This window comes from Strongylocentrotus purpuratus, unplaced genomic scaffold (genome assembly GCF_000002235.5).
Source record: "Strongylocentrotus purpuratus isolate Spur 01 unplaced genomic scaffold, Spur_5.0 spur5_scaffold_8, whole genome shotgun sequence".
Taxonomy (NCBI): Eukaryota; Metazoa; Echinodermata; class Echinoidea; order Camarodonta; family Strongylocentrotidae; genus Strongylocentrotus; species Strongylocentrotus purpuratus.
Genome location: NW_022145614.1, coordinates 21230801 through 21302889, shown reverse-complemented (window position 1 = coordinate 21302889; position 72089 = coordinate 21230801). Strand labels below are relative to the sequence as shown.

The window sequence follows — 72089 nt, the reverse complement described above, 5'->3', positions numbered from 1 at the left end:
TACTCGAAGGGATGTTCCATTCTTTCTATCTCTTGCACATTATGTAATGCCATGCACACTGACACTACTTTTATTTTTCAGAGATTTTGTTGGTAATTTTATATTTATTTTGATAGGTTATCCGGGGTAAAACCTTTGCAAAAAAGTTGTATGTCCTTTGACAATATATTGCTAAAATAAAATGGGTGTTTTGAGCAATTCTTTTAAAGTTTTATTTCCTGGTAATCCAAAGTGATTTTTCTGTTATCCTAGACTTGTTAGAGGAGGTGAAATTGCTTAGTAGTTCAGCAGTGATGAGGTACAAGGGAGGACCAGGGTTTGGAACCAAGTGGATTCTTTTGTGCCCTTTGGTAAGACATTAATCCTCATTCTCTGGTTGCTTTCTTACAAGGATTAGTAGCATACACATCCTTTTTTAGCATTTAGGTATAATGAACCGTCAACTAACCAAAGCAAGTCTTAAATTTGCACTTTGCATAAAAATTTTAATACAGATACAGGCCTTAAATTTCGTCATTTTTAGGGCAAGGCCAGTTTGGCCTCGAGTACCTCATATTTTTAAGGGCACCAAGGCCAAAATATTTTTACAAAAAGGGCATCGAGGCCAAAATATTTTACAAAAAGGGCATCGAGTATGAGGCCAAAAAAATTGATTCTATTTTTGTTAGATGTCATGTGTATTTTATGAAACTTGTGCAGGATCAATTTCCCATGACTTTTAGCACCAGCTTCTTCACAGAATGTATAGAGGTCTACGGTACATACAAACAAGCAGGCGCGTAGCCACGGGGGGGGGGGGGGCACGGGGGGCACGTGCCCCCCTAAAATTTCCAGGATCGGTTGAAATTTTGTAGACCCCTTTTTTTTTACCTCGATCGATTACATGTATGTGCCCCCCAAACACCAAACTCTGGCTACGCGCCTGCAAACAAGGCGGCGGCCCGCAAGCCTTAGATTTAGCAGCCAGGAGCAAGGGGCAATTTTTTTTTTAAGTTGCCCTTTGCCACGGGAATTTACCAGAGCAAGGGGCAATTTTCCAAAAACAGATAGGCCGCTTATCTAATCATAAGTTCAAAGAGAGTCTACAAATGTTAATTTCATAATGTGAATAGATCGAACGATCAATTTAATAACTTTTTAATCTTAACAATATGAACAGGAAAGATTGATTAAGAACATCAAACTTGCACATTAAACAGCATTTTAAAGTAACTAAAAATATTGATGAGCAAATGAATAAATAAATTGTCAATTTCACAAACATCGAAAGTCAGAAGGACTTAATTGGCAAGTTTACCGGGCCGGGTATTCCAAATCAAAATCGCACCTCACACACAAACCTTCCGCCACTCTCTCGGTAGTAGGACTAGGAGCAAATTTGAAGAAATTATCTTTTTAACTGTTGTATAGAAAGGTCTACATAGGCCTAACTAATGAAATAAGATGTAAAAATGTCCTTATAGACATTCGACAGCTGAAAGTGACACGCTCAGCTCAGTTGCGTAACAGTGCATTCACGAAACCAAAATCGTTCCTCGCACACACACTCTCGCCACTTTTGGTGGTAAGCTGTCGGGCTGGAAGTTTGCCAGCGAAACCGATGCACCCTCGGAATTTTACCGGGACTCGAAACGTTCGTCTTGGGAAGCTGGCGGGGTAGCTTTTTGAAGCGAGGTCGGCTGGTGGCAAAATGAGAGTAACTACGATCGAGAACATCGTAGGTGTTCTTAACTTATTAATAAGATAATTCTAAATTCTATTTGAGATAAAATAATAAACTAGGCCTACAAACAAACCTCGACAGATCTCTAAAGACTATTTGAATGCTTGTTTATTTCTCCATTTGACGATTTGTTTTCTTGATCCTGGCCTTCGATTTGTACGTACGTGCGTGCGTCAACAGCATGCACCATATGCATATCATGCGATCGCATAATATGAACGTACGTACGTACGTGCGCTAGCGCATTGCCTATATAATAACAAAGGGCGCACTAAATACGAAGCTAGAAGAGAGCTCGTGGGCGGCAAACTGTTCGTGATTCGTGTATTTTTACTGTTCTAATAATTTATGGGCGCATTTTCACGGAAAACACTTGCGCCTTGCCGTCTAGTTTTAGATGATTATGGGCGCAATTGGTGGTATTATGTGCGCAAATTTAAAATAAAAAGGGCTCGTCCAGTTGGAAAAAAAGGCACGTCGGCCAGTTTGAAAAAAAGGGCACGGCCTTTTTGGCCGTGAATATATCTTTTTTTGGGAGGGCACCGCGGCCAGTCATAGGGGCATCGACGGCCTGGCCGTCGATGGCCGTCGATTAATTTAAGGCCTGCAGATAGACTACATGTATAGATTGTGAAAAATAAGAAAACAACAACTGAACTAGGCCTAGACTCTAGAGTCAAATAGGAATCAAAGCAAGATATAAATTTCACGAACCACTTGAAGACCTTAATTATTTAACTGACAATTTTGATGACGAACCTCTCACAATGGTCACCAGCATTGGAAATGACTACAAATGAAATTTTACCTTTTAAATTAAAAGCAAGTCTCGTTAGACAGTTAAACTTTAATTTTTATTGACATTTGTTTGCCATTGCAGTTGCCATTGCCTTGCAATGATTGTTTTCTCCACATTTCAACTTCAGAATTTATAGTCAGAACCAAGAGGCAAGAAAAACAAAAATAAAATATCCCAAACACAATATCAAAGAGGCCTTTTAGCCTTTGAAAAACAAAGAGCATGGCTATCTTCTCACTAATTCATTCACACATTTTACCAAAAATCAATGGGACACAGACACCATTCAGCTCACACGACAGTACCAGTACCAGTGCACTGGCACTGCACAGCCACTATACTGTGTATGTAATCTGTATGTACCGTATACACTCAGTCCAAAGTTACCAACCACAAACCAAGCAAACACACACGCACTAGATCTAGTTAATCCGAAGATTTTCTCACAATTATTTAGACAACTGAAATAGTCTGATGCACCAATATATAGTTATAAATACAGTTTAAACTAAAGGTCTTGTAAATATAATGAAAAATAGTTAAATCGAAGGTTTCATTACCATGTTTGCAGAGTTCGGATATCGGGATTCGTCAGCGATGTTGCTAAGGTCAACTAATGCGCATGCGTATATAAGCCAAAATAAAGTGATTGCTTCAACTTTATTAAGGGGGGGGGGGGGGGCTCAAAATATCAGACCCATGTCTTGATGCTGAGGCCCAATAACTTGATTGATTTGGTTGAAGCACTTCTTTTATCTTTTATTGAAACAATAATTTACACATGCTTCATGATGATCACTTGATTTTATCAGGGAGGTGAGACAAATCTCAAGCTTTTTATGGAGAACAGCTAGGGCCCCGGCCGTGTGCTTTGAAAAAGATTATTGTCGGGTGATTAAAAAATACACAAAATTTGTTTAAATCTAGACATGCGTAGTATATTGACAAGTAAGCCAGACTACAGGTTGGTAGGCGACCAAATAAATTAAGTTGGCTACCAAATAAATTAAGTTGGCTGATGACACACCGGGATTAAGATAAGGTATGCCAGGCCAGGCCAGGAAGTAAGCTAGCTAGGGGACCACCTTGCTGGCTAGTATGATACTGATGCAGGCCGGATGGTCAGTCGGATCATGATGTAATAATACTTAGGGAATGGGCTCTGTCGCTTGTAAGATTACATCGGGTAGAATATGAATGTCACATTCAAGGCATAAACCCTACTTTTACTTCCCGTTGTAGTACGAAAGGGTATAAACAGAGGGAACTCGTACTTGGTAAAATAACTCCATGGTAAAATCCTTTGAAAATTTGGTCCTGGAGTTTGATATATTATCTATAAATGATCGAAGTAAATATGACTCATGGAATTAATTTGAATTGGAAGTTGTAACCTCAGGAAGTTAAATATGAATGGAATTAATTTGAATTGGTTTGTAACCTCAGGAAGTTGAAGTTGGGGGCACCAACAAAAAAGGGAACTTTCTGGAAAAAGGAACACTTTCAAAAGGAGACATCAAAGCAAAAATATACAATTTTTAGACATTGGCTATACCCCTACATTGTGGTTAATTATCAATGAGGATGATTTCAATATCTATTTCTCTCTACACACTGGTCCAAGACATATGTTATAAAGCCTTCCTAGCTATTTACAGTTGGGTATATGATGATGAGCTGAATATTCATTTTAAGGTCGCAGTGCGAAACATTACATCTTATGAAGAGGAAAAAACACACGAAAACAATCCTGATGGGGTTTTAAGCACAATCTAATCATGAAAGACTGATAAGGCCTGTAAGAATTAAGAAACATAATTATACATATAAACTTCAAATGCGAGCGAACATAGCCAGCTGCCTTTGGGTGAAATTAAAGAAAAAGTCGCTTTCAAATTAGGAGCACATTTTACGGTGAAATAAGGAAAAGGGGGCACTTTCCAAAGGGAAGAGGAGCATGTGTCAAAGTGAACAAATTGTCAAATTTGTTCAAAAGAGAGAAAACTGACTAGCCACTTTGCAAACTTACAACACTATATTTGTCTGTGAGAATTTGAAACCCCTTTGGAACATCCTTACTGATACCATACACAAATGTATAAGGCAATCCATTGTTTATTCAGACTTTATTTTTTGTATTTGGACTTGACACAGGCAGTTGCCATGACACATGTATCAGTTTTTTTAAATTTTTGTGCTTTAAATGTTTATGTGATTTGATGCAAATTCCAAATATCCGATCAAAACTTCTTAACCTTTATAGAAGGTAAAACAGAATATCGAGTATATAATTGCACAAAAGAATGCCAAGTTACACTTTTTTTTTAATGGTCTTTTAATTTGGAGATCTAATTGTTTATCCTCTTGATGACTTTAACAACAATGTAGATAGAAATGTGGAGAGACCCTGTTCATGATTTTACATGTAACTGTACTTTAACCATTATTATTATATATTTAAATATATTTGTTATCATTGGGTTTTATGTTTCTGTGTTTGGCTTTCAATGAAAACATAAATACATAAGAAAAAGTCATGCAAAGCTCGACAATATTTTGATGTTTTGATATACCCCCAAAGTAGGGTGGGGGAAGAAGAAAAAAGGAAAAGGAGCAAGGTCCATCTTTGGTCGGATAGTATGGGGAAGAGAGAGAGAGAGAGGGGGACGGAAGGAGGAAGAGAGAGAGAGAGAGAGAAGGAGGGAGAGAGAGAGAGAGAGAGAGAGAGAGAGAGAGGGGAAGGAAGGAGGAAGAGAGAGAGAGTAAGAAGGAGGGAGAGAGAGAGAGAGGGAGAGGAAGGGATACAGAGGGAGAGAGCTTGGGAGGGAGGGAAGGAGGAATAGGGGAGAAGAGGGGGGGGGGGGGGGGGGAGAGAGAGAGGTTGTGACAATTTCCCTTCATCTTGAAGATAGAAGAAAATATGACGAAAAAGAAGAAAAGATGCCCCACCTCCCCTGGCAATTTTCAATTCCATGTACAGTACATCTCATTTTCATACCTCACCTCTTTCCTTTATTACTTCCCTCTCATTCTCTCTCTCTCTATCACTCCACCCCATCTCTCTTTCTTTCTCTCTTGTGTATGTGTGAGTGAGTGAGTGTGCCATGTGTGTGTGTCAGAGGAACAGTTTAAGATTGTCCTCTTTGCATAGCACCTATATGAAATCAAATGTAATTTCACCTTATCTTACTTTTGGAATGCATATTGTATACAACTACAAACACAAAAATTATTCTGAATTTTGTTCCAATTCATCATTCATTTACTCATTTATTTGTCTGTTCTGTCTTAAATAACAATGTACAAAGCTCATTAATTTATGAATAATGTAAACTTGATTAATCATAGAAATGGTTAGAATACAAGAATATGTAAATTATGGCATATCATGACACAAAATGACAAAGTAGAAAATAATCGTTGAATGAGGAGTGACATAACAAACAAATATGCTTCAAAATGAGAAGTGACTCCTTTGTCAAGCATAGTGTTGCAGTAAAAACAGAAAGCTTCATCAATAGCATTGTTGCGAGAAAGAACTCAAGTCTCATCATTGGAGAGTTACAAGGAGAGACAAATTTATTTTTTAGTTTTGTTTACAGATTTTTAACAAAACTATAGATCATTGGTAATCAATTTATTTTCTTTACAAAAGGTGTCATAACATATTTCAACATGTATTTTTACATATAATTGCTTAGAGAGGCCAAAATCTTAAATTCGCTTTTCAGATCACGGTACAACGCTTAGGCAGTCACAAGAGTTTGAAGGGTGCCAGAGTGTGGCTCAAAAACCGACCCTGTTCACGATTTAATATAGATGTAGAAGATTCAAGCCTGGATGGTAAAAATCTAAGCTTCATCCACTTCAAAAACTGCTTCACAATCACATTGCTTAAGAATTTGCAATGAGTTACACTAAAAAAGGTTGCTGAAATGTTCCCAAGGAATGACCATAAACTCAAAAAGGGAAAGAAATTAACAAGCTATTCTACAATACTGTATTTGTACATTAAATATTTACAAGTAAATACAATAATAATTCCTTTTAGTTCACACTATATTTAAAAGAAATTTATGAGACATTGTAAATGCCTCATCAAGCAAAAATTGACATGCAGAACAATTTCAGCTACAATAGACTTACCAGTTGAACAAAGGTTCGCAAAAACTTGAAGGTCCTTAAAGGACAAAAATAAAAACAACTAGTTCACAAGACAGAACACTTGGGAGCTTGTGGTTCTCATTAGGAATCTTGTGATAACTAGAAGTTAGATGACTCAAGATACTCAAATCACCAGACCAAACATTCAGCCAGTGAACCTTCAGATTAGTTGTCAAGATGGTTCACCAGACTGAAAGTTTGGTCTTGTACTCCATCTAAACCTCCTAGTGCCATCACGGGTTTAAACTTTAAAGGCAAGATCTTCTACAGACACTACTTCAAGTATGTATATCGGTACTGCTGTTCACAATGTATCACCAACTGATTAGCATGTGATGCTTGGGTACAGGAAATGGAAATTGCTCTATGTATGCCTTCACCAAAAGATGGCACAATAGAAAATACATTATAGCAGTTGCAGTGATGTCAGTATAATATTCTGCCTTTAACAAATTTTCATAACTGAAGTTTCAAGATTTAAATTTGACTTTATCTTGCATTACTGGTACGTTATTATTATATTGGGTATGAAGTATCTTTCATGAGGATACACTTCATAAAAAGAGAGCTATTCAGAGTCCAAAATAATTGTTCAGCACTTGGGCAGGTTTTGCAGCCCACAACTTGAAAGGGGCTATTGGGACTTTGTACTTGTGAGCTTTTGGTAGACTGTCCCATGCCCATTCATAGATGTCATGTTTCTGATACATTAGTCTTAAATATTTGTGTTCAATTTGATTTTTTTTAGGAACAAATGAGCACATTATACTGATGCCCTCTATTGCAGCTGTATACTCTCTAGTAGACTATGCCTCTGATGGGTTCTGTATTACAATCAACATGTACTCTTTGTCTGTAATGAGAAAAATAGAGAGAAAAGAAATAAAGGGAATAAATTTAGTGAATACATCAAATGATACATCAAATGATAAGGACCAAACATCATTAATAGACATAATTTGTTCACTGAATAAAGCAAATGAGGTAGGTTATTCAAATACAGTAATTTCCAAAACATTTTATTTTCAAAGACGAAAATACCCATTAAATATATAAATAATGTACATTTATTAAAGCCAATAGTGGGAACAATTCATCAATGGTGAAATTGTCTTTGTTTGAACAGACCAAAGATTAACCTCTTGAATATACTAATATACTACCCTTTGTGGTCTAATACGGCTATTGCCCTAACTTTGAGAAGCTTTCAAATTGAAGAAAAAATTTGCCACACTCAACCCGGGTGATGTAAATGGGTACCTGGCAGGAATTAATTCTTTGAAAAGCTAGAGAGCCGTAATGACAGCACAGCTAAAACCAAGGTAATAATCTCCAAGTTTGGAAGTGCTTAGTGATTGTAATAAGCGCTATATAAAAACTGAGTATCATTATTTTTATTATTATTATATCTCATACCAAAACAAAGGATAAAGCCTAAAATAAAAATGAAGAAATATTATTTTATCTACCAGTAACTTTGCTTATAACTACAAGGCATACAATGTTGATAAAAGATGACCCTTTATTTTACATACATGTAGTTTATAATAATAATTCCTCCAATTTTGCTTTCGGCGTACCACAAGGTTTTATCCTAGGTACTCTACTGTTTTTCATTTACATTAATGATCTTACACATTCTTCTAAAAACGACAATGTTACTTTTACTTGTGACAAGTTCACAAGCACAAATCGTCGCCTTCAACTGTACCTCGATGTTAAATGAAAGTCCTTCCCCGTGTGTGTTTTGTTTTTTTTTGTCTTCAAAATAGGGGTGCGCCTTATACACGGAGATTTACGGTATCTTTTTTGTAACATTAATTTCTTAAATTTGAGTCACCACTCAAGCTCCAAGCAATGCTTAAATTGTTCTATTTTTATGCAAGTTAAAGGTCTACACGAGAACTACATGTACCCTTGGTTTTACAAGAGCAATAGAACATGCAAAGTTTTCTTTTAATGGTGCCAATCGTGTAAAATTTCTCTTAAAAAAATAACGTAACTAATCATGGAATCGCCCCTCAACCTAAACTATTTGTAAAATATTAGTCATAAAATTTGCATGAAAATGCTTCAAAATATGGCTTAGATTGCATCAGAAAGCATAAAACTCCCCTAGAGCCCTTAAGTGAGCCATGGACCCCAACAACAAACGACTGAACGCTTCACAGTTCGCACAAATCAGTTCCTTCCAAGTTTCAATTTTACATGTTTGAATTTTTGTTTGCAGACCAATCTGCTACATGTACATTGAAACCAAAAATATTCAAGTACAAGTAAAAGTATATTCATTGCAATAATTTCCCTCTTAATTTTTCTTAAATGTGATTCTACGGGTTATAGTCTTCTCTTAATCAGAACACTGTGCGCTTAGAAACATCAGTATTAAGCGCCTAATAAATGTTATGTATTATTATTATTTGATACAAGGTAATACTGCAATGCTTTTCTATTATCAAAATACAATATCTCATACATGTAACAGCTGAATGCAATTGTTGGTTATTCTGGTGTAAAATATAAATTTGTGAACTTCATGAAATGGATTATAGCTTTAATAGTCCATACTAATACCGTACCAGGTGCGATCATTATTTCATGCTTCTTGGTGCGGAGTCTGAGGAATGACAGGTCATTCTGAGGGTCAACATCTCGGACACAACGCCTAGCCTTGCCCAACAGATCGAGCAAGAGGGCGCAATATTGAATTGTGATTGCATTGTCTATCGTTGACCTGATGGGAATTCCTGGATATGAGTAAAGAAAGAAGGGATTGGTCAGAATCCTTCATAAACAACAATAATCCCTAAAGCACTTAATATTCCTTTTCATTCAGGTGGTCTATTGACAGGTAGCATGGAACATGAGAAATGAAATTTCCTCTGCCTGAATTTTAATGGATTTACAATTATTGTTAGCTCCATTCACACCTAGGCCCAAAAGTGATGTTAGGACCATGGTCCAAACATCGATGAACAAAAGTGAGAGTTTTCAGCTTGTGTGAATGCAAATATCATGTTTGAACATGTGGTTCAAACTCTGCTTTACATGAAGTTTTCTGTGACATTTGAATGACAGTTCAATATTGTTGCTTGAGGGTGGTCCCAATCTCACTTTTTTTTCTTTTTATGAATGCACCTATATTCAACTAAAAGAAGGGCAAGTTTGATCTATTTGAAAGTTGAATTGAGCAAATAGAAAAAGTGAAACAAACAAAATGGTGTAAGTAAATTGGACAAAAAATAAGAAAGTTATGTGGTTTTAAAGATTCACACAATTTCACGAAACAGTGATGCCGTAGGTAGGTATCATATAGGCTGTATGCAAACTAGCGAGTTGGTGATGTCATCTCCTCACTATTCTCCATATATTTAGTTTGGGCCAGACTTGCCATTTATTGTTAGTGACACTATGTTAATCGTCATATTAATATACTGAAAATTAGGACAAAGCTGGCTGCGCACATGTACAGCTAAGAGAGACAATTAACTGTGTGAGCACCAGGAAGTGTCTACTCCAGAAAATTAATTTCTTAAAGGGATCGTTTAACGAGGTTAAATCCGAGAGTCTGTGATATGGTGTTATATGAAGCCCTAAAAAAATTGCGCTTCAAAATGATCAAGAAAGTGCCTCAAAGAAGTAAAAACCTTTGAGTGACCAGTTTTACCATGTACCATACTCGTTTTCTCCAATAGACTGTAGTGTTATGAAAACCATTTTTTTTAAAGGATCTAAGACAAAGTAACTGGATCCCTTTAAGAGAACTAACTTACTTTCACTTACATAAAAGTTAACAAATTTTTAAAGAATATTATTAAACATGATTGAACCAAATAACAAATAATAAATCATTAATATAGAACATGGTCATGAAGAAAGCAGAGAGAAGGAGAGAGAGAGAAAGAAACTCACCATCATTGTTCATTATCATGATTCCACACACACCATTGTGTGCCGAAATCTTCTTGATTGCATCCTCAACTTCTGCCTGTAATAAGAATTGAAGACAAATTAGTCTATAACAATCATGTTTTTAAAAAATAAAAAAAAAGATTCTCAACCATAAAACAAACAATACAGTTGCTAAATATAGACTATTAGTATTACTCATTGCGTATATAGTATCAAAAATAATATCGCTAGTGATATTCGTTTGTCTCGCAATGTATGGTCAACTAGAGATCAAAAGATCATGACGTTTCGTGCGCCGCTGCAACACTTCGTCAGGTGATAAAATATACTGTAAGCAAGTGTCTTTTATACTCTACGGGTGGACGGCAGTCAAATAATTTGATCAATAATTAGAACAATAACGGACAAGGCCTATTGGCCGAAGCACACGGGTGCTCAACCAATCAATCGGGCCGGCTGGACGAGGATTTTCAGGGCAGCGTATCGTACGCATCCAAAATTCAGGGATATTGATCCCGTTGTCTCTGTTGAAATTATTGTTGAAATTGTTGTGATTTTTTTTTTAACTAGAGGGTCTAGTTGACGTCCATGATCAAGGGACAACTCGACATCGACTACCAATCTCACACCGACCCTAAGCCAGACGTAGACGAGGACACTCGAACCAATTTGAAATTCGCCACATCAACTCGGACGTCTATGCCAACTCCTATTTCCCAAGGACCGTACAGACATGGAACTAGCCTTAAGGGCTCCCTCAAAATGTTTTTTATTCAGCACATTATACGGAAGCAGCACATTTACGAAGTGCAAGTCAGAGGTCATCACCATTGTGTAGAGAACGTGAATTCACATGGTACACGTGAAAAGGGAGCTAAGCTGTATCGGTCTGGTAAGAAAATTGCTTTTATTTTATTATTTTTACCTCTGATTATGATATTCTGGGTGTAATTATGATCACAAGTCCCATACAATTTATCAAAGCCACTGTCCAATGTTGGTCGGGTGCGGGAAAGTGTGATTTTGGACACATTTTAGATGTTGTTTACCTACCTCTCCATGGGACCCTATGGGAGCAAATTAAGGCTCCCTCGAATAATATCATAAAAAACATTTTGAGGGAGCCCTTAAAATTAAGGCTACATGGAACAACCTACAACAAGCAACCATCGACCAAACCTCCCGCTCTCATTTAAAAATGCAGTTACTAAAGAACTTTTTTCCAAAATGTAATCGTCCACCCTCCACCACCTCCAGTCAAAACTCTTCTTCGGAGTATTTAGGAGGAAAAGAATCCAAAATCCAAGATCATACGCTGCGAGACAAACGAAAAATCATTCTCTAGCGATATTGCTGTTGCTCTTCTTGGGGCAATTCGATTCAATAGAAGGGAAGAAGGAGAAGGGAAGAAGGAGAAGAAGAAGTAGGAGAAGAAGTAGAAGAGGTCAAGCCAAGGAGAACTCCGAGAAGAAGGAGGAGAAGAAGGAGAATAGAGCTTAGTTAGAGGAAGAAGATAAATTAAACAAGAAGAATTTCACCTCACTGATCTCAAGACTAAGAGTAAGACTATATTAATAGCGACCAAATTTGTTTTATTACAGATCTACAATTAATTAAATATAAAGGGTGTTTTGCTGTTTAACATGTCTGCAGCTGTGCAGTGTAACGACTCGCAGTAAGTCCAGCCGACCGGCCTTGCCTAGCTCCTAGCCCCGCCGCGCCGGGCCACATCAGCGCGATCGCTCGTGCTAGAACAACGCGAGAGTCCATTATTTTTTAACACAACTGCAACGACATCAACATTAAATTCCATCACTGTTCTTCACACATCAACTAATATTATCAACATAACAGATGGACCAGTACTTCAATTAAAACACGAGTAAACGATATTGATAATTCTCTTGAATCTTACGATGAAACAAACAATAACATCGTAATTTTTTACCATTTTTCTGCCTTTCCTGTATTTTGCTGTTGTTGCTACGGTCGTCTATTGCGCACGCGCAGACGTACCACTGCACTTCACTGATGGTGCGCTAGTGTCAACGTAAAGTACCGGTGGAAAGTGGGTAGTTGTTGTAGGGGTGGGGGGGGGGGGGGGGGGGGGGGGAGGGGGGTTGAACCCCCCTTTTATATTTTTACATGTGTAAACCCCCCTAAAAAAAAAAACCTAACACCCCCCTTTTTTTTTTTTTTTTCTTGTTTTAATTATTAAAAAAATTAAATTAAAAAAAAAAAATTATGCCCATGGCTGACCTAAAAAAGGTGACCTAACCCCCGGCCCCCCCCCAACGAAGAAAAATGTCAATTTTTCAAATTTCGAGGCCAAAAAAAAAAAAAAAAAAAGAGTGTCCTCTTATCCCCCCCCCCCCCCCCCCCCCCCCCCAATTTAAGGTATACATTGTGTCATTTATCTTTTGCAAAATCCTGCATCATTCCACCCGATATTTGGCTATTCCCATGCAGGACGTAACATCGAGCCATATCCTACTGTAAATGTTTCTTTTCATTTTCATTTATTTATTTTCTCGTCAACATAAAAACTATCATATAATCTTCAAAATACAAACATATATATTGAGATATCTGGAGTGGGAAGATCATGAAAAGCACATAAATGACTCGTTAAAAATGATCCCCACATCTTCTAGCCCTGCCCTCTGATACGTACCCCTTTCAAACTGGCCTGATTTTCAACGGATGCATCCGATGAAACGGCCACTATATAGTACACAAGTCCTTTTCAAGACTATGTACACCTTCTTCTTACAGATAATCTCTAATATCCCTTCTTCTCCCACTCTCTCTAACCATGTTTTTTGTTTGTACACCGTCTCAGGATGAAACAAGAATGAATATCTTCCTCTTCTCTCTTTTCTATCTCATCTATACAAGCCACTGTCCTTGTCACCACTACGCACATGGTGTACCATAAACCCTATCAGTGTAATGTATAACTTTTCCCTTTTCAGCAAATCTTTATACAAACTTCAGTTTCCAAGATTACAATGAACACTGATCAACATGTATTTTACTAACATGATGTACTATCAAATTGATAAAATCAGGAATGGATCTCACAAAGTAAACGTCTAATGAAAACAAATTCAAACTTGCTTTTTTTCTTTATATTTGGCAGTGGTAAAGCTTTGATTTATTTTTTTCTTCACAATTTATATAACTTATATTTTGTAGCATTTGATGAGTTGAATGTAGAGTACAAATGATAATTGTCATATACCATTTCATATATGATTGAATATAATCTAATACTGAGTACATATAATTCCATGTAACTACACATATGAATACATATGAATACATGTATATTTCTCTTATAACTGCTCTATTACATATAAGAATTATACAAAACATGTATAAACCAAACAAATCTTTATGAAACTGTTTTTTTCTGGTCCACAGAGGAAGACATATATACATATAATCATCAAAACATTTGGCAGAGGTAAACTTTGCTTCATTTTCCCCCACAATTGACATCATAAATTGTATTTCATAGAATATAGTTGATCGAATAAAGAGTACAAATAATAATAATCAAATGATATTGCATGAGTAAATATCATCTATAATGAGTCCATGATTTCATTGCTTTTCCTCTTATATACATACTATTATTTTCAAACAAAATATACATATACTAAGTGCATAATATTTTTATATGAACAAACCAAAGGCAAAGTCAGTTCTTTCTACGGTAATCAAGTATTTTACACATAGAAAGTATATTTCAGTTGGCTATAAACAAAGAATACTTCTTTGGCTTATTTCATGTCTTTCTGAAAGTCTTGATTAGGTACAAACATACATACAGATTACAAATCAACAATACAATAAATCATAAATGAAAATTCCATGCAAATCATCTGTATACACTAGTTTGTATCTTGTAAGAAATTGCTAAATATTCTTATTTTTTAAAAATATTAATCATAATGGTAAATCTATTTTGTTTCGTTTTCTGAACTTTACTTTTTACTAAGGAATATTTCCTCTTATTCATATGCATATCACTTTATGTAATGGACTGTACTTACTTGCTGTTGGTTAAAAAAAAAAAAAAATAATAATAATAATACCACTTTCTTTCGGAAAATACTGGAAAAATATATCTATCAAAACATTATTACCGGTAATGCAAACACTTAAACAATTTAAGCCACAATAAGATTCAAATGAAAATCAAAACAATATCTTTTTCCTAAAAAAAGTAAGATAAAAGAGGAAAAGATAAATATTTGAAACTCTGGCATTGAGGACTTCAATCCATAAGCATTTCACAAAAGAAATGTCGAATCTAGGGTTCATAGGACTAATTTGAAAGCCCCTAAAACGGTAATTCCTTCAAAGTAGAAATTGGCATCTATGTGCCCGTTGTGGTCATAAATAAATTAGTGCTGATCAATACAAAAACGCTTGAGCTACCGGCTGACTGTGCTGCATTCCTATAAAAAATTGGACGACCTTTTATGTCATGAATGTTTTGTGATGACCATACTCTGTGATCTACAGAATTTTTTCTAAAGAATTTTTTTGTTGTTGCCAAGTTCATAACACACAAAAAAAAAATCAAATGCACGCCGTTGCATGCAGCCGAGACATACATTAATCTAAAGAAAAAAAAAAATTGAATTTTTCACCTGAAACTAACCATATCTTCCAGGTATATGAAATATGATATATGGTTATTAAATTAATTATGAACTAATGCAAAGTAGAGTGAGATACTCATTACATGTCTGAATGAAGCAAGTTGGGTATTGTTTTGTTCAGAAATTCACTGGCTTCAACATAAAATCAGCCAGAATGTCCATCTACTACGGTAATCAGCTCCATGGACCGGACTTCAACTTATCGCTGTGTTTACCTTCTTGGGCAGGATCGAGTCACCTTTTTTGTGTGTGTGCCTTTTTATCTGTCAGGCCTCAATATAACACAATTTTTCCTTGGGGCATGGGTTGGGGAGTAGCATATCTTGTGTCGCTAGTATATCCATGATACAATCCATCAATAATACCAATGTACAGTTGATGTGAAACAATGTTATGACGGCCTGCGGCTAATTTGATCTAATAAACTGAACAAAAATTAATTTTAATCTGACCATTTAACAGATTTATAAGCAATACATATTTGAGTACACACAAGCATAGACTGGTTAAGTTTGGAGAAAAAAAGTAAACGAGGCAAAATCTTATAAGGAAAGCAGAACACAGACACTCGTCCCTTCCCCTCCTACCCCATGGAAAAGGGGTTTCCTAATTATCCACAAAACGAGCCAGCATAGCATCTCCAAGTACATTACTACTGAATTCAATATTTTTCATATCAAGAACATCTATACCAGAGATTAACCCAATGATATCCGCTGTAATAGGTTCTGGTTCCTCTTCTCGATTTGAGGCAACAAGGATTGCCATTCCTGCACCTTGGTTGTGATGGACCTTGGTATCGATGATGGTGAGAATCGTCTCATTGGCTTTCTCATCATTCTCCTGGATCTGTGTGTGATGATAGGAGAAGGAAATACCATTAATGCATTAAATTTGACATTGCTGTGGAAATAGCTAAATAGCTGATCTCTAAATGTTGAGAGTCACAGCAAAAATTCTGTCTGAAAATGGGGACATTTTGTATTATTACCCGTATCAGACATCTGAGCAGTGGTTTTACAAAATCATATTACGATACACTTGTTTGTTATCCTAAAAGGGCTAATCAGTGAATATGAGACCATGTTCACCTTTCATGAAAAAGCCTATGGACTTTACATGTTAAAAAAGTAGGAAATAAAGTCTCATATTCACCGCGCTGTATTCATTTTCATTGAGCATCTATTATGCGTATGAGAACCTGTGTACTTTGCGCGCACTCTATGGTGACGTAATAATCTCACCAAATTGGGTACACTTTTTGCAGTGTATCAAAAATTTTGTCAAGCAGCTGGATGCACAGTGCTGGTTTGACAAAGTTTTTTCAGTTCTATGACATTGTCATGTATGTATTTGCTCTAGATGTCTGATTTGGATAATAATAACAATATTGACTGGCTTAACTTTCGGGAGATACCACATATATTTCCCTCACAAGACCCATATTGCCCTTGTCTTTGACTCGGGGCAATATGAGTCTAGTTTGGGAAATATAATGTGGTATCTCCCTCAAGGCCAGTCCATATTATATAAATATTCACCTCAACCGATATGCCTGCCACCAGAGTGTCCTTAGTAATAGCAGCATTGTCATCATCTTCTTGATTCTCTTTGCCATCCACCTCATCATCCTGGTCTAAGCCACAGTGATAGATGTCTGTATCAGAGATGCGGACGGATGAACCTGCCTTGCACCTTACCCCATTCCTCTGTAAAATGATAACAAGTACAGTCAAATATAGTGGCTACCTACAACAGTTCCAAGAAGAGTTATTAGCACTTTGTTTTGTCACAACTGATTGATAAAATTAAGCAAATATATGAAGATGGTTACTTTCAGGTGCATTGCAATAGGTGCAACAAAGGCAAGTTCAATGCAGAAGTACCTGGATATCTTTGATCTCACAGCCTGTCATATCCAAAGTGCCTCCCCTGAAGATGCTAACCCCTGTCCCTCCACTCCTAAGCATGCACCCATCCATCACCAAGCTGCCTATCATTGTCCAAAGATATAAAATAACAAGAATGAAAACAAAATCCTCTTGCTGCAAACTGTGAAAAAATGCCTTGTCAGAAAATATGATATTTTTACAAAAGCCACAAGGTCCCGGGATAATCAACTTTTGAGAAGAAAAAAATGAAAGTTCTTCAAATCTCCCCATTTGGTAAAATTTTATGTTTTTATATGGGACAAGAATTTAAAAAAATTGGTTAGCTGTAAACTGTGAAACATGATATGAATAAGACAGTGTCTCTAATATACCTCCGCCTATACATATATTCATTGATCAATCAACATCAGACTTAAAGAACCCAAATGAATGGTCCTAAATAAATAGATAGAATACCTCCTGCACGCACAGCAACAAGGCCCTCAGCGGTGGCGCTATTATCATCTTCTAAGGTCAGGTTGGAGATGATTGCACCAGATACGTCACAGTCCAGGAAGATGTCAGCCAACTCCTCACATCTGATGACAACCTCCCCTCTCTTTCCTACTCCTACCGAGCCAAAATACAATGAAAGCAACATAAAATCAGTTTAAATATAGCTTGCCTCTTTGTTGCATTATCTAAAGCACGTTATAATACAAATACTATTTGAAGTATGCTTTATAAACAAGAGTCTTGTTGAGTGACTTAAAGGGAACTAAAACCTACATACTAAGTAACTTTTATTGTAAATTTTAAGATATTTGAATTAATTCAGTGAAAATTTAAACAAAATCGGGCAAGGAATAAGGAAGTTAAAGCTTTATGAAATGACTAGTCACGAGAGGGTGATATTCAATTTGATGACATCATTTGTGGACAACTCTCCATGCCTTTTCACAATTCTTTCGTTTTCTTCGTATTTATTTGTGTTCTTGATCCGACTTCATACCATGTGAAGTAGAATATCATTTTGCATTCTATACCTTGCTTTCAGGGGAGTAGCTCAAAAGAAAGAAGGAAAAACATGAAATTTAATGTACAAAAGGCATGGAGAGTTGTCCACAAATGATGTCATCAAATTGAATATCGCCCTCTAGTAACTAGTCATTTCAAAAAGCTTTAACTTCCTTATTTCTTGCCCGATTTTGTTCAAATTTTCACTGATTTTATTCAAATATCTTAAACTTTACAATAAAAGTAACTTAGTATGAAGGTTTTGGTTCCCTTTAAGTCCAAACTGCAGTGATTCTGTCTTTATATTGAGGAGAGGTACCCTGTAACAGAATGATTGAAGAGGACACATATCAGGGGGGCGTTTCACAAAGCACTTTTTTGTGATTAATTGTTACACTTTGAGAACAAGGTGGATATCTGAACTTTGTCAACTTACCCTTGATAGTGACTGACTGTTGAAGGGTGTAGAATCTTTCACCAGTGTAGGAGCCAGGAAAGATTAAGATGGTATCACCATTGCAAGACTTTGTCAGAGCTTCTCCTGGTGATCTACAGTGCTCTAAGACCACATCAGGACCTAGATTGAGATTCTAGTGAGAGAGGAATGGAAGCATAAGCATATGTCCACATGTCCCAAGAAATGAAAGTAAATATGTTTCTCAATATTTATAGAGAAGGTTGAATTCCAAGCAAAGCAAAACAATTTGCAAGTTTTCTCATTTATGTTTGTAATTTTTGACATAGTGGGTCCCAAATTTCTGTGTGCAGTGCTTGTGATTTTTAGCACAATTGAGTTTGAATTGAATTTGTTATCATTTTTGTTATTCTGAAACCTCTCAGTACAGTGTATACATCCATGCTTATGTACTATATAATCAACCTTCTCATTGCCTCTGGACAGTTTCTTTCAAAATGTGATTTCCTGGACAGCACTCAACCTTTTATTTAATTTCCCATCAAATAAGAGTGAGGAATTAATGAGAGCTAACACTACTAATGGGAGTAAAAATTTGTTCGCTTGTCAGTAGGGCTGGGCAAATTAATTTAGAAACGGATTCATAGGCTTCAAAGCATTTGTAGACTTTGTAGATATAAAGATTTGCTTTCTAAAGGCTTGTTAAGATATGTCGGGTAAACCTCCGCAAAAAACTCTCACTGTCTTATTACGTGTAAATGAATGGCAATCGTGCGAAACAAAGGTCCGGAACGTTTTCACCGAGCTCTGTGTAATAAGATACAGAAATGTGATTCTCATTACACTTCACGTCATCATAAAATAAAGGCAGTGGTTTTGCCACGTCATATCTGAACGCAACCCAATTGTCCATATAATGACTATCCCTACCTGTATCATACCGGCGGTCAATGTTTGAGAGACTAGAAACGTCTTGAGTGAGCTGTCATCTCTACTCTGGCTTCCTATAGACCTCCTCTCTGATAATATTCCACTTGGGATATCCATCAAGGACCTACAGGGTGGTCCAAAAACAAACATTAAAATATGTTAAATTGCCATTTATAAGGAGTATAAATTGATGTGTGCAAAGTGTGAAGTATCCTGAAGTATCCTGAGGCTGGAGTTCATGACTTGCTTAAGGGCTCTAGATGATTCAAGTTCAAGTTCATTTGTTTCACATTTTAAAAAGAATTCACATAATTGACAAAATTAGAACATAATATGAAATATACTAAAAGTGTCACATTATATAATTAATTCTTTGAAAAGACATCAAAATTTATTGTATTGAATAGAAGATTAGACAGGGTGAAATGTGAGGAACCTATTAAAAAGCTCAGCTTGTAGATTATAGGTGATTACGGTAGATGCTTTCTGGTGCACTATAAGCCATATTTTGAAGTGTTTCCAAACAAATTTTATCCCTAATATTTTTTGAGAATGAATTTTAACCTGCTATTGATTTTCAAATCTGTCATTTTTATTTCAAACCTGTTTCTGTTACATGTTTAACTCCTCGTAGAACATCGAGGCAACATAAAAGCCAACAACAGCTTCTAAAGATCCAGTGGCCCGAAATCATTAAAAACATGCATCTTAATCTTAACCAATTGTTTAAACATCAACAAGTATATGCAACTTTGTATGTGTCCTCAAGTCCAATGGGGGGGGGGGGGGGGGGGGGGTGGGGGGGGGGGGCAATAATATGCTTATATGTATCAGTTATTTTAGTCCATGCATGGTGGAGACTTAAATCAGGATTTATACCATAGGTTATTAAAATCAAAATGATTCTGAATGTGGGGTACTTAAACTGGGCTTTTTCAAATAAATCCCAAGTGAATCACCCTCAAATATAACTGATTTGAATCTTTTCTTGTTGTTCCCTATTGTGTCTCATGAGCTATGTACGGAAGTTGACTGCTCAAGTTCAACTTGAATGAGTCTTCCAAAGGTCCTGCCAAATAAATCTTGCATCAAGAACCCAAAAGCTAAAAAGTTAAGCCACTCGGTTTGAGTTTATCATATATCATGTATCTCTCCTCAGCCTTTCCAATACATTTATCTTAAATGCTCCAATTGAAATTCACACAGAGTAAAGTGGATTGAGATAGATGGGTCATGAGTTGAGAAGGGAAGTTGATGATCCTGTGAAGAGTGTGGGAACTGGAAATGGAAGGTATAAGAGGGAAAGGAAGACCATGAACATTTCATGGAAATATATGGTGAAGAAAAAAAGCAGTAAGGTTGGTCTAAATGAGGAGGATGCCCAAGACAAGATGAAGTGGAAGGAGGGAGTGTCATTACGGCAGGAAAGTCAGTAACGTAACCCCTCATAAAGAGGGAAAATTCTGATTTAGATAAATGATGGTGATGATGAATTGCTCCTGCATGGGGCCTTTCCTATACGACTGCCCAACAGTTATCAATCCATTCTCTTTTCTTCTTACAACTCACCTCAAGAGTGGGTTCTCTAGCCTCTCCAGTTTCATCTTGAGAACCTCCACCTCCTCATGAAGGGCCATGATGTCGACTGCCATGCAGCTCTCATTCATGTCCAGTCCTCCACCGTCTTCATCGCTTCCATCGCTATCTCCAAGCTGTCCCTGGAGCGATGTGATGCGTTCATACTTGTCCAGGCATTCTGATAGTGCCTTCTGATGCTTCCTTACAATGTGGGCTGGGATGTGCTTCTCCTTGACATCGTAAGTGCTAGACGTTTGTAATATTAGCAAGAGGAAAGGATCATTAGAATACAGTGCATATCCATACACAATAATGTAACATGTTTCAGTCCCAAATACTATTTCTAAGATATCAATTGTTCCATCTTTAAACATTAAAATAGCAATTGTAGGACAAATATTTAAATCATGTCATGACAGAGAAAAAAGAAATGTCATGACTTAATCACAGGGCTCGACTTTATCGGGAGCCCGGTGGCCATTGGCTCCCTGAAACCCCTGCGGGCTCCCTGAAAAAGTGCTCGAGGAGCCCGGCTGGCTCCCTAAGTTTTTCTAGTATCAGCCACGAAAAATGCTGTTTCTTACCAGCACTTTAATCCATGTTTTAATCCATCTAAAAACCCAAATTCCGCAGTCAAAATCATGAAATATGCGCTAGGCATTCCAAGGCACACTTGGCTCAACTCCAGCGCGAATAATGAGTTGCAAAAGAAAACACATCGAGATCAGTGCAGGAATGCCATGCATGATAACGTTATATCTCCGCACTCGTAACGAGTGCGCAATACATGCTGCATTGTATGTCGGTGCACTCAGAGAATGTACACACTAAGACAAACGCACGTGGTCGCTGCGTTGCCAGAGCTGAGTGTATGTTTACGTCGACTCGTGTTTGTGATCGTGAGTGCTTATTCTTCAGCGTGCGTACCTGGATGGACTTGATTATTGTTTGAACATAATTTTACGAACTACAAACTTCAAAGGCGTGTGTAAAACTGTGTAAAAAGGGGTTGATTGTTGTTTTGTGAACATTATGTACGAATTAGGGAGATTCGTGGCTAATCGTTAAAACGGCGTGTATAAACGGTCAAAGGGACTGAAAAGAATAAAATATGGAATAAAAAAGTTTGACTTGAATGTCGTTGGACTAACTTAACGGCAATCAATAAATGAATTTATTATTTCTTTCATATGTTTTCGCAAGGTTTGTGTACTACTATAAACTGTTGTGTGTTTTTTTCTTACAGTGTATGTATTTCACAAAATGTTTTTATTGTAAACTGAAAGTAATTTAGCCTTCCATGGGTTGGCTGTCATATAGTAATACGTCATTTGATTAATAAAATTAAAAAAAAGTATTTGACTATTTCAATCACGTTTCGTCTGCTATTACGACTGAGCTTTTATTTGCAAGATTTCATTCATGAAAATAGTGAGTCACGTCGACACTTTCAACATAGTGCCTGTGTTGTTTGGTAACGATTGCATGAGAAATATAATCAATGGAATGTTCGCGCAGTCATTGAGCGGAAATGACCATTATTATGACCACAAAAAAAACGTGATAAACTTGGGCTCCCTGAAACCCCTGCGGGCTCCCTGAAAAAGTGCTTGAGGAGCCCGGCTGGCTCCCTAAAAAAAAAGTAAAGGTCAGGCCCTGAATCACTAATCAATTGTAATCTTTGTGCAAGAGTTGTACACATAGAAATGAGAGTTGTCTGTAGAATGTAGGGCTTGAATGTATGTTTATATCATATATATAAGAGTACACCAATGGGAAACAAATTTCTGTATCATTATGGACAATAAAACTTGAATCTGGAATCTTGACTGTATAGTGACCAATGTCTTTTCATTAATGTTAATATCAGGTTAATGAGAGTGGATGCACTTCTGCATCTCGTGAAGGAGACCGATATATATTTTGTGCATGATACTTACAATTGTAGTCTTGGCTTGAGGTATTTATCCATGTATGTGGACCCGCTAGTCTCATCCTCGTCATCCATAGGTCTCCAGAGATTTTGGTAAAAGAACCTATCAAACAAACAACAAGCACACTTTGTATTTCAGTATGATGGCCTATAATATATAAGATTTTATTTCATGGTTGCCATGATGTTACCAAGATGATTTAATGGCATTCACCAGGCATCACCAAGCATCTTTTGTTTGAAAAAGGAATTTAAAAGTTGCAACAAATTCCAGTGAAACATTAAAAATAGCCCCATCCTCACTTTTTGTAGGGGGGGGGGGGCTTGAATATACAATTTATGGATAAGCCAAAGATTGTAAAGTCTAATCAATTGCCACAAGGTTGCTCTTAGGGCGCGTTCATGCTTGATTTTGACGGCCAGAATCAGGCATCTGTTACGCGTTTAGTTTAAAACACGGTTGCGTCTTAGCTCACTTTTGTAGAATCACCGAAAAACGGCGATCACGATCGCCGATCGTAAACTCACAAAAAGATGCGTTTACAATTTGTAAACGCGTTTAAATGGGGTCAACGCACTGACCTCTAGTGGGTCTACGTAGCATGCACAGTGAAGGTTTGTGAATCCAGCTGGAAGACCAATTAAGGCCACACACTGAGAATTGCCTGGGGGAGCCAGAGAAGTAAGCATGAACACTACATCGTGGAACTGCGATCACGATGAGCGTTTACGATGAGCGTTTCAGATCGCTCATTCTGCCTTCAAAATTTAAGCATGAACGCAGCCTTAGAGTATGTTCTAGTCCCTGTTCACTGTTCTCCACTTGAGATCCATTGCTATTTGCTAACAACATACTCCAGGGACCCATTTCACAAAGCCTTTTTTCAATGACAAAAATCAGTGACAAATCTGCTGATAACCAATCAGAAGCAAGGATTTCACTAGACCAAAAGCTTCAGTCTCTCTATATCGTCGGTAGTTCCACTGAGACTACGTCTGGCTCCACTAGACCTCCGATTATAGAATGTCAACAAATGTCAGTTTTATTAAAGAAATGACCGATATCAGATGGTTATTTCTGTCTAGGATTTCACTGTTCTCCTTACCTTGCATGCTCGATGGCCAGGGCAGTATTGTCAAGCACGCCAGTTTTGTTAAAGATGGGGTAGAGATCAGTGAAGTCCACAAGTCCCTCAGACTGCTCCAGGAGTGCACTTATCTTCCTTTCCACCTCACTTTTCTCATCCGGCTTCTCCTCTGTACAGGGATCTCCATCAAGTATTGATCGGAAGGGCTCACTCAAATGAACTTTGGCCTTCAGGTGCTGCTGTTTACTAGCTGGATGTGGAGCACTGTCAACCTAAATACAACATACAAGTAGATACAACAAATTGAATTAAAAGCAGATGCAATCACTTAACTACATGTGAGATAAATATTTTATTTTATTTAAAGTTGGTTTGTATTTTTGTTTTTCAAGTCTGAGAAAGATGAAAGTTGTTTTACTGTTCAAACTAAAGAATAGCATTTACAGAGATTTATATAACAATGTGATCAATCAAAAATAAGATTAATTTCATAAATTGCAAGGAAAGATATCATACAATCAGACATTTCCACTTACTTACAATTTTGAGGATACCTAGCTGCTCTCAAAATGAAGAAATCCAGACCCTGATAGAGAATAATTTTTTGAAACGGATGCAAATAACCACAAAAAATGCAGATCTTTTTTCAATATTTTCACTATTTCACACCCTATTCCAGAGAAAAATCCATCTCTGGCAGTCTGGTCTGTAAAATTTTATGTTCCTCTTTTCATTGGTGATATTAGATTTTCGAAATCTTACCCATTTTATGAGATAGCAAACTTGGGTCACAGGGTCACACCACGGCCACCATACATACATGACAAATATTAAATATCTAATGACAGATCTTTTCACTTAATTTATGAATTGTTATTGTTAATAATCATCAATAATGATGCATATACGATTCAAATTCACCTCAACAACAACGTCACAGTTGTCATCGACTTTCCAGATCCCTGTCCAACATGTCTCGAGGACTGTTTCTGTTAAAAACCAATACATTTCCTGATGAATATCAAAGCTGCTTCCATATTCAGATTTGGTAAGGAAGATATTTGAATAAGCTTGGAGGCGTTCATCAAGCGTAAGATTATCTGTCTGAAATATTGGGGGAAATATATTTGGATTGGCATTATCTTCGTCTAATGATGAATCACTGCTTTTGATGTCATCGTCAGGTGCGATTTCGTCACCAAACCCACTGCTGTTTTGCTCTGCGGCAACAGGCGAGCCATCTCCGTTCTTAGTCTTCGCCGGAGTTTGGGGTGCCGGTGAGTGCTGTTCATCCCCTGCCCCGTTTAAATCTTCCCGCTTATCTTCGTCGTTGACATTATATGGCGGCGGGTCTGCCGGTTGACGGTCGATCTTCTGTGGTAAGCAGTCTTTTTGAGCGAAATCGGAGATTGCTTCAGAATCCAATTTTTGCTTTTTTGTTCGTATTGTAAACGTAGCATCCATCACGGATCAGTTACAATGTTCTTCACGCGTACAGAACGTGAAATTAATTTATTAAAGAGAAGTAGGAATAGTGTTCCGAGTCAAAATGTATCATTTACTGAACTAAAATCACGCCAGCTATCGTCGATGGTTCGACAATAAACCATTTGATGTAGATCTCGTATTAGTAGAGCCATGATGTGCCGTGGTCTCATGGAATATCATGCGTGATATGTTGTCGTTTTAATAATATTGGAGTAAATATTCGCTCGCTCTGAACGAAGAGGGGCGTGGCCCGTTTCTTACCGTACTTCGAGACACACACGGTATGGAGCGGTGTAAAAAGACTTTGTTATTTCAATCCCAGCTGATGATTGGGCGCGCGACACAAAAACAGACTGCTGTTTAACCTGCACTTCGACGGCATGTAGACGAGATCAAAGAATTTCTTACCGTACTTCGAGACACACACACGCACATAGTTTGCAAGAATCTTCAGTCAATTGAAGGAGGCATGCAGCCGGCATGCAGACTTAATCAGAAGAAGAAGAAGACTGCTAAAACTACAGTGAGAATTTTCAAGTCTATACTGGTTGTTCATTGTAGGTCTACATGACATTTGGATGTGCTTTGGAAAGCCAAATATATGATTTCAGTACAAGTTGGTTGCTGAGCCTGCATGAGACTGAGTGCTGGTGTCCATGTCTGGTGCTGGGATTCTTTTCAGTCAGCTGAGCTGAGCTTGAGGCTAATCCGTGCCTTGATAAAAAACAAGATATAGATCTAGTGCAGGTAACATGGAAAGCCTCAACAAATCCACTATCAAAACCAGACTCCAGGAAAGAGACCTCAGTAAAAGATTGCGAGAGCCAGATATATTGTTGTATGCAAGTCAGAAGAAGAGAGCATCAGTTCTTTTGCCTTTGATACTCTGCCAAAATGGAGTCGTTGAGATACTTCTGACAGTGAGGGCGGCCCATCTCCGGAACGATGCTGGTGATGTCGCCTTCCCAGGTGGTAAGCAGGACGACGAGGATAAGGATGAAACCATGACAGCACTGCGGGAGGCTTGGGAGGAGATTGGTCTTCACAGTGTGGACGTTGAGGTGGTGTCCCAGCTTCCTCCAATGATATCCCGTACAGGATACTTCATCACACCAATAACAGGATTCATCCCTGAGACCTTTGAACCCAATATCAACCCAAATGAAGTAGACGATGTCTTCCGTGTACCCCTCATTGATTTCCTCTTGCATGATCACCACAAGTCACAAAAAACGCCAAATAAAGGACGATTCGCTTGGCTTCACTTCTTTGAACACACCATAAATGGCAAGAAGTTTATGACTTACGGTTTAACAGCGTATCTCTGTATCCTAGCTGCTTGTGTCGTATACCAGAGAGCTCCAGACTTTGAAATGGAACCAGGCTTCGATCATGATAATTTAGCTCAGGGTTTTATAGACCACATGGAGAGGAACAAGAAAGAAGACATGCTTTCATCTAGTGGAAGCAAATTATGAAATGAATCATTCAGAGACAGTGCGTGTGACCAAGTTCACTAAAGTCTCACAATCATAATTTCATTACAGGAGTTCGTAATCAACAGATGTGTTTAGTTCTTTCTCTATTTTTGCAACATGTACACTTGAAACCTCGTCTTTTTACCATAGACTGTAGTTTTTAAAATTGACAATCATTTGTCACCTATCTGGGGCTATCATTAGTTTGCAGTAAGTCTGTAGAACAGATGCCATTTAAACATGTTGTGAATTCGACATGCGTTTTAATGGGGAATCGGGGATGTCCATGATGAACTTGAATTTATAATGTTCTTGAGGGACTAGCTAGTCGAGCATCTGTTGTAATTTCAGATACAAGTGCATCAGTGCTCACCCTGGTAGGCTGGTTATAATATGGAAAGGTTGGATGTTGATTAGTATAGATGCATTCTTTGTTAAATAGTCAAGGTTTCATGTTTTATGCACCACAACATTCCACAAAGCTACCAAATTTGGGGAAAAAACTAGTACGATGTATTAATAATACTTGCAGCTGAAATTTCATTCAAAATATTGTAAGGATTGAGATCATGAATATTGCATGATAAATGACCAAAGTTGAACTTCTTAAAAATGGTGTTTAAATGGGAGATAATTTCATTCTCCAAACTTGTCGTAACAAATGTGTATACAGTGGAACCTCATAAATAACAAGGTCCTTGGGACCACGGAAATTAACTTATGTTAGGAATGTTGTTATATGAGGGTAAACAAAATACAAAAATGAAGAGCTGGAACGAGCAAAATCACCTTCTTATAACAGATACCTATATCTGAGCTCTTTATAATGAGGCTACACTGTACCTGTACATATTTAGTCCGACTTGTTAACAAAATCATTTAACATGGAGGCTAAGTGTGGAAAAGGTGCAAGTAAATGTATTACTATTAGTTAACCATTCAATGTAAATTATTGTCCACTACTTTTAAGCACGGTGTTCTTAAAGATAATCTGCCTCCTTCAAGACTGAAGATTCTTGCAGATGCCGCATGTACTTGCCTGATTGGGCTGTGCAGGTGGTCCAATACATCAGGGTTTCCCCCTACTCTTATACGAATAGTGCAGTGGGTTCTTAACATGCAAGATTGGTGACTCTCCTGTACATGGGGCCTCCATTTAACATCCTATCCGAGAGACGGAGTGTTTTCCACTTAACATAACCTGCGTCTATGAAATAAGGGGAGGGGCACGTTTACATGCAACGCAGGCTTCACTATACGCCTGGATGGGATTTGAACCCGAGATCTTTGGTCCGACAGGCAGACGCTTTACCGACAAAGCCAAGTCGCCTCCTAAATTAAATACATTCACTAGCAAGCACAAAACTTCACAGGTATCGATCAATTTACACCCATAAGTTTACAACGTTTAACCTGGTGAGCAACTAAAAGACAAAGTGACTTTCAGTATTAATGATGTGTGTATACATGTACATGTACATGTACATCTATGCTGGTGGTATTTTGTAGTGTGTACTGTGTAGTACTTTAGATGTGGGTCAGTTTATTTAAAGCCATTGTGATAAGTCCATCTCCAAATTTAGGTAATTGTCTATTTTATCATTTCATTCAGGACAAGCAAATAGAAGGTTGCCTCCAAAGATTAGGCCAAAATTTGTATAGGAACTGCCCACGTTTATCATAACATGAGTACAGTGTAACTTTTCTTATGAGGTTACCTTACTGTACAAGTACTTGTACCCAGGCGCGTATGCAGGGGGGGGGGTTAAACCCCTCCCCCCTTGAGTTTTTTTATGTGTATGTTTTGTGGATGTTTTTTGCAACCCCCCCCCCCCCTTCTTATTTATTTATTTTTTTAATTTATTTTTTTTAAATGAAAAAAAATTATGCCACCGGCTGACCTAAAAAAGGTGACCTTACCTTCCCCTCCCCCGCTTATTCAGCAGCTGGCTGAGTAGTTGCAAAATTTTGGGCCCGATTTAAAAAAAAAAAACCTTGAAAAAATCCTGCGTATGCCACTGCTTGTACCATTCACCTCTTAACTGTGCCGGTACTGCTTCTGGTATTCTAAACTACTTGCTCCCTGTGCATATTAAGTTATTATGAATGACAATTTGTCTTTATATATATGCAAATTACGCAAATCATGCAAATTGCCACCGACCAGAGACATAAGTCAATCCAACCCTGGCTTGTAATAATTCATTTGAATGAAAGCAGAAAATCAGAGAAACAGATTGGCGAAAGTTTGAAATAAATCGGACTATTAATAAAGTTTTGAATGTTTGAAATATGAGATTCACTACAGCTGTGCAAATATCAAATTGGCAATTTGTCAGTGGATTGTGACGTATTGACCAACAACTCTCCTGTTTGTCATGTACAGTACAAAAATATCACTAATCATTGAGATTAAGTGTTGCCTGCCATTTTGTTAGAGAAATGTATTTATTTATCACTGTGTGTTGTAGGGATGCAGTCATGGGACAACTCTGTTTTTCTTGTACCAAACTATCATCATAGTTCCCTTTTTCTCATAAGTGCCCACTCCTTTGGGGCAAATAAAAGACCCTCCTGAATCATACATTTTGAAAAAAATTAACATTTTAATCATTTATTGTGTTGAAACATATGGTCCAGCACTTCATCACAGTGACATTACCAATTTATCAAATTTGAAGCACCCTTTCATATAGTTTTAAAACTTTCAAAAATTCGTGAATCTCTTTTTTTTTTTTGTGGTTTCAATTAATTCAAATTTTCACCAGTCTGCTTCTCTGATTTTTCTGCTTTCTTCAAGAGTAGTTGTTTGTTGAGATTTAATTTCCCTTTGATGTCACCTTGTAAGACCACATTTAGGAATACAGTAGCTGACACGATCAGGGTTAAATGGGAATTGTTTTATGGATAAACTAGTTAACACAGTGAAACAGTATTGTCTGATACAATTTATAAAGTGGTCCATTCCTAAAACTTCATTGTCCAGATATGCAGAGCACTGCCTCTTAATTTCGGAAATTTGACACACCGCTCCTTTGAGATTTGTGAGGTTTACGATTTGTGTGCAAAACCAGATAGTATCGATGGAAATAAAACACCAATTAAACACTTAATTTGGCTGCCAGTAATTGCAATGTTTAAATTTGCTCTTTGAAGTGAAGTGACTTTTTTTTGTGAAGGTGATGCCAACTAGGACCCGATGCCAATAAGCGTATGTCGCCATCTGCTGTTGATCCATATGTAGCCATGATAAGACACTGGTAATGACAATATTACCACGTCTGCAATTCATGGATTCTTGTTCACATTCTTTCTATAGTGGATTAGTTGGTATATTTATGAACATGATTCCAAGTACATGTACCTTATCCTGATGCCATTTTATTTCTTGTAAATTTAATGCTGATACGTGATTAGCTTCAGGATTTAAGATGTGTTTGAGACATGTTTTGATAAATGAACAATATTATGCAAATGTTATAGATATATATATATATATATACATTATGATATAATATATACTGATTCAGGGAACGCCCAATAGAATATCTTTTGAGTTTTTCTTTCTTGATTGTTTATGTTGGAGATTTTCTTAAAATTTTTGATTCATCTATCTTTTATTTTTACAACTCAATCAATTACCCGATTCCTGACATAAAAGGTTAGATATATATAGAGCACGAGCGAGAGAGAGAGAGAGAGAGGGAGGGAGAGGCTGGAGAGAGAGAGAGAGAGAGAGAGAAAGAGAGGAGGAGAAATTGAGAAGTAGGGAGAGAAAGACAGAGAGAGAGAGGGGACATAAACATAAATGAATCAATGAGATCATAGAATCAAGAGACGGAGAGAGAGAGAGAGAAAAGAAGAAGAGGGTAAGTGAAAGAGGAAGACAGTTTTAGAAAAGTGGAGGGGAGACACATTATTATGAGGCTTGGGATGTATTTTTGTTTTTAGTTAAAGTGCATTCATACAATTTCATTTATAGTTTCATTTAGTTTCATTTGTAGTATTATTTATATTTCTCCTACAGTATAATTCATAGTTTCATTTATAGTTTGATATAGGAGTGGTTTAATATGTTCGTTTATAGTTTGGTTTATAGCAGTCGAGCAGTATAGAGCAAAATCATCAGTGACATAAAATTAATAACGATATTTTGCTATCTTGAAGCATACGAATCTACTAAAAGGGTGGGTGCTGTGAAATAATTTTTGCTATGGAAATCTACTTGGATTTTTTAAAAATAAAATGTAATTTATGCACACTACAACGGAGCCTTTGTTTTGTACTAGTCTTGTAGGTGGGAATAATTAATCACGAACCGACTTGTTTACATTAGGCCGTTGCCCAAAAATAGATTCAGACATGCATGTGGGTCCTTCAATTATATACAACAAAAAGACATGGCCACACAGAGGATTTTTCATGTTGGGGATCGGGGCAAAATCCAATGAATTATTTATAATTTATTGCATTAAAAAATATTTTTGGGGGCTGCCCCTTTTGCTAGCCCCCGCTGCGTACAGTCATGATTCAGTGGCAAAGAAATGGCCTCGTAACTGTGAAGCCCCAGGATAAAAACCGCGTCGATGTGCTATATTAGTGCCCTCATTACTGTCATTTATGACTTAAGGCCGTAGGTCCCCTAGTTGATAAATATAGTAGCACACACATGCTTTAGCAGTCACGTAAAACACACATTTGCAAACTATTTTTCAATAAAATATGAGATTGTATACTATTATCTAGATCTATTAAAAATAAATCATTGTCAAAATCATTCCATAAACGTGCCTGTTTTGTAGTTTTAAGATGATATTATATTTTATATTGCTGCTTTTACTCTGTTAATTTTTCAGAAAAAACAATAAAAACAGAAAGAAAAAAAAAAAAAATCATTCCATAAACTTGGGTAAAAAAAAATTATTCCACCTTCATGACTTGATGTGTAGATCGAGATCTGTGATGCCAGGCAGAGGTATGTCGCCATCTACTGTTGATACATATGCAGTCATGATAAGACACTGGTAATGACAATATTTCCACGTCTGCAATCCATAGATTCTTGGTTACATTCTTTCTATGGTGGAATATAGTCGGTATATTTATGATGCTACCTCACACGATTCCAAGTACATGTACCTTATCCTGATGCCATTTTATTTCATGTAAATTTGATGCTGATACGTGATTAGCTTCAGGATTTAAGATGTGTTTGAGACATGTTTTATAAATGAACAATATTATGCAAATGTTATAAATATTTATACATTATGATATAAAATATACTGATTAAGGGAACACCCAATAAAAAATCTTTTGATTTTTCTTTCTTGATTGTTTGTTGAAGATGATCTTAAAATCATTGATTGATCTATATCTTTTAATTTTTAAAACTCAATTATTACCCGATTCCTGACATGTAGTATCACTACAAGAGGGTGAATAGATGAATGGATAGATAGACAAACCATTACAAAATTTGATATACAGCACGAGAGAGAGAGAGAGAGAGAGAGGGGGGGGGGGGGAGGAGAGGCTGAAGAGAGAGAGAGAGAGAGAGAGAAAAAGAGGAAGACGAAGAAGACGAGAAGTAGGGGAAGAAAGAGAGAGAGGAAGAGGAGAAATAGGGAGACAGAGAGAAAGAGGGGACATAAACAATAAATAAATGAGATCAAAAACCAAGAGACAGAAAGAGAGAGAGAGAGAGAGAGAGAGAGAGAGAGAGAGAAAAGAAGAGGGTAAGTGAGAGAGGAAGACAGTTTTAGAAAAACGGAGGGGAGACACTTGCGTATACTGATGGGGGGGGGGCTGCGGGGGCAGTTTCCCCCAAATGAAATTCAAACGTGGTTTATTTCTAATTCAATACCAGTGATTTACAAATGTTGCTGAAATGGCATGTCTTTCCCCTGAGCTTCCAGGGCTCTGCACCCTGGAACCCACCAAGGGCCCAAAGGCGGGCCCCTGGTTGCTCATCTGACCGTAATTCAATGCCTTAAACGCCTGAGCTTCCGGGGGCTCTGCCCCCTGGACCCCACCAAGGGCCCTAAAGTGGGCTCCTGGTTGCTCATCTGAATGTAATTTAATGCCTAAAACCCCTGAGCTTCTGGGGGTTCCGCCCCATGAACCCTTCTTCGATTAGTGACCTGCATGGTAGTGTATACAAATAAGTTATCAACATAATTATGCTCATCTGACTTTAATAAATGCCTAAAACACCTGAGCTTACTTTGCTTTGCTTTGCTTTGCTCTACCTGATCGTAAATACTTTAGCCCCCAGGTTCCCAGGGCCTGCATAACATGTAAGAGTGGTGGTGATGGGGATTTTTTTTCTGCCCCCAAAACGTTTTTGCTCATTACGCCCTTGCTCCCTCGTCCCTCGCAATTCGCCCCCCCCCCCCCTCCGGTCATGAAAAGAAATCGCCGCCCCTGATAGTAGCACACAAATGATTTAGCAGTCACGTAAAACGCACACTTGCAAACTATTATTCAATAAAATCTGAGATTGTATACTATTATCTAGATCTATTAAGAATAAATCATTGTCAAAATCATTCTATAAACTTGGGTAAAAAGAAATTATTCCACCTTTATGACCAAAATAATGTGTAGATCGAGATCTGTGTACACAATGTGTGAAGGTGATGCCAGGCAGAGGTATGTCGCCATCTACTGTTGATCCATATGCAGTCATGATAAGACCTAGGCCATGGTAATGATGAATTACCACGTCTGCAATCCATAGATTCTTGTTTATATTCTTTCTATGATGGAATAGTTGGTATATATATATTTATCTCACAAGATTCCAAGTAAATGTACCTTATTTTGATGTCATTTTATTTCATGTACATTTAATGCTAATACGTAATTAGGTTCATGATTTAAAGGGATTTTGCAACATTGTTCAGATGAGAGGAAATAGTGCTAAGGTATAGTGACTTCAATGCTTAATGTACAAGATAATCTGAAAGTTTGAGTGAAAACGGACCATTATTAACGACAACAATTTGGAAAAACTGATCTGATCGGTTCCTTAATTCACCCAACTATATTATGACAATTTAATTACATTTTAGTTGAATTTAAATCTTCACAAAGCAATGAATTGGCTCAAAATACCATTCCAGACATTTTAAGTGTTGACAGATTTTTAAAAGCCTGTCTGATGTCTTATTTTCATGGACAAACGGTTGGAAAAATTAAAAAATGGTTGGGAGAATTTACTGTTAATCACTGTAAGAGGGTGTCGCACAGTGACACCTTCAAAGAAAACCGTAAATATCTTTGTGATTTGAGAATTTTTTCGGGATTTTTTCATGTTAGAGGGTAAGTACAGAGAAGGAATATAATAAGTAACATTTCATACACAAATTACGCAATTTTTTCATCAACCTTCAACAATGTTACCGAGCCACTTTCAGATATGTTCGAAGCATATTTTGATAAATGAACGATACTATGCTAAAGTTAGATATATATATTATATATATATATATATATATATATATATATATATATATATATATTACGATGCAATATATACTGATACAGGGAACACCCAATATAATCTTGTTTTTACTTTTTCTTCCTTGATTGTTTATGTGGACGAAGTGCTTTAAATCATTGATTGATTTATATTATCTTTTATTTTTACGACTCGAGTACTCTATTGCTGAAACATATCCATTATAAGAGGGTGAATAGATAGATGGATAACATTAGATAAATAGACAGTTAGATAGTGAGATAAAGAGCACGGGAGAGGAAGTGAGAGGGTGGGAGATAGTGAGAGAGAAGAAAAAGAAGAAAAAGAAAGTTGGGGGGGGGGGGGAGAGAGAGAGAGAGAGAGAGAAAGAGGGGGAAGCGAGAGAGGGAGAGAGTTTTAGAAAAGCGGAAGGGAGAATTATTACGAGGCTCGGGATGTAATATTGTTTTTACTTAAAGTGCGTTCATATACAATTTTATCTATATTTGAATATATTGTATTATTTGTAGTTTATCTTATATACAGTTTAATTTCTATTTTCTTTTGTAGTTTCGTTTATAGTTTGGTTTTAGTTTTGTTTATAGCAGTCAAGCAATATAGAGCAAAATCAACAGTTCAACTGTCACATAAAAATAATAACGATATGTTGCTTTCTTGAAATCTACAACTTTACCAAATTGGTGGGTGGGTGAAATGATGTTTATTATGGAAATGTACTTGGAAATTTTTATAACGAAATACAATTATGCGATCAATAACGAAGCCTTTGTTTAGAATTCGTAGCTGGGAATAGGGTGGGAATTACCTTGAAACCTCTTGCATAAATTAGGCTGTTGCCACACAATAGATTCAGGCATGCATGTGTGTCCTTCAATACACTAACAAAAAAATAACTAAAGAAAAGAAAATACCCTTCTTTGTTGATACTAATGCCAGGTTAGTATAGGGAACGATCAATATCTAGGGTCCCATTTTCCTCAATGACGTAGTTTTTATTTTAGTTGAAACAAATTGTTTGTATTTATTTAGTCGTGGTCTAGAGAAGAAAACATGGATTCATATTATCATGAGATGTGGGAGCCTGACTGGGCGTATTTTGATTTCACAATCCATGACGAGATTGGGAAATCCCTTTTGAATTTAGTTCTATTCAATTCAGTGCAATAAAGGTTTAATAAAACATAAAATACTTGGAAAATTAAATTTTAAATTACTTCCCCTAGTCATTATGGAAGTGCCCAGAAGCAAAGCGCTTTGTTTAATTTGTTATTCTTATTACGAGTAGATTCTGTCTCAGCTCAGTGCGCTGATACGCACCCTAGACACTAATCAATATTGATTGATTATCCTCCGTTAGATAGTACAATCATGGACCCAATAATATTGAATGACAATCCGGGATGACAATAGGAGAGTGGATCAAAAAGCGATGAAGTTATTAATCTATCACTTTTCAATAACTCTCTGGGGATTTTCTCCCCTGGGGAGTTTTTAATAGCCGTCAAGGAAACAGATAAACATGTTTTGAAAACATATCGCAAAATAAAGCAAAATATTGGAGTCTGTTTTCTCCGGCAACCATTATGATGATTTTTTTCTTCATAATAGCACTCTTTTGTACGCGTCATGGGCGTGCCTAACTCTTAGCTTTGTAAATGGCCATTGACCTGCTATAGAAATAGGCTATTCGCAATTTCCCGGGAAATACCGGGAAGTAAATGAGTGAAAACCATATCATACAGACGGAGGCGGCAGAGCGACTTCCCAAGTGGGGGGGGGGGGGGGGGGGGGGGGGAAGAGGGGCACCAACAAAAAAGGGCACTTTCTGGAAAAGAGGGCCCCTACGGGAAATCGCAAAGCGAAAATATTCAATTTTTTAGACATTGGTATATACCCCTATAATGTCATTACCTTATCAGGGATGATTTCAATATTTGTTTATCTTCATACGTTATTGCTTAAGCATCATACCTTGCAGTTGGGTATGATGGTCCGAAAAATCATTTGCGAGCGATCAAAGCGAGCGAGGAATTTTTTTAAAGATTTATGAGGTCGCAGTGCGAGAAATTACATCTTATAAAGAGTAAAAACCCAATCCTGATGGGGTTAGCACATTATCATTACAGCAGACTGAAAAGACCTTTGATAAGTAACATAATTACAACATCAATAAATGCAAGCGAGCGTAGTGAGCGAGCTTTTGGGGAAATTTCTCTTAGTCGCTTGAAATTAGGGGCACGTTTAACGATGAGAGGAAAAGGGGACACTTATCTAAAGGGATAAGACACTTATTAGAAAAGAAAAGTAGCACGTGTCAAAGTACAGAGGTTAATTATCAGAGGTGAAAATGGGGGCACTTCTTATATCTAAAAAGAGGCACTCACCAGGGATGAAAAAGGCACTTATGGGAATGGAAAAGAGGCACTAATAATAAAGGGAAATATGCGTTTGTTGAACGAAAAGGGGCACCGATCAGATTTTAATAGGGGCATTTATTGGAGGTGAAAGGGGGGGGGGGGTTATGAAAAGGGGAAGGGGCACTTATAAGAAGGAAAAAAAACATTTATTAGAAAGGAAGAGGGGCACGTGTCAAAATAAAATAGGCTGTTATTAGAGATGAAAAGAGCACTTTTCAGGAGGAAAAGGGGCACTTGTCAAAATAAAAACGAGTTTCTCTCAGAATTGAATAGGGTCATTTACCAGAGATGTAACTGGGCACTAGCATGAGAAAGAAAAGGGACTATTTTCTGAGGTGAAAAGGGGCATTTATGAGAAAGGAAAGGGGCTTATTTTTAAATGGGGCACTTATCATAAGGAACAGGGGCACTTATTAGAAAGGAAAGGGGGCACATGTGAAAATATAAGGTGCGCTTATTCGAGTTAAAAAGGTGTAGTTATTAAAAGGGGAAAGGGGACTTCTTACAAAGGAAAAGGGGCACTTGTCAAAGTAAAAGGGGCACCTCTAAGATTTGAATAGGGCAATTATCAGAGGTGAAGGGGGTGCTTATCAAACATGCAAAGGGACACTTCTCGTACCAGAAAAGGTGCACTTACTAGAGATTAAAAAGGGCACTTATGAGAATGGAAAATGGACACTTATTGCAAAGGAAAATGGGAACTTGTCGAAGGAAAAGGGGTGCATGCCAAAATAAAAGGGGCACATATCAGAGTTGAAAATGGGAGGGGCCACTCTTTGAAATGTTCTCAATCAGCATTCAATCAAATATGACTTGTAGTAAAGTACAAACATGTGAATGGTCAGGGCCCTTTTACAATGGCACTATCCAAACTATATTAGAGTATGCTTCATATTTCACGCATGAGTGATAAAAAACAATTTGAAAAAAGGGTACCACAAAATCATTCGGCGAACGGCATCTGACTTACAAAGAGAAAATCACATTTCTAGAAAGTTCACTTTCTGCCATTTCATATGACACCTCAATTAGGACAAATGAGCCAGGAGTAACAAATTTCTGTTTGTTTACAGTTATGTCTGCATCTCCATAATTTTATTAAACTAAATCTTTTTCACTGACTGCCTGCCGTAGCAACAAACAGAGTTGACAAAAGACTTTATGCATGGCTTATCGTGAAGTCTGCGTGAAGTCTGCATGAAGTCTTTCGTCTTTTACTTCTACTTCTTCTTCCACACTTCTACTTCTACAATTCTACTTTTACTTTTATTTCTACCTTTATTAGGTGATCCGTCGCGTCAGGGGCGGCCGAGCGATCGACTTCCAAATTGTGGGGGGCACCAACAAAAAGGGGCCCTTTCTGGAAGAAAAAAAAGGGCACCTACAATGGAAAATCTCAAAGCGAAAATATGCTTTTTTAGACATTGGTATATACCTCTACATTGTGATTACATTATCAGGGATGATTTCAATATTTGTTTTTCTTTATACCTCATACATATATTGCTTAAGAATTGTACTGTGCAGTTGGGTGTCATGTTTGAATATTTATTTGCGAGCGAGGAAAAATTTTAAGATTTGTGTAGGCGCAGTGCGAAAATTACATCTTATAAAGAGGTAAAAAACACAATCCTGATGGGGTTATCAGCACATTCTCATAACGGGGGGAAATTGGTCTTAGCTTTAAATTAGGGCACGTTTAAGGATAAGAGGAAAAGGGGACATTTATCGAAAGGGATAAATTAAGACACTTATTAGAAAAGTACAAAGGGTAATTATCAGAGGTAAAAAAGAGGCACTTCTTACACCTGGAAAGAGGCAATCACCAGGGATGAAAAAGCCACTTATGGGAATGGGAAATGGGCTTTTGTTGACAGAAATGTGGCACCCATCAGATTTTGATAGGGGCATTTATAAGAGGCGAAAAGGGGATAGGTACCATATTAGAAAGAAAAAGGGGTACGTATCATTGTTAAAAGGGAAATTACCAGAGGTGGAAAGGGGCACTTATCGTACCTGAAAAGGGGGCACTGGCCTAATATGAAAAGGAGCACTTACGAGAATAAAAAAGGGGCTCTTATAATAAAAGAAAATTTGCATTTTTTGAAAGAAAAGGGGCAACGGTCAGATTTTAATAAGGGCATTTATTGGAGGTGTAAGGGCGCTTTTATGAGAAGGGGGAAGTAGCTTTTATTAAAAAGAAAAATGGTCACATGTCAAAATAAACGGGGCACTTATAGAGATGAAAAAGAGCGTTTATTAGAAAGGAAAAGGGTACGTTTCAAAATAAAAGGGGCACTTATTAGAGTTGTAAAGGGGCACTCATCAGAGATGAAAAGAGCAATTATCGGAGGTGAAGGGGGCATTTATCTGAAGTGAAAAGGAGTACCTTCTGAAAATGGTCATTTATCATGGATGAAAAGGGGCATTTATGAAAAGAGGAAGGCGCTCTTATTTTTTTAATGGGGGCACTTACTAGAAAGGAAAAGGGGCACATATTAACATTAAAGATGCGCTTATCTGAGTTAAAAAGGGGCAGTTATTAAAAGTAGAAGGGGCACTTGTCAAAGTAAAAGAGGCACCTCTCAAATTTGACAAGGGCAATTATTAGAGGTGAAGGGGGCACTAATCAAAAGTGAAAAGGGACACTTCTCGTACCGAAACCGGGCACTTACTAGAGATTAATAAAGGCACTTATGAGAATGGAAAGCTTCATGGCATGATGTGTCAACTTCTACTTCTACTTCTACTTCTACTTCTACTTCTACTTCTACCTTCATTTTCTACTTCTACTTCTCTAATTCTACTTCTACTTCAACTTAATTTACACTTCTACTTCTATACACTACGACTTCTACACTTCTACGTTTACACTTGTACTTCTACTTTTACTTCTATATTCAATTCAAGTGAATTATATATATATATATATTATATCTACTAGTTCCTAGCTTCTGGTACATGTAGTTTTACAAATACTACCGTCATGTTTATTGTGATTCCGACGTTAAAACCTCATTTTTTTTAAATGCTAGTTTTTATATAATATGACTGAATAATTTCTCAACAATTTCAACAGTCTTTTGTTCTTTTTTTTTTTACTCAAAGCAACTTGGATATTTCATAACAAAAATTCGCTTAAGTTATGTCACCATGCCCGCTTACCTCTTGACCAAATCGAACTTTACATATCCTGTTATTGTGGTCAATTTCACCCATTCCCTTTTCCTTTTCCGTCCACTGTCATAATATTTTATGCGATAAGGACCGATATTAATGATGATACTGATCTATTAACACTGCAGCATTGTATCGGCAGCTCGTCCTTCACCCTCACCGATTCATCTTACGCGTTCTCTCTCTCTCTCTCTGTCTTTGTTTTGTTCTTAATCTGTTTAGTTCTTACCTACAGAAAAAAGTGAGATTTAATAATCGATTTTTGCATCGCGATCCAAAAATCGGTTTTGTTGCGTGTGTGGATATAATAATTTCACGAATCTTCGCGATTCGCATCGCGATCCAATTCGCAGTTTTTCATAATAATCGCGATAGTTTGCCTGGCGCTGTGTGTGAATGATCATCTTCCCCTATTTCAATTAATGAAAAAATACGTATAATCATATCTGCTTTGCAAAAGGAGCAAGGCTCCCTTGCTGCTCTCTGTGGCTCTGAATGGGTCCACACTGCTTTTTTAAGAAAACATGAATAAATACATTTAAAAAAAAGCAAGTTAATAAGTACATGAATAAATAAATAAATGAAACTCTTTTTTACTCTTTCACTATCTCTTTCTCCTCACTCTGTTTGTCCCGAGTCTTGCCTTTTCTATTATTGTAATCGGATTCATTCCCTGTTACACGATTAGATTTCTATTTTTTTCTCTCCAATCTTTGTTTCTTGTCTTCATCGTTCGTCGGTTCTCCCCTCTTTATTCATTTCCAGGTTCGTTATTTGATAAAATCATATTCGTCTGCTTCATTCCCCCTAATTGTCTTGCTTGTTCAATCATGTACTTTCTTTCTATCAATCCCTCAAGCTGGCTCTCTCTTTTTCATGAGGAACTATAACGCCGTTGAAAACTATGGTCAGTCCAGAGACCTTTAAATGTCAAATCGCACCAGCATTTCGTGAAATACAATGTCGGTGCAATTACATTTGAAATGTCAAGTCGTGATCTTCGGCGCTTTCATTCAATCAAGTTATATTAAAACCTGGTGAGCTAAACGCACCCGGCTGTCCTTCTCTATAGTTACCCTCATTAAATGAAAAAAAATAACCTTGTCAATGTGCTTGACTAAAGTGGGTCGGATCTGTGACAGGACGTTGGAACGAGGACGAGTTCGTCCTGCAAAAAACGAACAGCAATTAATGTTCATGTCAAGTAATAGGGGAAGGGGCAACATAAAGGAGATCAAAATTATCTACTAAAATTGAATAACTTCTGATTCGGATATGACTAGAAAATTATTCATACCATGATTTGTAGTGGTTTATAATATCGTAATTACGGTAATGGACATGAATCTTGTTCTGTTATTGTTATTACATTTCATTTTACTGCTATCGAGGCCCATATCATCTTGCAAATTTATAATCATCCTTATCTGTCACAAAAATGACGCCTATTTTACTGTTCTAGAACTTATTATTATTTGTTGTTACAAGTAGTATAGCTATTCAGAATTTGTGTGATGACGTGCTGGAAACACCAAGACCGGTTCAAACTGGTTTGGATTGGTTCACCAACGTATAAGATGGACGGCATATAAATGCAGGGCGAGCAATTAAAAGATGATCGGGCGGGGCGGGGGAGGGGACAAAATAAATCACTTTCAGGCTTGAAAGGTCAATGAACTATCACAAGAGAAGGATTTTGTATCATACGAGTAAATCCACACATTTTAATTTTTAGGAACAGAGAGATGGAGAAATAATCGTGACTATGGAGTGTTAAAAAGACCAAAAGGGCTACAAAGAGAGAGGGAGAGGGGAGAGGGAGAGAGAGAGAGAGAGAGAGAGAGAGAGAGAGAGAGAGAGAGAAAGAAAGAGAGAGAGAGAGAGAGAGTGGGCTGGAGCAAACAAAAAATAATGATAACTTCTAGCGCATAAAGTAATGTGAAACAAAACTAACTATACCTCCTTCATATTCGGGAAAGATATATATCGCAACTTTTTATAATACAGGGCCCATGATTTTATAACTGCGAAAGCAAAATATCTTTTCGTATCAATTTAAATTTGTTGAAATTTAAATACACTAACTCTGTTAAACAGTCATAATCTGCATGCGTCAATAAGAATAAATGAGGAAGTAAAGCTTTCAAGTTAAAATAGTTATGTTTACTTCCTCAATATGAAATGATGTGCCAGCTTGAAGAATATGACAATTTGAAATATTGTGTTCAAAACTTCTCAAAGTCATGTTAATAAAATAGTCTTCAATGTTACTATATTCAAGTTGTAAATCATTGAACATCGCTAATTAGCTTGACTTGTCTAGTAATGGATTATGATCAGTACCTTAAATATTCCTTTGCGAGATAAGCCACTGCCTGTTCAGCCATATAACATCCGATGATATGAAAGCTACGTGTCTGTTTGTTTATTTGTCATGTGAGAAGGGTAGAAAAACACGTGACAGATTTTTGTTATTTCTGCTGGTACTTCGGGTTTGTTTTATTGGCCGTCCTCGAGAATGAAGTGATTTCAAGTTCGTGTGATAATTACTGGCGAACTTTCGTTTATAGGAGCGAAATGAAATACAGCGATGATCAAACATCATTTTGTTCAAGGTTTATTTCGTCTAACTAAATTAGACGTAGGGTCAATGATTTGGTTTAACGTATAGAAAAAAATTTGACTTTGAAGGGTTAGTGATGGCTGCAATCATAATTATTTCGATAACCTGCAAAACAAAACCTGCTGTTAAATCTAACACCATTGGTGGTGATTTTTTAAACTCCATAAGTTGTGCATTGTATCAGAACAATACTATTGGATTATATTACCGTATGTACATGGTATATGTAATGTGTATTGGCATGGTATATAGTACTGATAATGCTTTAGCTTGAAATTGGAAGACAATTTGCCATATAGCACACGAAAGCGAAAGGTTTTATGAAGCATGCGGAAAACATTTTTTTGTCACGCGAAAAGTGTCTTAATAATTTTATGTTCATGTAGGGGTAAGAAGTACTTAAGAGATTTAAATCACTCTGAGTCTGATGTATAGTTTCTGTCTAAATGAATAAAAGAGTTTTGTCAAATTTAGATGAATGAATTATTCAGCATTTTAGAATGATAGATTTGGTTGTACCAGTCTACTTGTACATACAGTGGAACCTATAGAGGATTCAGTCTTCATTTACAATTCTGTTGAACGTGTGCTATGTTATTTATCATGAACATTAAAGGTACTATGTCCCATTTGCAGGCCAAAAAAATGAAAAGGTTAAATTCCAACGGCATTTGAAAGATAATACTAATTTAGAACTTCCCTAAAAAAAAAAAGGGGGGGGGGGGGCTTGAAAATGTCTTTAAATGGGAAAATAACGACTATTAGTTGTCAAGTCGACTTAGGAGCTATAGAGCCAATAAGTAATAGTCTTGATTTTCAGACCATTGTACCGAATGGTCGTACGTTTTATGCTGCGCAAAGATTCAATCAGTTAAATTTTGGCCATCACAAGAAGTGGGTTATTGATGTAGACAAATGCTCATGTACCCTTTACAGCTCATTAGGTGGTCTGTCAACGACAGATCACCTATTGTTTTCGTCAGAATTTTCTTTCTTTCTTTATTTATTAGGTGATACGTAACGAAGTCTACGTATCACCTATTGATTTCGTCAAGATTTTTATTCCTATTCCTATTATTCTTATTATTCTTCCTCGATTTTGTTCGCAGGATATCTCAAGATTGAATAAAGCCATTGTCATGAAACTTTCAATGATGATAGATCTTAGTCTAACTTAGAACTGCGTGACTTTTCAAAGACTCAAAATCATCGTGACGTCATCCAGGCGCCATTTTGTGAAAATCAACTTATGATCATATCTTCATAAAAGAAAGCCATTTCTCATTCATATTTGTCATGATCAAGGTCAATATGTGTCGGGTCAATTTCAGGTCAATAAATGCGCGCAAAAATGCGCGTAGGCGAAGGTGCGCGCGTTAATGCGCGCGTAAAATTTAAAATTGCTCAAAATCGTCTTTAATTTTTTTTGCATACGTTTCAGGCCATTATAAGCATTTCCTAAAAAATCACGCAAAACACGCATTTCTGCACGTTTTCGTTCGTCACGGCCGAATGAAAAATAATTCCCCCGCATAAACTTTTGACAGAATATTCCTCATATTTTTCCGAACAATTTGATACCATGTTTAGCTCTTTATCACTATTAAAAACGGAATGAGCGTCCGTTCAAGATAACCGTCCGTACGCGCGATTTTTGTAATACATTGCATATATGGGCAAAAACATGCCTATAAAAAGTCCATTGGGATGAATAGGGATTGCCAATTTTTTTTTCATATTTAGATAGAGTATGAGTCGGAGGTATGATTTCATATCTCATTTGGCCATTAAGTACATCTTAACGTCATCACAATGGCCTTGGAAGTCAAAAATACAAAATTGCATATTATGACGTCATTGTATTTATGGAAAATGGAGTGTATTTCTCTCAATATTCATCGATTCTCTTTGAAATGTCGATATGTTGTAGATAAGGCAATTCTCTACAAGATCACTTTTCACTAAGTTTCATTTTAATGAGGTCATCATAGTACAAAATTCAATTAAAGGCCACATGTCAGAATTTTCGTCATTTGCGTGTTATGTCTATGGAAGGTGAATTTCGTTCACATCATGAATCTACATGGCATTCATCTATGAGCACTATCTATCTTATGTGTGCTCTGTTTTCTCCCAAATTGGGGTATGTTATAGCTGAGACCATGGGCTATAAAAACGGTGTACTTTGTTTTTTCATCGGATGTTGGGATCATGTCGGAATTTTCAATCGAAAGTTGAAATTGCAAATTTTGACGGAATCATTAGGTGGTACGTATCATTAGGTGATACGTAACGAAGTCTACGTATCACCTATTGATTTCGTCAAGATTTTTGCAATGACGACCTTCGTCATTGCCTTGTTTTCGTTCACATTCTGCCCCATTAATATTCTCCTTTTCCTTTTCCTTTTCCTTATCCTTATCCTTATCGTCAGGAAATCGCATTCGTTTTGCACGTAGTGTTTGTGATTCCTAGTTAGGTGCTTTCCTCATGTCCTTTTCCTTTCAAATTTCATAGGCATAGTCTCTAACATCTCATCAAGGTCACTACATTCTTCGATTTTGGAAATCACTCATGCATGACCGTCCAGGCGCCATTTTGTCCGTTTCTGGTCCATTTTAAGGCCTTTATATCTTCCTTCCTATCTCCACTATCCTTCATCCTACAAACTTCTAACAAATTCCTCTAGATAGTCTGAGAGATGTTCTTTCATCTGCGACAAATGACTTGACCTTCAAAATGCCATCTTGATACTCGAAATTCAAATCTAAAACCGACTCCGTCAAAAACCTCTCAAGTTCTTGAAAAATGGACCCCTAAATAATCTAAAACTGCCATAACTTTCTCATATAAATTCCGTTTTGTATTTAAATCTCACAGTATCTTTATCTCATAATTGCGCATAGCCATGCTAAATTTCACGCTCCAATGGCTTTGCACAACATAAATAGCGCCCTCTAAAGTTCTGGGAATTGGCTTTCTCTCTGTGGCCGTATCTCCATAATGGCTTAGCAAACCCGTACCCTTTTTTGGATTTAGATACTTGAAGATATGCCCTTTGAAGCCATATACAAAATTATATACCCTTACACTGACCAAATTCGAGAAAAATGCCCTCCAAATTTGCCATTTTCGAGAAAATTCCAAAATAACTTCAACTTGCTTTAAAATGGCGATCTTTATACCTATATCAATGAAACTTGGCAGATATATGTATCCATATACGTGACAACTATTTGCCAAGGTTGGTAACATTCGAATATGTCAGCGCAAAGTTATCGCCAAAAATGATGAATTTACTATGCATTACGTAATAGCGCGTTTAATGCGTGCAATACATTGCGCGCAGATAACAATGGTGTCAAACTGACCGCAATGAAGTGCCCTTTCGAATGATACCAAGTATAGTATATGTTCACACAGAAAATTGTGAGTAAATCGCATTTGAACAAAGGTCACTACACGAATTCCGCAGAGTTTCCGCCCGAATCTAACACGTAAGGGCTATGACGTCATTTTTTCAGACTGCTTTTCGCCCCTTAAACGTCCTTTTTTTTCCTTGAAAATTTGCAGTGACATGCCGAGTTCCAATACGCAGGGCACCTCTTGGCCGGATTTTTTAAATTGGTCAAGGGGATCATTTAAGACGCCATTTTGTCCTATAAATCTATTTTACATCACGTGTTTCGATAGGATTATCATAGAAAAAAAGAGAGTGGTTTACAATAACAACCATGAAATTCTCTTTCTAATGATACCAAAAACGTACGGGCCATAAAGAGACATAAAGAAACGCCATTTTATACTCTGCATGAGTAATTAGGACGGCCGTAAGTGCCACAGCACGCGTCATCACGTGTTCATCATATACCCAAATCCCATTGGTTTTGCACGCAGTTAGCTTCGTTCTCCGGAAACACTCATGCACACCCGTCCATCCAGGCGCCATTTTGTCCGTTTCGGGCCGTTGTGCATTGTGTATGGAGATCGGGGATGGAGATGCGTGTTGTCGATTTCAATATATTTACATAGGCCTACATGTAACAAAGATATCACTCACAGGTCCCATTCATTGCAATGACGAACCTTCGTCATTGCCTTGTTTTCGTTCACATTCTGCCCCATTAATATTTTCCTTTTCGTCCTGAAATCCCATTCGTTTTACACGTAGTGCTTGTCATCACTAATTGCAATGACGACCTTCGTCATTGCCTTGTTTTCGTTCACATTCTGCCCCATTAATATTTGCAATGACGACCTTCGTCATTGCCTTGTTTTCGTTCACATTCTGCCCCATTAATATTCTCCTTTTCCTCCTTTTCCTTTTCCTTATCGTCAGGAAATCGCATTCGTTTTGCACGTAATGTTTGTTATTCCTAGTTAGGTACTTTCCTCATGTCCTTTTCCTTTCGAATTTCATAGGCATAGTCTCTAACATCTCATCAAGGTCACTACATTCTTCGATTCTCGAAATCACTCATGCATAACCGTCCAGGCGCCATTTTGTCCGTTTCTGGTGCATTTTAAGGCCTTTCTATCTTCCTTCCTATCTCCACTATCCTAGATCCTACAAACTTCTAACAAATTCCTCTAGATAGTCTGAGAGATGTTCTTTCATCTGCGACATATGACTTGACCTTCAAAATGCCATCTTCATACTCAAAATTCAAATCTAAAACCGACTCCGTCAAAAATCTCTAATATTCTTGAAAAATGGACCCCTAAATAATCTAAAACTGCCATAACTTTCTCATATAAATTCCGTTTTTTATTTAAATCTCACAGTATCTTTATCTCATAATTGCACATAGCCATGCCAAATTTCACGCTCCAATGGCTTTGCACAACATAAATAGCGCCCTCTAAAGTTCTGGGAATTGGCTTTCTGTCTGTGGCCGTATCTCCATAATGGCTTGGCAAACCCGTACCCTTTTTTGGATTTAGATACTTGAAGATATGCCCTTTCCAGCCATATACAAAATTATATACCCTATCACTGACCAAATTTGAGAAAATTGCCCTCCAAATTCGCCATTTTCAAGAAAATTGAGAAATAACTTCAACTTGCTCTAAAATGGCGATCGTTATACCTACATCAATGAAACTTTGCAGACATATGTATCCATATACGTGATAACTGTTTACCAAGTTTGGTAAAATTCGAATATGTCAGCGCAAAGTTATCGCCAAAAATGATGAGTTTACTATGGATTACGTAATAGCGCGTTCAATGCGCGCAATACATTGCGCGCAGTTAACAATGGTGTCAAACTGACCGCAATGAAGTGCCCTTTCGGATGATACCAAGTATTATATATGTTCACACAGAAAATTGTGAGTAAATCGCGTTTGAAGAAAGATCACTACACGAATTCCGCCGAGTTTCCGCCCGAACCTAACACGTTTCGGCTATGACGTCATTTTTTCAGACTGCTTTTCGCCCCTTAAACGTCCTTTTTTTTCCTTGAAAATTTGCAGTGACATGCCGAGTTCCAATACGCAGGGCACCTCTTGGCCGGATTTTTGAAATTGGTCAAGGGGGCCATTTAAGACGCCATTTTGTCCTATACATCTATTTTACATCACGTGTTTCGATAGGATTATCATAGAAAAAAAAGAGAGTGGTTTACAATAACAACCATGAAATTCTCTTTCTAATGATACCAAATACGGCCCATAAAGAGACGTAAAGAGAGAGAGAAAAAACAATTTAACTCCGGCCATAATACAGATCCTGCACGTTTTCCGCCCATTCATTACACGCATTGTCTATGGGGCATATCGGGTTCACGCTTTTGGCCCGCAGAACGAACTTGATTGCAATGTCAAACATGCACCAAATCCCATTGGTTTGTGCACGCAGTGCTTGCGAGCCCTTTCTAGGTTCTTTCCCCTATCCCAATTTCTTTCAAACTTCGTAGGCATAGTCACTACCATCCCATGAAGGTCACTGTTGATGCCTTTCTTTCGCCCTACCTATCTCCAATATCACAGAAGCTACAGACTTCGTGCAAATTGCTCTGGATAGTCCGAGAGAAGCTCTTTCGTAGAAACACGGCGTCATTGCACGCACATCGTTCCGACACGATTGCATTTCTAGTCTCCTTTTCCTCCTTTTCCTTTTCCTTATCGTCAGGAAATCGCATTCGTTTTGCACGTAATGTTTGTTATTCCTAGTTAGGTGCTTTTCTCATGTCCTTTTCCTTTCACATTTCATAGGCATAGTCTCTAACATCCCTTCAAGGTCACTACATTCTTCGATTTTCGAAATCACTCATGCATAACCGTCCAGGCGCCATTTTGTCCGTTTCTGGTCCATTTTAAGGCCTTTCTTTCTTCCTTCCTATCTCCACTATCCTAGATCCTACACATTTCTAACAAATTCCTCTAGATAGTCCAAGAGATGTTCTTTTATCTGCGACGTATAACCTGCCCTTCAAAATGCCATCTTCATACTCAAAATTCAAATCTGAAACCGACTCCGTCAACTATCTCTCAAATTCTTGAAAAATTGACACCTAAATAATCTAAAACTGCCATAACTTTCTCATATAAATTCCGTTTTGTATTTAAATCTCACAGTATCCTTATCTCATAATTGCACATAGCCATGCCAAATTTCACGCTCCAATGACTTTGCACAACATAAATAGCGCCCTCTAAAGTTCTGGGAATTGGCTTTCTCTCTGTGGCCGTATCTCCATAATGGCTTGGCAAACCCGTACCCTTTTTTGGATTTAGATACTTGAAGATATGCCCTTTCCAGCCATATACAAAATTATATACCCTATCACTGACCAAATTTGAGAAAATTGCCCTCCAAATTCGCCATTTTCAAGAAAATTCCAAAATAACTTCAACTTGCTCTAAAATTACGATCCTTTGACCTACGTCAATAAAACTTGGCACACACATGTATTTATATACGTGACAACTGTCCGCAAAGTTTGGTAAAATTTGATTATGTCAGCGCAAAGTTATCTCAAAAAATGATGTATTTACTATGCATTGCGTGATAGCGCGTTAAATGCGTGCAATACATTGCGCGAAGATAACAATGGTGTCAAACTGACCGCAATGAAGTGCCCTTTCGAATGATACCAAGTATAGGATATGTTCACACAGAAAATTGTGAATAAATCGCATTTGAACAAAGATCACTACACGAATTCCGCCGAGTTTCCGCCCGAATCTAACACGTATCGGCTATGACGTCATTTTTTCAGACTGCTTTTCGCCCCTTAAACGTCCTTTTTTTTCCTTGAAAATTTGCAGTGACATGCCGAGTTCCAATACGCAGGGCACCTCTTGGCCGGATTTTTAAAATTGGTCAAGGGGGCCATTTAAGACGCCATTTTGTCCTATAAATCTATTTTACATCATGTGTTTCGATAGGATTATCATAGAAAAAAAAAGAGTGGTTTGCAATAACAACCATGAAATTTTCTTTCTAATGATACCAAATACGGCCCATAAAGAGACATAAAGAGAGAGAGAAAAAACAATTTAACTCCGGTCATAATACAGATCCTGTACGTTTTCCGCCCATGCATTACACGCATTGTCTATGGGGCATATCGGGTTCAGGCTTTTGGCCCCCAGAACGATCTTGATTGCAATGACGAACATGCACCAAATCCCCTTGGTTTTTGCACGCAGTGCTTGCGAGCCCTTTCTACGTCCTTTCCCCTATCCCAATTTCTTTCAAACTTCGTAGGCATAGTACCATCCCATCAAGGTCACTGTTGAGGCCTTTCTTTCGCCCACCTATCTCCAATATCACAGAAGCTACAGACTTCGTGCAAATTGCTCTGGATGGTCCGAGAGAAGCTCTTTCGTTTGACACGTAGAAACATGGCGTCATTGCACGCACATCGTTGTGACACGATTGCATTTCTAGTTATGCCCTTTTCTCATGTCCGTTTCCTTTCAAATTTCATAGGCATAGTCTCTAACATCTCATCAAGGTCACTACATTCTTCGATTTTCGAAATCACTCATGCATAACCGTCCAGGCGCCATTTTGTCCGTTTCTGGTCCATTTTAAGGCCTTTCTTTCTTCCTTCCCATCTCCACTATCTTAGATCCTACAAACTTCTAACAAATTCCTCTAGATAGTCTAAGAGATGTTCTTTTATCTGCGACGTATAACCTGACCTTCAAAATGCCATCTTCGTACTCAAAATGCAAATCTGAAACCGACTCCGTCAAAAATCTCTCAAGTTCTTGAAAAATTGACCCCTAAATAATCTAAAACTGCCATAACTTTCTCATATGAATTCCGTTTTGTATTTAAATCTCACAGTATCTTTATCTCATAATTGCACATCGCCATGCCAAATTTCACGCTACATTGGCTTTGCAAAACATAAATAGCGCCCTCTAAAGTTCTGGGAATTGGCTGTCTTTCTGTGGCCGTATTTCCATTATGGCTTGGCAGACCCGTACCCTTTTTTGGATTTAGATACTTGAAGATATGCCCTTTCCAGCCATATACAACATTATATACCCTAACACTGACCGACTTTGAGAAAAATGCCCTCCAAATTCGCCATTTTCAAGAAAATTCCAAAATGACTTCAACTTGCTCTAAAATGGCGATCTTTATACCTACATCGATGAAACTTGGCACACATATGTATCCATATACGTGACAACTGTCTGCCAAGTTAAATAAATTGTAATGCCCTCGTTGCAAAGTTAACGCCAAAAATGATGAATTTGCTATGCATTACGTAATAGCGCCTTTAATGCGTGTAGTACATTGCGTGCAGATGACAATGGTGTCAAACTGACCGCAATGAAGTGCCCTTTCGAATGATACCAAGTATGGTATATGTTTACACAGAAAATTGTGAGTAAATCGCATTTGAACAAGGGTCGATCACTATACGAATTCCGCCCGATTATAACACTTATCGGCCATGACGTCATTTTTTCAGACTACTTTTCGCCCCCTAAACATCTTTTTTTTTCCTTGAAAATTTGCAATGACATTTCGAGATGCAATACGCAGGGCACCTCGTGGCCGGATTTTTTGAAATTGGTCAAGGGGGCCATTTAAGACGCCATTTTGTCCTTTAAATCTATTTTACATCACATGTTTCGATAGGATTATCATAGGAAAAAAAAGAGTAGTTTACAATAACGACCATGAAATTCTCTTTCCAATGATACCATATACGGCCCATAAAGAGACATAAAGAGAGAGAGAAAAAACAATTTAACTCCGGTCATAATACAGATCCTGTATGTTTTCCGCCCATGCATTACACGCATTGTCTATGGGGCAAATCGGGTTCACGCTTTTGACCCCTAGAACGATCTTGATTGCAATGACGCCGCATGCAACTAATCCCATTTGTTTTTGCACGCAGTGCTTGCGAGCCCTTTCTAGGTTCTTTCCCCTATCCCAATTTCTTTCAAACATCGTAGGCATAGTCACTACCATCCCATCAAGGTCACTGTTGAGGCCTTTCTTTCGCCCTACCTGTCTCCAATATTACAGAAGCTAAAGACTTCGTACAAATTGCTCTGGATAGTCCGAGAGAAGCTCTTTCGTTCGACACGTAGAAACACGGCGTCATTGCACGCACATCGTTGTTACACGATTGCATTTCTAGTTATTGCAATGACGACCTTCGTCATTGCCTTGTTTTCGTTCACATTCTGCCCCATTAATATTCTCCTTTTCCTCCTTTTCCTTTTCCTTATCGTCAGGAAATCGCATTCGTTTTGCACGTAATGTTTGTTATTCCTAGTTAGGTGCTTTTCTCATGTCCTTTTCCTTTCACATTTCATAGGCATAGTCTCTAACATCCCTTCAAGGTCACTACATTCTTCGATTTTCGAAATCACTCATGCATAACCGTCCACGCGCCATTTTGTCCGTTTCTGGTCCATTTTAAGGCCTTTCTTTCTTCCTTCCTATCTCCACTATCCTAGATCCTACACATTTCTAACAAATTCCTCTAGATAGTCCAAGAGATGTTCTTTTATCTGCGACGTATAACCTGCCCTTCAAAATGCCATCTTCATACTCAAAATTCAAATCTGAAACCGACTCCGTCAACTATCTCTCAAATTCTTGAAAAATTGACACCTAAATAATCTAAAACTGCCATAACTTTCTCATATAAATTCCGTTTTGTATTTAAATCTCACAGTATCCTTATCTCATAATTGCACATAGCCATGCCAAATTTCACGCTCCAATGACTTTGCACAACATAAATAGCGCCCTCTAAAGTTCTGGGAATTGGCTTTCTCTCTGTGGCCGTATCTCCATAATGGCTTGGCAAACCCGTACCCTTTTTTGGATTTAGATACTTGAAGATATGCCCTTTCCAGCCATATACAAAATTATATACCCTATCACTGACCAAATTTGAGAAAATTGCCCTCCAAATTCGCCATTTTCAAGAAAATTCCAAAATAACTTCAACTTGCTCTAAAATTACGATCCTTTGACCTACGTCAATAAAACTTGGCACACACATGTATTTATATACGTGACAACTGTCCGCAAAGTTTGGTAAAATTTGATTATGTCAGCGCAAAGTTATCTCAAAAAATGATGTATTTACTATGCATTGCGTGATAGCGCGTTAAATGCGTGCAATACATTGCGCGAAGATAACAATGGTGTCAAACTGACCGCAATGAAGTGCCCTTTCGAATGATACCAAGTATAGTATATGTTCACACAGAAAATTGTGAATAAATCGCATTTGAACAAAGATCACTACACGAATTCCGCCGAGTTTCCGCCCGAATCTAACACGTATCGGCTATGACGTCATTTTTTCAGACTGCTTTTCGCCCCTTAAACGTCCTTTTTTTTCCTTGAAAATTTGCAGTGACATGCCGAGTTCCAATACGCAGGGCACCTCTTGGCCGGATTTTTAAAATTGGTCAAGGGGGCCATTTAAGACGCCATTTTGTCCTATAAATCTATTTTACATCATGTGTTTCGATAGGATTATCATAGAAAAAAAAAGAGTGGTTTGCAATAACAACCATGAAATTTTCTTTCTAATGATACCAAATACGGCCCATAAAGAGACATAAAGAGAGAGAGAAAAAACAATTTAACTCCGGTCATAATACAGATCCTCTACGTTTTCCGCCCATGCATTACACGCATTGTCTATGGGGCAAATCGGGTTCACGCTTTTGACCCCTAGAACGATCTTGATTGCAATGTCGAACATGCAACTAATCCCGTTTGTTTTTGCACGCAGTGCTTGCGAGCCCTTTCTAGGTTGTTTCCCCTATCCCAATTTCTTTCAAACATCGTAGGCATAGTCACTACCATCCCATCAAGGTCACTATTGAGGCCTTTCTTTCGCCCTACCTGTCTCCAATATTACAGAAGCTAAAGACTACGTACAAATTGCTCTGGATAGTCCGAGAGAAGCTCTTTCGTTCGACACGTAGAAACACGGCGTCATTGCACGCACATCGTTGTGACACGATTGCATTTCTAGTTCCTATTCCTATTATTCTTATTATTCTTCCTCGATTTTGTTCGCAGGATATCTCAAGATTGAATAAAGCCATTGTCATGAAACTTTCAATGATGATAGATCTTAGTCTAACTTAGAACTGCGTGACTTTTCAAAGACTCAAAATCATCGTGACGTCATCCAGGCGCCATTTTGTGAAAATCAACTTATGATCATATCTTCATAAAAGAAAGCCATTTCTCATTCATATTTGTCATGATCAAGGTCAATATGTGTCGGGTCAATTTCAGGTCAATAAATGCGCGCAAAAATGCGCGTAGGCGAAGGTGCGCGCGTTAATGCGCGCGTAAAATTTAAAATTGCTCAAAATCGTCTTTAATTTTTTTTGCATACGTTTCAGGCCATTATAAGCATTTCCTAAAAAATCACGCAAAACACGCATTTCTGCACGTTTTCGTTCGTCACGGCCGAATGAAAAATAATTCCCCCGCATAAACTTTTGACAGAATATTCCTCATATTTTTCCGAACAATTTGATACCATGTTTAGCTCTTTATCACTATTAAAAACGGAATGAGCGTCCGTTCAAGATAACCGTCCGTACGCGCGATTTTTGTAATACATTGCATATATGGGCAAAAACATGCCTATAAAAAGTCCATTGGGATGAATAGGGATTGCCAATTTTTTTTTCATATTTAGATAGAGTATGAGTCGGAGGTATGATTTCATATCTCATTTGGCCATTAAGTACATCTTAACGTCATCACAATGGCCTTGGAAGTCAAAAATACAAAATTGCATATTATGACGTCATTGTATTTATGGAAAATGGAGTGTATTTCTCTCAATATTCATCGATTCTCTTTGAAATGTCGATATGTTGTAGATAAGGCAATTCTCTACAAGATCACTTTTCACTAAGTTTCATTTTAATGAGGTCATCATAGTACAAAATTCAATTAAAGGCCACATGTCAGAATTTTCGTCATTTGCGTGTTATGTCTATGGAAGGTGAATTTCGTTCACATCATGAATCTACATGGCATTCATCTATGAGCACTATCTATCTTATGTGTGCTCTGTTTTCTCCCAAATTGGGGTATGTTATAGCTGAGACCATGGGCTATAAAAACGGTGTACTTTGTTTTTTCATCGGATGTTGGGATCATGTCGGAATTTTCAATCGAAAGTTGAAATTGCAAATTTTGACGGAATCATTAGGTGGTACGTATCATTAGGTGATACGTAACGAAGTCTACGTATCACCTATTGATTTCGTCAAGATTTTTATTCCTATTCCTATTATTAGGTGATACGTAACGAAGTCTACGTATCACCTATTGATTTCGTCAAGATTTTTATTCCTAGTATTCTTCCTCGATTTTGTTCGCAGGATATCTCAAGATTGAATAAAGCCATTGTCATGAAACTTTCAATGATGATAGATCTTAGTCTAACTTAGAACTGCGTGACTTTTCAAAGACTCAAAATCATCGTGACGTCATCCAGGCGCCATTTTGTGAAAATCAACTTATGATCATATCTTCATAAAAGAAAGCCATTTCTCATTCATATTTGTCATGATCAAGGTCAATATGTGTCGGGTCAATTTCAGGTCAATAAATGCGCGCAAAAATGCGCGTACGCGAAGGTGCGCGCGTTAATGCGCGCGTAAAATTTAAAATTGCTCAAAATCGTCTTTAATTTTTTTTGCATACGTTTCAGGCCATTATAAGCATTTCATAAAAAATCACGCAAAACACGCATTTTTGCACGTTTTCCGTTCGTCACGGCCGAATGAAAAATAATTCCTCCGCAAAAACTTTTTTACAGAATATTCCTCATATTTTTCCGAACAATTTGATACCATGTTTATCTCTTCATCACTATTAATAACGGAATGAGCGTCCGTTCAAGATAACCGTCCGTACGCGCGATTTTTGCAATACATAGCATATATGGGCAAAAACATGCCTTTAAAAAGTCCATTGGGATGAATAAGGACTGCCAATTTTTATTTCATATTTAGATAGAATATGAGTCGGAGATATGATTTCATCTTGTGCAGCTGCGTGTACCTCTTCATATCTGTCCTCGCCCTCTTCGTCCTCTCCCTCTTCGTCCTCTCCCTCTTCGTGTTCCATGTCGGGACCCCCACAGTCCTTGCTGAGGTTGTAGAGGATGCAGCAGGACAGGATGATTTTGACAGCATGCCTTGGCTTCCGTTGCAGTCCATGTCCAAGCAAGCACCGGAACTTTTGTTTCAGTTGACCGTTGACCTGCTCAATGTGAACTCTTGTTCGGATATGTGCACTGTTGAGACATGAAAATTCACCCATGAATACAATTGTTTTTTCTTCCTTTTATCCAAAATTCACAATATCATACTTGTTAATAACCTTACAAACAGTCTCTCTCAAAATCATGTATGAATAATTGTCATTGCCATGACCAAAGCTGATGAGTAAACAATTTTGAATATATATTTAATGTATATTTCCGAAATAAATGGACAGTTAAATATCGATTAAAAAAAATTAAAAAATACACTGAATAAAGAATGCATCATACAAAATTAAATGTTGCATTACTTGTTGTAAGCTTTCTCAGCTTGGCTTTGGGGATTCTGCAAGGGGGTCATCAGCCATTGTCTTGAGGGATACCCTGAATCACCGAGCAATATCCCTTTCAGCTGTCCTACGTGGTACTTCCTTGCCAACTTGCTGTTCTGTATCAAAGAAAAGAAACATTCATTTTCCCCTCTGAATTACTTGTTTTCATTTAAAATAAAGATCATTCTTTTCTCTCATTTTCATCTCTGCTCGAGTCTCTATAAAAGTTCAAGAAATATCATATAATTTTTTCTAAAAAGTATACCTGCAAGATCCTGCTGTCATGTGTGGATCCTGGCCATTTCACTACAGCATTCGAGATTCTGTAGTCTGGTGTGCACACCAGTTGGACATTCATCGAATACCTCCCTTTTCTGTTCATGAATATATGTTCGTCATCGCCAAGGCGTGCCCCGTGGAGACCGATTTGGGTCCCATCGATGCGCATCTGTATAGTTTGAAAGAAGAATGTGAAAATAAATACACTAAATCACAAACCAATGGTGGAAATCTAGAGTTTTCAGAAATCTAGCTTTTGGGATATTACTTTTGGCCTAACTTTACTTTATTAGAAGAAGAAGGAAAAAAAATGGCTTTCATCTAACTCTTCTCTCTCTATGGGTGAAACATAACTGATTTTAAGAATTAATGCAGGAGATGGAAAAGGGTTAATTAATCCCAAAACGTGAAAGGTTCATGCACCATTCCAGCTACTTAACACTTAAATGGAATTGGATGGATTTTTATATACTCACCCAACTACTCTTGGAAACCCAGCAATAGCCTGGAATGCTGCTTGAGTACGCTCAACATCAGCTTGACTCTGAGGGAATTTGATCACCTTCAAGACAAGAAAAGAGTGTTCATGATAACCAATAATAATAATGAAAACCATAGTGACAGCAATATTCAGTACAGATAAAGTGAAAAGGAACTATAGTATACTATAGGCCTAATTAAAAACTTTACAGGTTCACATAATCATGCATTTCAATTACATTTGGTAATTGGTATAATATAAATTGTGATGGAAATACTTTTCAATCCCTTGTTTTATATGGAAAGGGACAGTGCACAAACAAGCTTGTTTTTGTTTTTTTTGTACTGGGTGGATATATTGGTATGATAAAGACATTTTTTTTTTTTTTTTTTTTTTTTTTTTGGGGGGGGGGGGGGGGGGGGGGGTTAATAACTATTTGCCACCTACCGGCCCCCCCCCCCCCCAACACATATTTGAATGAAATATGCATGTAAGATATTTTCAATTTAATCCTCATATTTAGGTAGTGCAATGTTGCAATATGTACTTGATTCAACAGAATTTTAAGACCCCTTCAATAAAGGGAGTGGGGTGTGATTTCACTTTGATGAAACAATTAATCCAACAATTAGCAACAACAACAAAAACAAACACCATCACCTAGGTTTCCACTTTGTTTTTCTTCACTTTGATTTATTTTTTGAATTTTAATTCCAAATTCAAAGACCTCGATCAAGCCCTTTGGACGCGTGCCTGATTTGTTCCCATTAGAACTCAAACTCAGTACAAGGTGAGAGAGAGAGAGAGAGATTAAAAAAGAAAGAGAGAGAGAGAGAGAGAGAGAGGTGGGGAGTGCTAGTTATAGTGGAGCTAGATTGGCATGTAGTAACCCTAAATTAGCCACATATTGAGCCAATCTGTGAACAAATTTAAAAGAAGCTAATTTCAACTGATTTGGGTAGGTATGGGTATAGACAACTACCAAAAAAAAGGGAGGAGGTATGGGGGTTGGGGAGAATTTTTCATTAGAGGTCAAAGGTCAATGACCTCTGCCTAAATCACTTAAAATTGTATTTCAGCAACAAAATATGGTATATAGATGATCTTGGTGTCAAAATGCACAGAATTACAAAAGAAGATGACATAGAATAACTACTGACCCTTAGAATAAAATCTTGACCTCCGAAAATGAGGTCAAAGGTCAAAAAACTATTTTATCTCTAAAATTTCATATTTATAACAGTAAAATTACCATATCATATACAAATGAGCACAGACAAATCAAAGAGGATAATTTCAACTTATTTTGGCGGATATGGGGGTATGGGGGTTATTATTTATTCCAAGAGCAGAGCGGGGGGTAAATTTCCTTTCTGAGGGTCAAAGGTCATTGACCTTGCACTAAAACACTATACATTGTATCTCAGCAACAAAATAAGGTATATAGATGATTTTGCTGTCATAATGCACAGGATTACGTAAGAAGATGACATAGAATAACTACTGACCCTTGGAATAAAATCCTGACCTCCAAAAATGAGGTCAAAGGTAAAAAAAACATCCGTTTTATCACTAAAATGTCCTATTACTAACAGGAAAATGACGATATTGTGTAAAAATGAGCACAAACAAATCGAAAAGGCTAATTTCAACTTAATGTGTCGGGAATGGGGGTTATTATTTATTCCTAAAAGAGAGGAGGAGGGGGAAATTTCCTTTTTGAGGGTCAAAGGTCATTGACCCTGCACTAAAACACTAGAAATTATGTATCAGCAACAGCATGTTTTACATAGGCCTCGATGATCTTGGTGTCAAAATGCACAGAATTATACTGGGAGATAAACTGGCGGCTCATCATAGAAGAACCAAATCCGTGTTGCTTTCAAAGAAAATCATCTGGCAATCACATATTTTGGTCTTATCTTATGACAAAATGGGCCTAGGCCGGATAAGAGGTGGGTGCTATTTCCTGTTATTTTGAAATCTCTTGATCTTTCTTTCCTCATCCTGGAGCAGAGCTTACCTCAAAATTCGGATCAACAGAATCTACAGAAGTCCCGCAAAACTATTAAAAAGGTATACATAACAAAAAATAAATAAAAGAGAGATTGAGAGAGATTGAGAGAGGGAGAGGATGGGGATAGAAAGAGAGGGATGGGGAGGAGGGGAGAGGGAAAAGATAGAGATTGAGAGTGTGAATACTAGGATACTGCTAACGTTTACATTTCACAGATAGGACACATATTCATAATTCCTGCAAGTTATACATAAATTGATTAGGTCTATATCTGATCCAAGGAGAACTGTTACAGTTTAAAAAAACAGAGCCGCCAGTTTATCTCCCAGTATAATTCTGTGCATTTTGACACCAAGATCATCGAGGCCTATGTAAAACATGCTGTTGCTGAAATACAATTTCTAGTGTTTTAGTGCAGGGTCAATGACCTTTGACCCTCAAAAAGGAAATTTCCCCCTCCTCTCTTTTTAGGAATAAATAATAACCCCCATTCCTGCCACATTAAGTTGAAATTAGCCTTTTCGATTTGTTTGTGCTCATTTTTACATAATATCGTCATTTCCCTGTTACTTATAGGACATTTTAGTGATAAGACGTATATTTTTTACATTTGACCTCATTTTTGGAGGTCAGGATTTTATTATAAGGGTCAGTAGTTATTCTATGTCATTTTCTTCCGTAATCCTGTGCAGTTTGACACCAATATCATCTATATACCTCATTTTGTTGCTGAGATACAATGTATTGTGTTTTAGTGCAAGGTCAATGACCTTTGACCCTCAGAAAGGAAATTTACCCCCCGCTCTGCTCTTGGAATAAATAATAACCCCCATACCCCCATATCCTCCAAAATAAGTTGAAATTAGCCTCTTTGATTTGTTTGTGCTCATTTTTATATGATATGGTAATTTTACTGTTATAAATATGACATATTTTAGAGATAAAATAGTTTTTTGACCTTTGACCTCATTTTCGGAGGTCATGATTTTATTCTAAGGGTCAGTAGTTATTCTATGTCATCTTCTTTTGTAATTCTGTGCATTTTGACACCAAGATCATCTATATACCATATTTTGTTCCTGAAATACAATTTTAAGTGATTTAGGCAGAGGTCATTGACCTTTGACCTCTAATAAAAAATTCTCCCCAACCCCCATACCTCCTCCCTTTTTTTTGGTAGTTGTCCATACCCATAACTACCCAAATCAGTTGAAATTAGCTTCTTTTAAATTTTTTCACAGATGAACCTTTAGTTAGGGATACTAATGGCGGGATCGGAAAGAGAAGGAGAGATCGAGCGAAGCGACGCGACGTAGGTAAGCTAGCTAGCTGCCCCTGTCTTAATTATCCATGACAAAGCCTAAGTTTGCCTTAAGTTTTAATTTATAGCAATGGTTTCATTAGAGCCGATTGTAGTGACAATTCAGTGTTAAATTAGTAAGCTTAGCGGGCCTGCGGTAGCCAGTAGTCGGTGCAGTACTAGCTGTCAAGCAGCATATCGCCGAGCCGAGCCGCTCCCATGCCAGCCCTCTAGCCGGGCAGCTCGCAGGGCCTGGAGCGCCGAGCAGGCATGAAGCGCAGCTCGCTCGCTCATCGTCGATCGTCTGTACGTCTGTGTAATTCATTAGTCTAATCTTTATGTTTTGGGGAGAATTTTCATATAACCAGACAACAGGCTACAATCCTAGATGAATGCCTATAGTTATAGCCTAGCTAGGGTTGTCTAGATCTGAGTGTGTAGGCCTAGATCTAACTAAGGCTAGACTAGACTCTGGTTGGTAGTTGTACTTTTTGAGTGCATGCATGTTGTCATGACGACTGTGCTAAACTGGTTTAATGTGTACTGGCAGTGTCAAACAATAGACCTCTAGTCTAGGCCTATACCAAAGAGTCTCAAATTTGCAGAGGTTGTTTAAAAATGAGTTCAAAAAGTATTATTACCTTGCTCTTCAGAGTGATGCAGATGGCTCTAGATACTTTGTTGATTGTTGCGGATGCAGTTGCTCTGCTTATTCCGTGGACAGTACTGGGAGAATCCAGTAGTACTGCCCCTGTGGCGTAAAAGTTAAGTGCCACACATAACTGCTGCAAAACAGATAAACTTGAATTCCTTGCTGTGGGATGGCTCAATGCAGGGGTGAGTTGATCCACGAGACAGAGTAGACCCGCCCTAGTGAACCTGTACTTCCTCCAGAGTTCGTCGTCAGGCCTATCCAGAGGGTCTACTCTGTCTCGGAAGACGCGTTCCCTCCGTAAGTGCCTAGCGGCCTCTTCCTGCATGACTAACAGTATGGCTGCCATCTTGATTGTCTGACTTACCACTTGATAAAAATCCAGCGGAAAGTTACAATGAATTATTAAAGATCCGCCGGATTTTCCGCTTGATATCAAGCGGAACTTTCTTTATAATACGCGTTATCAAACTTCCGCTTGATTTAAAAAGATCCGCTGGATTTTTTAAAGATCCGCTGGATTTGTTAAAGTTCCGCTTGATTTATTAAACTTACGCTTGATCATGAATCTTTATAATACGGGTTATCAAACTTCCGCTTGATTTAAAGAGATCCGCTGGATAAATCCAACTTACGCTGGATTTATCCAACTTACGCTTGATTATAAATCTTTATAATACGCGGCCCAGATTCTATATCTCATTTGGTCATTAAGTCCATCTTGACGTCATCATAATGGCCTTGGAAGTCAAAATAAAAAATTGCACATTATGACGTCATTATGTTTATGGAAAATTTAGTGTATTTCTCTCGATATTCATCGATTTTCTTCTAGATTCAAATATGTTGTAGTCGAGGCAATCGTCCACAAAATCAATACACATTAATTTTCATTTTAATGACGTCATCATAGTACAAACTTCAATCAAAGGCCACATGTCAGAATTTTCGTAATTTGCATGTTATGTCTATGGAAGGTGAATTTTGTTCACATCTTGAATCTACATGGCATTCATCTACGAGCACTATCTTGCTTATTTGTGCTCTTTTTTCTCCCAAATTTGGGTATGTTATAGCTGAGACCATGGGCTATAAAAACGGTGTAGTTTGTTTTTTAATCAGATGTTGATATTTTGTCGAAATTTTCAATTGAAAGTTGGAATTGCAAATTCTGTAGAACTTTGCGGTAATTATGAATATGTCACGTATGTCCTATTTTTGAAATGTTATCGTTAGCAGTGTCCTAGTATTAAAATGAAATGATAGTGTTTTTATTGTTAATAAAAATAAAAGAACAACAATGCATTGCGGCCTAAACAGCCAAATTTGCAATGTTTTACACATGTAAAATACAATATAAAAAAACATTCGGAATTATTAGAAGTAAAAGTAGAAGAAGAAAGAGGGAAAAGAGGATTGAGAAGAAAGGAGAAGGGTGAGATGCCTAGCTGCTTTCCTCTTTCTGTCTTGCTCTGTCTTCCTCTGTCTCGATCTGCCTCTCTCTTTCTTTATAGTATCTCCCCTCTCTGCATCATTTCAGTGTCTCATTTATTAGTTTATTACATGTACACAAATCAAATCAAAGGAAATTTGAACCAATTTCTATCGTTTGGCCATTCACTGCCATGCATACTAACAATTATTTCTAGATTTAACATCTTATAGCTGTTGGGTTATGATGGGGAAAATATTAATATCTTAATCATATTAATTGAATCAGGACTAAATAAATCACTGTATACATGTTTTAATTTTTTTTAAAGTGTTAATAAACTTTATTTTCATGTTATCTCAAGACTTGACAGATGGCACACGAAAGCATTCACATCCACAGTGTGTCGACACGTTATTCAAACGATAGATCTTTCTTTCCAATACAGAACGGTCAATAAGCTGCATGAAACTTAATTTAGATATAGTCCTTATTAGTCATAATCAGCTCTAATGACGTCATTGTTGCGTATTTAGCGCGTCGAAATATCACTTCAATGATTGGTATAAGTATTTCTCTGCAATCAGGCGAATTTTTTGTTAGTAATAGCAGGGCACTCTCCCTGGTAATAGTTAACAGTTATCATATACAACAATCCTCAATTGAATACCTGAAGGGGGCGCTATACCACTTTTAATTATGGTCATCAACATCATCAATATCGTCATTATCGTATTGATGAACATTATCATTATATCATCATCTGCAGTTTCTGCATACTTTCATGATAGTAATTCAAGAGCCTAGCTATTTATGCTAAAAAATATTGAAGGCATCTTTCTCAATTGCATCTCTCCCCTCTCTCTCTCTTTTCTCTCTTGCTCTGTCTCCCTTTACCTAGTCTTGTTCTGCCCCTCTCCTTCTCTTGGTCTCTCTCATCTTTATCTCTCTTGTTCTCTCCCTCTGTCTTACACTTTCACCCTCTCCCTCTCCCTCTTCATCTCTTGATCTGTCTCCTTTTGTCTCTGTCTCTCTCTCTTTCTCTACTCTCTCCCCTATTTCTCTGCGTCATCTCAGCTTGTCTCATTTATAATGTATAATAATTTAATCCAAGGAAATTCGAGGCAATTTCTATCGTTTGGCCATTCACTGCCATGCATACTGACAATCGTTTCTAGATTTAACATCATAGCTGTTGGGTTATGGAGGGGTACAATATTAATATCTTACTCATATTTTATATTAAATCAGGACTAAATTAATCACTATGTGCATTTTGTAATATTTATTAAAAAAAGCTGTTGGATTATGGATGGGTACAATATTAATATCTTACTCATATTTTATATTAAATCAGGACTAAATTAATCACTATGTACATTTTGTAATATTTATTATAAAAAGTGTTTTGAGCTTGTTTAGTATAAGTAAACAGTTTAATCCTCTATCGAAAACCTGAAGGAGGCGCTGTGCCACTTTCAATCATGGTCATCATTCTAATATCGTCATCATCGTATTCATGAACATAATGTTTTTTTGATTATCCGCAACACTTTCATGATCAGTATTCACAAGAGCTTATTTATGCTAGAAATATGGAAGGCATTGTTCTCGATTGCATCTCTCTCTCTCTCTCTCCTCTCTTTTGCGCTGTTTCCTTTGTCCTCATCATCTTCTTTTCATCATCATCAATATCGTCATTATCGTATTCATGAATATTATCATTAGATCGTCATCGGGACACTTTCATGATACAAAAATAGCTTCGTATCACCTAATTCGTCAAAGTGACGAATTAAAGTCTAGTTCTTATTATTCTTCCTCGATTTTGTTCGCAGGATATCTCAAGATTGAATAAAGCCATTGTCATGAAACTTTCAATGATGATAGATCTTAGTCTAACTTAGAACTGCGTGACTTTTCAAAGACTCAAAATCATCGTGACGTCATCCAGGCGCCATTTTGTGAAAATCAACTTATGATCATATCTTCATAAAAGAAAGCCATTTCTCATTCATATTTGTCATGATCAAGGTCAATATGTGTCGGGTCAATTTCAGGTCAATAAATGCGCGCAAAAATGCGCGTAGGCGAAGGTGCGCGCGTTAATGCGCGCGTAAAATTTAAAATTGCTCAAAATCGTCTTTAATTTTTTTTGCATACGTTTCAGGCCATTATAAGCATTTCCTAAAAAATCACGCAAAACACGCATTTCTGCACGTTTTCGTTCGTCACGGCCGAATGAAAAATAATTCCCCCGCATAAACTTTTGACAGAATATTCCTCATATTTTTCCGAACAATTTGATACCATGTTTAGCTCTTTATCACTATTAAAAACGGAATGAGCGTCCGTTCAAGATAACCGTCCGTACGCGCGATTTTTGTAATACATTGCATATATGGGCAAAAACATGCCTATAAAAAGTCCATTGGGATGAATAGGGATTGCCAATTTTTTTTTCATATTTAGATAGAGTATGAGTCGGAGGTATGATTTCATATCTCATTTGGCCATTAAGTACATCTTAACGTCATCACAATGGCCTTGGAAGTCAAAAATACAAAATTGCATATTATGACGTCATTGTATTTATGGAAAATGGAGTGTATTTCTCTCAATATTCATCGATTCTCTTTGAAATGTCGATATGTTGTAGATAAGGCAATTCTCTACAAGATCACTTTTCACTAAGTTTCATTTTAATGAGGTCATCATAGTACAAAATTCAATTAAAGGCCACATGTCAGAATTTTCGTCATTTGCGTGTTATGTCTATGGAAGGTGAATTTCGTTCACATCATGAATCTACATGGCATTCATCTATGAGCACTATCTATCTTATGTGTGCTCTGTTTTCTCCCAAATTGGGGTATGTTATAGCTGAGACCATGGGCTATAAAAACGGTGTACTTTGTTTTTTCATCGGATGTTGGGATCATGTCGGAATTTTCAATCGAAAGTTGAAATTGCAAATTTTGACGGAATCATTAGGTGGTACGTATCATTAGGTGATACGTAACGAAGTCTACGTATCACCTATTGATTTCGTCAAGATTTTTATTAGGTGATACGTAACGAAGTCAACGTATCACCTTTTGATTTCGTCAAGATTTTCTTTTTTTAGGTGATACGTACGTGGACGTATCACCTTTTGATTTCGTCAAGATTTTTATTATTATTTATTTATTTATTTATTTATTATTATTCTTCCTCGAATTTGTTCGCAGGATATCTCAAGACTGAATAAAGCCATTATCATGAAACTTGCCATGATGATAGATCTTAGTCTAACTTAGAACTGCGTGACTTTTCAAAGACTCAAAGTCATTATGACGTCATCTAGGCGCCATTTTGTGAAAATCAACTTATGATCATATCTTCATAACGGAAAGTAATTTTTCATTCATATTTATCATGAATAAGATCAATATTCGTCCGGTCAATTTCAGGTCAATAAACGTGCGCAAATTCGCGCGGGCGCGTTCGTACGCGCGTTTACGCGCGCGCAAAAATTAAAAATGCTCTAAATCATCTCAAATTTTTTTTGCATACGTTTCAGGCCATGTGGAGCATTTGACAAAAAATCATGCACACGCGCATGCGCGCGCGTTTTTTGTGCGCACTAGCATTTTGTAACATAGAATTGCCAAATTTTCTATTTCAGCGTATTTGGCACATTTTTCCAAGAATTTTGATAATTTGTTCACCTTTTAATAACGCAATGAGCGTCCGTCAAAGTTGACAGCGCGCGCGGATCTGCGTTATCTTTATCCACAATATATGGGCAAAAACATACCTATACAAAATTCATTGTAACTCTTCAAAATAGATATGAACTCCCAATATGTTTTCATATGTTGATAGATCATGAGTTGGAGATATGATTTCATGTCTCATTTGATCATTCTGAACTTTTTTTTTTTCTTGTTGACCTTTCACTGTACCATCTCCTTTAATTATTCGAACACGTAGAATCGCAAATAATGTAATAAACAACCCTATTTACTTTATTGTTTCCCTATTTTCACTTAATCCATTACTTTTTGCGTGTAATCCCTGTGGGAGATAATTTTTTCTCAAATCTGGATTCTACATTCCTGTCTTTTGCGAGCAATATCGCCGTTATTTCTACTTGGATTTTGTTGATTTTTGAGTATGCTGTAGCTAAGACTATGTGCTATCTAAATCACCCCTCATTTTGTCAATAAGATGTCAGGATCCCGCTCATGATAATGATCTTCATCATGATCATCATGATCATCATTATCATAATGATGATAATCATTTATCAATTACATTTTCATTTCTTTGAATAAGATAAAATCGTCAAAATGTTATCTTCATGATGTAAATTAGAGTCAAAGGTGTAACTGGTTACTGCGCAGGGTCAATAGTCATATTTTTTCAATCTATCTTCCCTAGATCCATAATGATCAAGGGGACACAATTTAAACTTGACATATGGATAGATCTTAATGGATGAAGCATTTCATGAAATAATATGATATCGTGTAATGCATTCTTTATTATGTAAACCATTAGCATACGTATCACCTAATTCGTCAAAGTGACGAATTAAAGTCTAGTTCCTATTCCTATTATTCTTATTATTCTTCCTCGATTTTGTTCGCAGGATATCTCAAGATTGAATAAAGCCATTGTCATGAAACTTTCAATGATGATAGATCTTAGTCTAACTTAGAACTGCGTGACTTTTCAAAGACTCAAAATCATCGTGACGTCATCCAGGCGCCATTTTGTGAAAATCAACTTATGATCATATCTTCATAAAAGAAAGCCATTTCTCATTCATATTTGTCATGATCAAGGTCAATATGTGTCGGGTCAATTTCAGGTCAATAAATGCGCGCAAAAATGCGCGTAGGCGAAGGTGCGCGCGTTAATGCGCGCGTAAAATTTAAAATTGCTCAAAATCGTCTTTAATTTTTTTTGCATACGTTTCAGGCCATTATAAGCATTTCCTAAAAAATCACGCAAAACACGCATTTCTGCACGTTTTCGTTCGTCACGGCCGAATGAAAAATAATTCCCCCGCATAAACTTTTGACAGAATATTCCTCATATTTTTCCGAACAATTTGATACCATGTTTAGCTCTTTATCACTATTAAAAACGGAATGAGCGTCCGTTCAAGATAACCGTCCGTACGCGCGATTTTTGTAATACATTGCATATATGGGCAAAAACATGCCTATAAAAAGTCCATTGGGATGAATAGGGATTGCCAATTTTTTTTTCATATTTAGATAGAGTATGAGTCGGAGGTATGATTTCATATCTCATTTGGCCATTAAGTACATCTTAACGTCATCACAATGGCCTTGGAAGTCAAAAATACAAAATTGCATATTATGACGTCATTGTATTTATGGAAAATGGAGTGTATTTCTCTCAATATTCATCGATTCTCTTTGAAATGTCGATATGTTGTAGATAAGGCAATTCTCTACAAGATCACTTTTCACTAAGTTTCATTTTAATGAGGTCATCATAGTACAAAATTCAATTAAAGGCCACATGTCAGAATTTTCGTCATTTGCGTGTTATGTCTATGGAAGGTGAATTTCGTTCACATCATGAATCTACATGGCATTCATCTATGAGCACTATCTATCTTATGTGTGCTCTGTTTTCTCCCAAATTGGGGTATGTTATAGCTGAGACCATGGGCTATAAAAACGGTGTACTTTGTTTTTTCATCGGATGTTGGGATCATGTCGGAATTTTCAATCGAAAGTTGAAATTGCAAATTTTGACGGAATCATTAGGTGGTACGTATCATTAGGTGATACGTAACGAAGTCTACGTATCACCTATTGATTTCGTCAAGATTTTTATTCCTATTCCTATTATCAGGTGGGCTGTATCTATACAGACCACCTTATAATTTTGTTAAAATTGCCTTTATTATTATTTATTTATTTTATTTCTAACCACTTTTTTGTTAACAAGATAACTTGAAAATGGCTAAATCAAATAACTTGAAATTTGGCACACATATGTATAGGCATATGGAGAAAACACGGTAAGGTTTTCAACCTTGACCTTGACTGATGACGTCATCTAGGCGCCATTTTGTGAAATTTTCTGAAAATAAACTCATGATCATATCTTCATAACCAAAAGGTATTTCTCATTCATATTTATTATGATCAAGGTCAATATCAGTCCAGTCAATTTCAGGTCAAAAAACGCGCGCGTGCGCGTACGTCCGCGCGTCAATGCGCGCGCAAAATTTTTAAATGCTTAAAATCGTCTCAAATTTATTTTGCATACGTTTCAGGTCATTTTAAGCATTTTATAAAAAATCGCGCGTACGAGCATGCGCGCGCGTTTTCGCGCGTAACACCATTAAAAAACATAGAATCGCCATTTTTTTTTCTTTCATGATATTTCTCATATTTTTTCAAGGAATTTGATTCCATGTTTATCTCTTTATGACCATTATTAACAAGATGAGCGTAAATTCAAGATAAATGTCAGTGCGCGCGAGGTCTTTTAATACATAGCATATATGGGCAAAAACATGCCTATACAAAATCCGTTATAGCTCTTTGGAATGCACCAGGATCCTCAATTTTTTTTCATATTAAGATAGAGTATGAGTCGTAAATATGATTCCATGTCTCATTTGGCCATTAAGTGTATCGTGACATCATCACAATGGCCTTGGAACTCAAAATACGAATTTGCATATTATGACGTCAGCATATTTATGTAAAATTGATTGTATCTCTGTAAATATTGATCAATTTTCTTCAAAATTTCGATATGTTGTAGCTAAGACAATTCTCTACAAGCGCAGTAATAACCATTTTCATTTTGATGACGTCATCATAGTGAAAATTTTGATTAAAGGCCTCATGTCAAAAACTTCATAATTTGCGTGTTATGCCTATAGAAGGTGAATTTAGTTCACGTTATGAATCTACATGATATTGTCTTTTAAGAATTTGTAAGCAGTATGTCGCTTATTTTTGCCCTATTTTGTCTCAAATGTTAGTTGACCAGCCCACCTATACTTGTTCCAAACAAGTATTATATGTCTAGTTATTATATATTTTTCTTATTTCTAACCACTTTTTTGTTGGCAAGATAACTTGGAAAAGGCTCCATCAAATGCCTTGAAATTTGGCACACATATGTATAGGCATATGTACAAAGCACAATAAGGTTTTCAACATTGACCTTTACTGATGACGTCATCTAGGCGCCATTTTGTAAAATTTTACGAAAATCAACTCATGATCATATCTTCATAACCAAAAGTTATTTCTCATTCATATTTATCATGATCAAGGTCAATATCCGTCCGGTCAATTTGAGGTCAAATAACGCGCGCGTGCGCGTACGTCCGCGCGTCAATGCTCGCGCAAAATTTTGAAATGCTCAAAATCGTCTCAAAATCATTTTGCATACGTTTTAGGCTATTCTAAGCATTTTATAAAAAATCGCGCACACGCGCATGCGCGCGCGTTTTCGCGCGTAAAACTATTGCACAACATAGAATTGCCTTTTTTTTTCTTTCATAATATTTCACATATATTTACAAACAAATTGATACCATGTTTGTCTCTTTATGACTATTAATAACGGAATGATCGACCGTTTAACAAAAATTTCCGTGCGCGCGAGCTCTTGTAATACATAGCATATATGGGCAAAAACATGCCTATACAAAATCCATTGTAGCTCTTTAGGATGCAAGGTAACCTCAATTTTTTTTCATATTTTGATAGAATATGAATTGGAGATATGATTTTATGTCTCATTTGACCCTCAATTAACTCATGACGTCATCATTATGGCCTCCGAACTCAAAATTCCAATTTGCATATTATGACGTCAGCATATTTATGGAAAATTGATTGTATCTCTGTAAATATTGATCGATTTTCTTCCAAATTTTGATATGTTCTAGCTGAGACAATTTTCTACAAAGTTACTGTTATCCTTCATTTTGACAAAGGCATCATGGCGTATTTTTGCGATTAAAAGAGGCATGTCAATTTTTCACATTTTGCGTGTATTCTCTATGGGACATAAGTTTTTCTCAAAACTGGATTCTACATTCCCGTCTTTCGCGAGCAATATCTCTGTCGTTTTAGCTTGGTTTACGCTGAACTTCGAGTATATTGTAGCTGAGACAATGAACTATCTAAAATGTACCCTTTATTTTGTCTCAAATTTTAGTTCAACCAGCCCACCTATACTTGTTCCAAACAAGTATTACAAATCTAGTTATTAAATATTTTTCTTATTTCTAACCACTTTTTTGTTAGCAAGATAACTTGAGAATGGCTCAATCAAATGCCTTGAAATTTGACACACATATGTATAGGCATATAAATAAATCAAAATAACGTTTTCAACCTTGACCTTGACTGATTACGTCATCTAGGCGCCATTTTGTGAATTTTAACTTATGATCATATCTTCATAACGGAAAGTAATTTCTAATTCATAGTTTGCACGATCAAGGTCAATATTGGTCCGGTCAATTTCAGGTAAAAAAACGCGCACGTGCGCGTACGTCCGCGCGTCAATGCGCGCGCAAAAATTTAAAATGCTCAAAATCGTCTCAAAATCATTTTGCATACGTTTTAGGCCATTCTAAGCATTTTATAAAAAATCGCCCACACACACGCGCATGCGTGCGGCGCGCGCGTTTTCGCGCGTAAAACTATTACACAACATAGAATCGCCATTTTTTTTCTTTCATAATATTCCACATATTTTTACAAACAAATTGATACCATGCTTGTCTCTTTATGACTATTAATAATGGAATGATCGACCGTTTAACATAAGTTTCCGTGCGCGCGAGCTTTTGTAATACATAGCATATATGGGCAAAAACATGCCTATACAAGATCCATTGTAGCCCTTTAGGATGCAAGGTGACCTCAATTTTTGGGTCATATTTTGATACAGTATGAATTGGAGATATGATTTCATGTCTCATTTGACCCTCAATGAACTCATTACGTCATCATAATGGCCTCCAAACTCAAAATTTCAATTTGCATATTATGACGTCAACATA

General features: G+C 37.1%; 5 protein-coding genes and 1 long non-coding RNA gene across 7 annotated transcripts in view; 1 reads left to right on the top strand and 5 right to left on the bottom strand.

Moving 5' to 3' along the window:
- Positions 1–3182, bottom strand: part of LOC105442240 (dynein light chain roadblock-type 2-like) — an 8425-nt gene extending 5243 nt beyond the window's left edge. The window contains exon 1 of the mRNA XM_030975807.1: positions 3083–3182. Within this exon, the coding sequence (XP_030831667.1) occupies positions 3083–3085 (3 nt within the window). The 5' untranslated portion in view covers positions 3086–3182. The remainder of the gene's footprint in view (positions 1–3082) is intronic.
- Positions 3183–5766: 2584 nt separating this feature from the next.
- LOC100890740 (dynein light chain roadblock-type 2) lies at positions 5767–12637 on the bottom strand. The gene is made up of 4 exons (XM_030975712.1): positions 12547–12637; positions 10599–10674; positions 9266–9433; positions 5767–7539 (listed from the first exon to the last, which is right to left on the bottom strand). Exons 1-4 carry the CDS (start codon positions 12547–12549, stop codon positions 7493–7495), a joined length of 294 nt encoding a protein of 97 aa, XP_030831572.1. The 5' UTR covers positions 12550–12637; the 3' UTR covers positions 5767–7492.
- A 2657-nt stretch (positions 12638–15294) lies between these two features.
- On the bottom strand, positions 15295–25763 carry LOC575406 (SHC SH2 domain-binding protein 1). Of its 2 annotated transcripts, XM_030975458.1 has the most exons (10): positions 25028–25761; positions 24125–24378; positions 23026–23121; positions 21077–21331; positions 19508–19631; positions 18599–18752; positions 17623–17775; positions 17161–17267; positions 16816–16983; positions 15295–16123 (listed from the first exon to the last, which is right to left on the bottom strand). In XM_030975458.1, exons 1-10 carry the CDS (start codon positions 25568–25570, stop codon positions 15881–15883), a joined length of 2097 nt encoding a protein of 698 aa, XP_030831318.1. In that variant the 5' UTR covers positions 25571–25761; the 3' UTR covers positions 15295–15880. The 2 variants fall into 2 exon arrangements, with proteins under 2 accessions (XP_030831318.1, XP_030831319.1); XM_030975459.1 differs by lacking the exons at positions 15295–16123; positions 17161–17267 and having other exon boundaries at positions 16824–16983; positions 25028–25763.
- A 314-nt stretch (positions 25764–26077) lies between these two features.
- Positions 26078–27899, top strand: LOC105446438 (peroxisomal coenzyme A diphosphatase NUDT7-like). Its single transcript, XM_011683298.2, has one exon. The coding sequence runs from the start codon at positions 26347–26349 to the stop codon at positions 27070–27072; it is 726 nt and encodes a 241-aa protein (XP_011681600.1). The 5' UTR covers positions 26078–26346; the 3' UTR covers positions 27073–27899.
- A 2356-nt stretch (positions 27900–30255) lies between these two features.
- Positions 30256–32356, bottom strand: LOC115920345. Its single transcript, XR_004062356.1, has 2 exons — positions 32212–32356; positions 30256–30436 (listed from the first exon to the last, which is right to left on the bottom strand). It is a non-coding gene; the product is annotated as an uncharacterized LOC115920345 (long non-coding RNA).
- Positions 32357–41256: 8900 nt separating this feature from the next.
- LOC115920382 (putative nuclease HARBI1) lies at positions 41257–61936 on the bottom strand. The gene is made up of 6 exons (XM_030976098.1): positions 61577–61936; positions 57622–57699; positions 57124–57306; positions 56838–56974; positions 56266–56559; positions 41257–41320 (listed from the first exon to the last, which is right to left on the bottom strand). Exons 1-6 carry the CDS (start codon positions 61934–61936, stop codon positions 41257–41259), a joined length of 1116 nt encoding a protein of 371 aa, XP_030831958.1.
- Between the last annotated feature and the right edge of the window lie 10153 nt (positions 61937–72089).

Coding starts and splice junctions, on each gene's coding strand:
- LOC100890740 (XM_030975712.1), bottom strand. Junction 9,434..10,598: donor CATGATAATGAACAATGATG/GTGAGTTTCTTT, acceptor ACTCATATCCAG/GAATTCCCATCAGGTCAACG. Junction 7,540..9,265: donor TGAAATAATGATCGCACCTG/GTACGGTATTAG, acceptor TTCTCATTACAG/ACAAAGAGTACATGTTGATT.
- LOC105446438 (XM_011683298.2), top strand. CDS start 26,347: ATGGAAAGCCTCAACAAATCCACTATCAAAACCAGACTCCAGGAAAGA.
- LOC575406 (XM_030975458.1), bottom strand. CDS start 25,570: ATGGATGCTACGTTTACAATACGAACAAAAAAGCAAAAATTGGATTCT. Junction 18,753..19,507: donor TGACCGCCGGTATGATACAG/GTAGGGATAGTC, acceptor CTCTCTCACTAG/AATCTCAATCTAGGTCCTGA. Junction 16,984..17,160: donor GTGAGATCAAAGATATCCAG/GTACTTCTGCAT, acceptor ATCATTTTACAG/AGGAATGGGGTAAGGTGCAA.
- LOC115920382 (XM_030976098.1), bottom strand. CDS start 61,936: ATGGCAGCCATACTGTTAGTCATGCAGGAAGAGGCCGCTAGGCACTTA. Junction 57,700..61,576: donor GCATCACTCTGAAGAGCAAG/GTAATAATACTT, acceptor CTTGTCTTGAAG/GTGATCAAATTCCCTCAGAG. Junction 57,307..57,621: donor CTATTGCTGGGTTTCCAAGA/GTAGTTGGGTGA, acceptor CAAACTATACAG/ATGCGCATCGATGGGACCCA.